This window comes from Physcomitrium patens, chromosome 25, assembly GCF_059467195.1.
Source record: "Physcomitrium patens ecotype Gransden chromosome 25, ASM5946719v1, whole genome shotgun sequence".
NCBI classification, from domain to species: Eukaryota; Viridiplantae; Streptophyta; class Bryopsida; order Funariales; family Funariaceae; genus Physcomitrium; species Physcomitrium patens.
Genome location: NC_143434.1, coordinates 6372320 through 6442308, shown reverse-complemented (window position 1 = coordinate 6442308; position 69989 = coordinate 6372320). Strand labels below are relative to the sequence as shown.

Below are 69989 nucleotides of genomic sequence, written 5' to 3'. Positions count from 1 at the left end.
TTAGAAGATAAAAGATATTATCTTAGATAAGTTGTTAATGGTCAAAGGGTAACAGAAGGACGAAGAAAAGTTATTAAGGTGGCAGCTAGGATTTAAAGTCGCGGCTAAGTTAAGAAGAATCTAGGGTTTACTTGGATGAAAGTAAAAAGAATGCTAGCCAAAATGGATGTAACCTCTAACTATAAGTAAAGGATGTTGGAAGTGAGAGGCATTTCATTCCACACTTCTCTTATGTCTAACCTTGCTATCTTCTACTTACTTGTGTCTTCTTTATTGTGTTTCTTTAATAGATTGAAGTAGTCCATAAGGTCTATGGCAAGGAGTTTTAGATCTTAAACAAGTATTTAATGATTGTACAAAGTCTTTTATCGCCTTCCTCATTTGCAACCACCAAAAATCTTTAGATATATGCTTAAAAGTCTTATTGTATCCAAAATATTCTACTACTTGAAAGTCATGACATGCTTGAAGAATACTTAGATGTACTTTTCTTTCTAGAACATATAGGTGTCTTTTGAAATAGAAAAGATTATTCTTGAATTTGAACTTGGAAATATCATGAGACTTAAAAAAAAGATTCTTGATATCATGAAAAAGAAGATGAGAAGACATACTTAATTAGATTTTCTTAATAAAAGTTAAATCAATAGTCAATATTGACTTTATTACTCGAAGATGAAAATGCTTGAGCTTCAAGAGAATCATTCTTTGTTGTTCAAAAGATGCATCTTCTTCTTTTCATGCAAGATAAGAATATCTAGAAAGGGCATTTAATAGACTTTATTATTTTTTGAATCAATAAGTGATCTTGAAATTGAATCTGAATAAAGACATGCTCCAACAAGATTGACGACGATTCAAAATATGTGCTAATATGAAGTACACTAGGTTCTTATGATCCGTATATACAATAACTAGACTTGAAGCGCCTTCTAGATAATGATCCCATTCTTAAAATGAATCTATAGTTGCAAGGTACTCTTTGTCATGGATCTCATAATTAATTTTGGTTGCTAAAAATTTCCAGGAATGAAAAACTACTGGATGGAGTTTATCATCTGTTCCCATTTGTGACATCACCTATATCAAAGTTTGATGTGTCTTTTTCTATAAAAAAATACCTTGAAAAAGTCAACACAATACAAGATTGGTATAGAAGTAAATTTCTTCTTTAAAACATCAAATGATGCTTCAACTTCTTTATTCTACTCAAAATTGTCTTTACAAGTTAAACATGTAGGTAGAGTTGCAACTTGAGAAAAAATCTTCATAAAGATTTGATAGTAATTAGTAAAGCCTAAAAAGCATTGCAAATCCCATATTATTCTTAAAATCTTTCAATCTATGATAGTTTGGACCTTCTTGGGATCCATCTTAAGACCTTCTTTGGAAATAATGTACCTTAAAAAGATAACTTGAGTAATATAGAATATACACTTTTTCAACTTAGCGTATAATCCTATATCTCTAAGTTTCTATAACACGCAATAAATATGAAATTCATATTCCTTTGTGTTCTTAGAATAGATTAGAATATCATCTAAATAACAAACTATAAAATCATCTAAAAATTCAAAAAAAACATCATTCATAAGATGTTGAAAAGTAGCGAATGTATTCTTGAGTCTAAAAGGCATGACATTATATTCAAAATGTCTATACCTAGTTCAAAAAGTAATCTTCCATTCATTTCCTTTTTTGATACAAACTAAGTTGTATGCTTTTCATAAATGTATTTTGGTATAGATCTTTGCTTGATTGAATTGGTCAAAAAGTCTTGAAATCAAAGGCAAAGGATACCTATTCTTGATGGTGATCTTATTGAGTCCTCAATAATTTATACACATCCACAAAGATCCGTCTTTTTTCTTCACAAATAAGATAGGAGCTCTGATTAGGGATTTACAATGGCATATGAAGTTCTTTGCCAAATTCTCATCAATGTACTCTTTTAATATAACCAACTCATTCTACGATAAGCTATAGATTGGTCCAAATGGTGGTTGAGCTAGTTCTTACAAATTAATTGAACAATCATAAGGTCGATGCTCTGGAAGAATATTTGTATTTTTTTTTTCAAAAACGTCTTAAAATTCTTCATATTGGCTAGGAATATCACTTGATATTTTTTCACCATTAGAAATAGGCATAGTATATATAGCAAAAGATGATCCTTCTTTTGCAACATGCATGAAAGATTTCACACTTACTAGTAAAGGTTTGGAAGTACTAGACTTTTGTACTTTTACTTTGTTAACTCAATCTTGTATTATATGATCAAAAAAGTTAAGATTATAAAAAAATTAATCTATTTGAAGATTATATTTTTCTAGCCATGATAATCTTAAAATAATCAGATTGGAAGAAGATTTTATTATATTAAATACTATTATAATTTTATGACCTTTAATTATTACATCTAAAAGAAAAAATTTATGGATAATATTTCCAAAAAACAACAAATGACCATCTATGACTTCTACATGTACACATTTACTTTTCTTGATTAAAGGTATTTTTTTATTTTTGACAAATCTTTGTCTACAAAGTAGTTTGAGGCTCTTTAATCTAATAAGACAAAGACTTTGTGATATTTAGGTCCTAAACATACATCTATTGTAAAATAAGGTGAAGGGTCTAAAGAGAGAATAGGACCTTTATTAAATATTGCACATGATTCCAGTTGCATGGTCCCTATTGTAGCTAGAAAAACTTATTTTTTGACACATTATCTTCTTTGGTAATTGTGCTCCTCATTTTGTAATTGCCTTGCTTCTTTGGACAATGTTGAGGAGTGTGCTTAGCTTCTCCATAATATAAATACAAACCCTCTAGGCGATGTCAAGTCTTTTTCTGCTTTGTGAGAGTTATAAAATGTATCATATCAATTTACATTGATTTCAGCTTTGATGAATATGTCTCAAAAAATTGGGAAGCTACTGCTATTACTGACTTGTTTCTCTTTAGCCAAGTCTTTGTTCTTGATGCCTTTCAAATAATCAATTGTTGCATGCAATGGCTTGAGCAATAAATTATTCTAAAGATTTTATTTTTGACATTGTTAATAACAAATCTTTGATACTATCCTTTAATCCATATTGAAATTGATTAATGAATGCTTTGTCATTCTAATCCATGTTGCAAGCAAGGTTTTGGAATTCAACAGCATATATGGTGGTTGATCGTGATCTTTATCGTAAAGATAAGAGTTTGGTCTTAGCTACTTGTTTTCAATTACTTTTTCTGAATGTTGCAGTAAAGACTACTAGGAATGAATTCAAATCATAAACGAGTCACAAATCTTTTTTTTATTAAAAGTGCAAACCAAGAAACAGCACTAATTGATAGAAATGCACCTATGAATCTAACTTGAGTAAAACCATTAGGATATTAAAAAAAGTACAACCTTAGATAGAGCTTGACTTGTTGGAAAAATCCTCAAAATTTTGATCTTATTCTATCAAACTTTTTAGGCATACTAATCCTTGACCCTGTCATACTTATAAAAGCAAAACTCCCTTGATTTGGTTGTGAAGTCAATCTACTTACTTCCATCAATTGTACAATTTCTTCTTGTAGACTGTGAACTTCTTCTATAGGTGTAGGCATAGTACTTCTTTAATTCACATTAAAAATACATGAGATTTCCACTCTGAGAGTGTTGACAAGCTCATGAAGATCTGCAATACTTGCAAATCTATTTTCACTTCCACTAGGAGTACCATCCATAATCTTTCTTTCCATTGACAACTCAAATAAATCCAAAAAGTTAAATTAGAAGAAAGTAATCTATAACCGCTAATAAAAATTTCCACAAAGATGGATTATCCACTCTCTTTAAGGAAAGATCAATTTTAAAAAATAAGATTTTTTTGTTTGAAAGGTAGATAGTCTCCAACCTTCAAACATAAGAATAGAAGTGGAGTAATCCACTCACTCTTAAAATAAGACAAAAATAGTATGTTTGTACTCTTGTCAAATTATCAGTTACATAAATCTCAAAGAAAGAGAATCCTTGATACACTCTTGTGTTAGTGAAGAGAACTAGAAAGTCACTCAAAACATAATATGATAGTAACTAGAATGGCTATTACTAAAAATAAGAAAAATAAAATGTCTTGAAACAAGACTAAGGATTAAAACGACATTGATAAGAAAAAAGAAGGCTTCACTCTTGCCTCCATACATACTTATAATTAAGAGCTATGTGGCAATGTCCTATAAGACCTCCAAAACATGTTGATTTTGCTAACCACATGTCTTGACTTACAAGATAAGTTATCTAAGTATTTGCCGCATAATTAACTTGTTCCATAAGCTACTAACACGTGGTTAACGTATTGACCAAGTTTCCAACATACAAACACATCTAAAGTCAAAACCACATCTATAAAGCATCTAAGAAGCTTCTTTAGAAGACTTTATGAAATTAATCTATATTTACCTATTTCTACCTAATTATATAAGTAACTATTGAAGTAAATATATATATGTCCATGATAATTCTACACGAACTACCACTTTAACCTCAATTCTAGAATTTTTTAAAAAATGACTCCACTTACATATTTCTATGTACAAATAATAAAAATATCCTATCCATGCCTTATTACATCTTATCTATGCTATCCTACATTGTAAAAAGATTTATATTACTACGAATTGGAAGGATCTTAGAACTTAGAGATAATCTAGTCACATTTAACTACTTATTCTATAACAAAAATCAACTCTTCATAAGTTATCTATCATTTGGCACATAAGTAAGAAGGTTATTTTTTTCTATAGAAGCTAAATTTTATACTTCTTAAGTCTTATTCTATGCCATAACTTAATACAAATATAAAAAACCATAATCTTATATAAAAAAAGATCAGCAATCTTTTATGTGCTCAACTACTATATAAGATTTCAACAATTTTACATGTAGGATAATGATATGGATATGATTCCTAGTACAAGTGATCCACTCTTTTCTTTGTCTTAAGATATTTGATACATAGACAAATCCATCCTTAGCATATACATCATACTACTTTGCTTCTATTACAAATTACAAGATCTTCATATTATGACATAGCAATATGTACAAAATAAGTTCATACAACGAAATAGTAATTTTTTACAAAAACTTGTATATAATAGGATATTGATACACCACCATCTACATAAAGTAACTACTCCATTTATGGAAAATATATTTTTTTATGGAAATAAATACTCTAGTCATATCAACCTGACTTGATAAGCTATTTATTTCTTGAATCTTGAATGAAGAATCAATAATGTTGGAGTTTTCTACTATTGAAGGATTTTCCACCATTATAAAAGCATCAACATTAAACTTTCTTAGTGAAACAATAGAAGAAGAAGAAATTATAAGATTCAAAGATAAATCACCCTCTTATCTGTACTATCATCAGTGATTTCTTAAAAAGGACATTATTCACCATTATTCTTAAAGAATTTATCCAATTTACTATACTAATATGATCTATCTTCAAAAGTATAACATCAATATTTATTGCAGCTTTCTGCATCACCTCAAAGATGATCCTTGCTATGACCACTATTTCAAAAAGACTTGTAAATTATCATTCTTGCATTAAATCTATAAGAAGCAATAACTACCTCATTGTGGACTTATTACAAATAAGTAATAGTATGGATTGTTTACCAGCAATATCTTTCAACATATATATATATATATATATATATATATTTAATCAAGATTTTTTCTTTTTTTAAGTCTATCAAAAATAAAGAAATATCTAAGTATTTTTTTGACAATACCTATTGCTATTTTGGATTATCCAAAGATATTATATTGGATAAAGGGATTCAATTTGTATCAAAATTTAAAAGAAACCTTTTCAAGATTTTAAAAGTAGATATGAAGCTCTTTTTGGCTTTTCATCATTAAATTAATGGACAAACAAAATAAATGAATCAAGTTTTGGAATAATATTTGAAGTATACCATCAATTATCATCAAGATGATAATGTAATTCTTTTATCATTGACAAAGTTTGCATATAATAATTTAATGTATTTTTCTATCAATAAACACATTTCTTTATCAATTATGGTTATCATCCACAACTTGATACTTTTGACTTTTCAAAAGTTTATAATCCTACAGTAGAAGATTTAGTAAATCATTTATCAAAGCTATATACAACAATGAAGGTGTAGTTAAAAGAAGCTCAAAAATAACAAAAGATCAATATTGATGCCTATTATAAAGAATAACCACAATTTAGTGTACGTGATAAGATATGGATACTTCATCATATTATCAAAACTACTTGTCTTTATAACAAGTTGAACTATTATAGATTTGATCTTTTTCCTATTCGTGAACAAGTCAATCGTGTTGGTTTTCGATCACATCTACCAGAGTCTATAAAGATCTATCTTATATATATATATATATATATATATATTCAAATATTTATATATATGATTAAGTAGAAATAGATAAAAATAGCTTTATTTTATAATATTTTTTAAATAAAATTTATAGAAGCTTCATAGATGTTATTTTGACTTTACATGTATTTATAATTGATTAATAGGTTAGAAACTTTGTCAACAAGTTAGTCACATGTTGATAGCTTGCAAAATAAGCTAATTATGTAAAGTTTATATTAAAACTTATCTTGTACATTAAGATATGTGTCTTATAAAATCAACATGTTTTGGAGGTCTTCTAGAATATTGTTATGTAGCTCTTAGTTAAGAATATATATAGAAATAAGAATGAAGCCTTTTTCATGCTATTTAATGACTTTTTAGTCTTTAGTCTTCTTTCAAGACTTTTTAATCTTCTTGTCTTTGGCAATACTCATTCTAATTTAATATTATATCATCTTTGAGTGATTTACTAGTCTTTTGTAGTAATACAAGAGTGTATTGATATTTTAGTTGTTTGAAGTTCATGTCTTTGACACTTACTCAATGTTCAACAACCTACTATACAATGAACATACAAATGATGGTTCATTTGTACTTACATAGTCTATTATATTGAATAAACAATAATCATAAGTCAAATCTATTCCATGCATTTGGGATCATTTATATAGAACTTTCATAAGTTTAATAACAGATAGTGTTCTAATATAGCTATGCAAATAAGATTTAGTCGCTTTCAAAATGAACACCTCCTCTCTATAAAAAATTCAATATACATATAGAATTTAATTCAATAATAGGTTTTTTTTACAATAAATAATATTCCAAATTAACTCTAGTTTTTTACAAATAATAATTAATTCAATGAAAAATATCTCTTAGTATATCCTAACACAGATGCATAATTCAATCTCAATATTAACATAGATCTTTTTTTTCCAACACTTCAGCATAAGCAAATATTTTAAGCATAGTTTGTACACACTCTAGAATTAATTTCTTCCTTCTACTTATTAAGACTATAGCTCAAAAATCTAGTATGATGCAACTCTATGATTCATAACTTCTTTCTTGCTTTTGATTTAATTCTCTCAATTACCTTCTCATCTTGATTATAGCTCATAATTTGACTTCTTCTATAAAAACAATCAATATAGATTCCAACCATATTCTGTAATATAAACAAAACAACCACCACATGAGTTGATAAGATAATGTATAGTAGCCTTCTATCAATACGACCACCTATTGACTTTCACAACTAAATCCATATAAACTTCTTATTTTTACAGTTAGTAAAGGCATTAAAGAAGGAGTTTTTTAAGAGCAGTCACTCTTTATCCTGTACTTGAATAAATATATGCTCTATCTATAGCTTGTAATATGTCATAAAAATTGAGATGTACGATATTCTCTTAATAACTTATTTGACTGGCTCAATAAAAGTCAATATGAATGTTAATATAAAGAAATGGATTAAATATCATCTTTTTCATTATCTTATTTGGAATGATATCTTTTTTTATTTAAAAAATACTCAAGAAAGTAAATGCAACCTTTAAGTATCAAGACAATCAAAATTAAATACTATATTAGATCTATTTCATAAATCCTAATTTGGAGGTCACATCAAAGCCAAACTAATCTTATCTAGATCCTAAGAAGTGTATCACTAGATGAGAATAGTTACAGATGTCTCTACAAATATAAATAGTTGTAAGATATGTAAAATCAAGCAAATTTATCTCAAGATTATTAACATATGATTTTTGACTCTCATTCTAATTTCAAAACTATTTACTTTAGTAGATATGAATCTAATAGGCCTCTTAATTTCTACCACAAAAAATCATTAGTATGTAATTATGGCCATTGGCTATTTTACAAAGTAGATAGAGATTGCACTCCTATGCTCCAAAGCTTGTGATCTAGTCACTCAATTCTTCTATGATAGAATCATAATGGTGCATAATAGTTTTATCAAGTTTCTTATTAATAATAAAGTAAATTTTTATAATGTGCTCATGGACATCCTTGCCATATACATAGAAATAAAGTATACAACAACTACCATGTACCATCTCCAATGGAATGGACTCACAAAGTAATTCAATAGTATTTTATATCTATGCATTGAGAAAATTAGCAACTACAATACATCTTGGTACACATTACTTCTAACCATTATCTTTATATATAGAACTAGTGAACATTTCAACATAAGATTTTTATTGTTTAAACTACTATACGGCAAAAAACCATGACTTGACAAGCCTTTTATGAAAAAAACAATTAGCGTGGTTAAACCAACAAACTTACTAGGCTATGTAGATATGTTAATCAATTAATATCAACTATACAATCAAATAGTCCATTGCAACATTGTCAAAACTTAATTATAACAAAAGAACATGCATGACAAAAAGATAGACTATATTAGATCATTTTACATTGGCAACCAAGTAGTTCTACAATTAGAAAAGTATTGTGAATATAAAGACATGTTTTGAGCTTCTTAAGTTGGTCCCTACATTGTCACAAGGCTTGATTAATATCAATACAAATTTTATTTAATACTTATTCAAGAGAAGGTGCAAAAAATAATATATCCAATACCAAGATTTAATCTAGTTTATTACAAGTTGGATGGAGATTTAATCTAAATTAATCTTTTTAAGTACATAATATCATAAAAACCTAAAGTTGCAACAAAATTTTGTACCTAAGTAGCTCTATACATTGTCTCTTACATTAAATCAACCTCGATTCAAATAAAGGTAAAATAAGCAATTTCAATCCTATAGAAGAAGTAATCCTATACATATATGAATAAGATTTGATACGGTGCTAATCTTGTCTACACCAATCAGCTCTCAAGTTGCTCCATGTTTAAATAGATGGAGCATCTAAGCTTATTGTAATACATTGATAGAAATTAACATACAAAAACCTGAAAAGCACATATTTAAAGAATTAATTTGTGTTTCTTAGGTAGCTAAGATTTTTTGTTGTCCTATTCCATTGTATCTTATGAGCATCTTTCATAATTTATTCAAATAGTCTTTGACTTAGCTTCATGTTTGCTTCTACCAAGTTTATTATCACTAAGCATATTACACATAAAACACGTTAGCAGTTTTGTGATGCTTAGATAGGATTAGCACTTGTCTAAGACTTAGCCCTATATGTGTGATTCTTGATTTTCAAAAAAGAATTAATAGGTATGACTTTGGAAACAAATTTTATTTTTTATTATTGAAAAAAATAGAATTTTTTATTTTAATTTCAATAATATCAAATTAAAATACTATATTAGTCATCACATTTATTTTTATTTTTTAATTATTTAAAAAATATATGCACTTATGTGTACATCTAATACATGTATTAAGATATAATTTTTATATTTAGAACTTTTTTCATGACTAAAAAATATTACTAATAAATTTAAAAGAATGTTAAATAGATCCAAATTTTTATAAAATTGACTCAATTATCTTTATCCAAATTATTTATTTATTTATTTATTTATTTATTTATTTATTTATTTATTTATTTATTTATTTATCCATTATTAGATCCAAAATTAATAAAAATCAATTACATTCATCATGATTACCATATTATTCATTATAAGTAAGTCAATTTAATAAAAAACTTAAGTTAATTTAATATTCTTCATATATAAATATACATATGAGAATATTAAAGTAGCTTATTTTTTTTATTAAATCAACATATCAACCGTATTATAATCTTCATTGAAAAAATAAATCATTTCCAAAAATCATCATTACAATCATAGCCTTTATCTCAACCTCTTTTGTTCTTAGCCCTAACTATCTTTGTTCTCAACTCTTATTCCAACCTCCTTTATTCCTAGCTCTTTCTCCTTCGATCTATCTCTTTCAATCCTTCTCCTTCTCTTTCGATCTAGATTCTTTCTCCTTCTCTTATTCCTTCTCCTTCATTTCTTCTCCTTCTCCTTCATTCTTTATCCTTCTCCTTCTCCTTCGATGTCTAACTCTCATTTCGATCCCTTTATTCTTAGCCTCCACTCTCTCTATTCTTAGCTCTCATCCAAACTTCTCTAATCTTGACTTCTTTTGTTTCTTGCTTTTATTTCAACTTCCTTCTATTCTTATCTCTTATTCAAAGTAAGGATTGATCAAATAAATTCCTCTCATTGTCTTTATATCAGTTGCACTAGTCTTCAATGGATTTTGTAATTGTATTCTTCTATGGTTGAATTTCTATGTATAATTCTTGTGAATTATTGAATTGATGTAATAACATGTATTTCTATGGCTTTAATTAATTTAAGAATAGCATTGTCTATATTTTATTGTTCAAAAGTTATTTTGATATGAAACAAGTTGAATTAGATGTGAAATAAGAATATATTTGAATCATATTATAAGTTATATTATGTATTCAAAAGAAGGCAAGCATGAAGCTAGCCTTTGAAATGTTGACACTAGCATAAATGCCAACATGTCAGAAAGAGCATGGAAATATTGTTGCATTTATTTATCCCTCCAAGTGCATTACTCTCAAAGCTCCTTCTTTTTATTGGAGGTTTGAATATGAGTATTATTGATATTATCAACATAAAACAAGGCACATTCATCTGCTTTCATTTATATATACTTTTTTTTTACTTTGATTTAGGCTCAAAAATGTTACTTTTGCTTCTTGTTTCCATTGAAGTTTGTCTTTGCAAGTCAAACGTGTAAGTGGAGCTTCAACTTGAGAGAAGTCTTTGATGAAGATCCGATAGTAATTGGCGAATTCCAAAAAGCATTGGACATCTCTTACCGTTTTTGGAATCTTCCAATCGATATTATTTTGAACTTTCTTAGGATCCACTATAAGTCCATCATTTGAAATGATGTATCCTAAGAAGTCAACTTGAGTAGTGTGAAATACACACTTTTCTATCTTGGCATAGAGTCTTGCATCTCTTAGTTTTTGTAATACTTGGCGAACATGAAGTTCATGTTCTTCTGGGTTCTTAGAATAGATTAAGATGTCGTCTAGATAACAGATAACAAAATCATCTAAAAATTCTTGAGAGACATCATTCATTACATGTTGAAATGCTGCTAGTGCATTTGTAAGTCCAAAAGGCATGATATTATATTCGAAATGTCCATACCTTGTTCGAAACGCAGTCATCCATTCATCTCCTTCTTTGATGCATACCAAATTGTATGCTCCCCGTAGATCTATTTTTGTATAGATCTTAGCTTGATTCAACTGATCAAGAAGTCCAGATATCAAAGGTAGTGGGTACCTATTTTTGATAGTGATTTTATTGAGTCCTCAATAATCAACACACATCCGCAATCATCCATCTTTTTTCTTCACAAATAAAATTGAAGCTCGTACTGGAGATTTGGAATGGAATATGAAGTTCTTGGCCAAATTCTCTTCAATATACTCCTTGAATTCAGCCAATTCATTTTGAGATAAATTATAGATTGGTCCAAATGGCGGTTGTGCTCCTTCTTGAAGGTCAATTGAGTACTCATAGGAACGATGTTCTGGAAGAGTATCCGCATTCTTTTACTCAAATATATCTTGAAAATCTTGATATTGGCTTGGATTACTACTTGAAGTCTTTCTTCCAATAGAAACAGGTGTGGCATAAATGTCACAAGGTGATCCTTCTTTTGTAGCATGCAAGAAAGCACTTATACCTACAAATATAGGTTTAATTATACTAGACTTATGACTTTCTACTTGATTAATTATACTCTTAGTTACACTTTTAGAAAAGTCAAGACTACAAGAAGTCCAATCTATTTAGGGTTATATTTCTTTAGCCATGATAAACCTAAAATAATTGAATTAGAAAGAGATCTAATGATATTAAATATTATAAAACTATTATGACAATTAGTTGCTATTTCTATAGGAAGGGTTTTATGAGTAACATCTCCTGAAGACAACGGACAACCATCTATGACTTCTACATGAACAAGTTTAATTTTCTTTACTAAAGATATGCTATGTCTTTTAGCAAATTTTTCATCTAAGAAACATATTGAGGCTCCTGAATCTAGCAAGGCAGAGGCTTTGAGATATTTAGGTCTTAGAGTAATATTTATCATAAAACATGGAGAGGATTTTGAGGGGAGGATAGGACCTTCACTAGGCGTTGTACAGGGTTCCAATCGCACGGTCCCAATTATAGCTGGACAAATTTGTTTTCCGACATGCTATCTCCTTTGATTGCCATACTCCTCATTTTATGGTTGCGTCATTTCTTTGGGCAATGTTGAGCAATGTGCTTAGGTTCTCCACAATATAAGTACAAACCTTCTTGATGACGATGAGTCTTTTCTTGCTCAGTAAGAGGTTTGAAACGTACTGCATCAACTTGCATATCCTCTACTTCCAAATATATGTGTTGAAGAGGTGTTGGTGTTGCCATTGAATTATAGTAACGTTGAGGTCCACTTATATGGTTCTCAGATCGAAATTCTAAAAGGCAATTGTCACACTTCATAGTAAAATCAATTGCTTGACTCAATGTTTGAGGATTAGGTAAGTTGAGCATTAATTTTTTTATCTCATATTGTAATCCGTAGAAAAATTGGCTAATAAGTGCAACATCATCCCACTTGATATCAATTGCAAGTTGTCAAAATTGTGAAGCATACAACATTACTAATCGATTGCCTTATCGTAAAATATGGATCTTATTGATTGCAACACGAATTGCATCATGTTCTCCATACATGGATCGAAACTCCGCCAAAAAAGCCTCTAAATTATCCAATATTGGATCTCTTCGTTCAAGAAAAGATGAAAACCATGATAATGCTGAACCTGAAAGAAGCGTATCAATGAATCTAACTTGCAATCTTGGAGTTAGATAGCTTTGGAGTTGAAGTTCAATCACAAGTTGTACTTGATTGATAAATCCTCGAAACTTTAATCTGGTGCCATCAAACTTCTCGGATAGGATAATTCTTGGTTCTCTAACACTGGGGGGGGCGTTCCACCATAGGAGAAAGCACATGATTTGGTGCAAATATTGAAGCAGCTCCAATCATTTCTATATCTTCACTTCCTGCCAATCTTGTTGCTCCTTGTGGTGGTAAATTGAGTTGATGCATCACAAGCATTAACTCCCTCAATTGCTCTTGTATTTGTGCCATTGCACTCTTCATTTCAACAAGTTCTGCTATGATAACACTTAAAAAAGAGAAGATGTCTAATATTGCTCAAGATAAATAAAAGAGAGGACTTGAGAACAAAAAAAATACTAAGGACAATATCAGTTTAGAAGAGGGTAATCCTCATCTACTAATATGCTTATGTCATATCAAAAAAAGGGGGTAATCCACTCTTAATTAAGATTAGACAAAGCTATGATATTGTAAGTATACTCTTGTCAATCTGTCAAGGACAAGAACATGATAAAGACAAATAAACGAGTGAGATTTCTCTCAAAGAAAGATGACAAAATAGAAATAACTTGATATATATATTAAGAAAGAAACTGGAATAGTTATTGCCAAAAAATCAAGAAAATTAGAGACCCTTGAAATTAGACTGGAAGCAAGAAAGGAGTTGACAAGAGTGAAGAAGGCTTCACTCTTGTCTCTATATATACTATCTAACTAGGGGCTATGTGGCGATGTTCTATAGGACCTCCAATATGTATTGACTTTGTAGGATACATGCCTTGACTTACAAGGCAAGTTTTTCTATGTGTGAGCCACATAGTTAGCTTGGTCTTCAGGCTAACAACATGTGTGGCACATGGCCAACTCGTTGACCACGTTTTTAATCCAAAAAGTCAATTAAAGACACCTATAAAGTCAAAGCAGCGTCTATAAAGCTTCTATGAAGCTTTCATAGCAAATACTATAGAATTATCTTACTTTTACCTACTTTTACTTACTTCTATCTATTTATACATGTAATTATTGGCTTACATGTGTATGTCCGTGACATCCATTATTGCAATGAAATGACAAAAGTATCATTGTCTTTTCTTTTCAAAAATAAACTTAAGTTATTCACTCTAAAAAAGCCACATCAAAACAAATGAAAAACATTAAGCTATTGGCCAAAATTATGCTTATTACTTAATTAATTGATAAGTTCTATTATACACACAAATAGAGTAGTAGAAACAAAATTATTTTGCATTGCAATGTTGAATAGAATACAACATGCAGGTGAGATGATCATCTAGATGATATATATATATATATATATATATATATATATATAAAATAAAATAATCCAAATTTTTACTAAAGCAAACCACTCTAATCTAATCATCATTGCACTCTTGCAGCCCCCATTCTTGTTACCAGCCATTTGCCATTTCTAACCATTATTAAAAATGGACGTGGTGAATAAAGAACATTGGAAATGGAGGTGATGGTTGGAAATATGGGAATGGCTAAAAATGGACACAAGATTAAAAAGATACAATGATGGTTTAATCATTTCTATATATAAATATATATATATATATAATTATTTTATAAATATATTATAAATATAAAATATTAAAATATATTTTTAAAACTTAAAAATGATATTCACAAATACTTTAGTATTTTCAAAGATTGAATTAAGAAAATGCTCGAACCTTTACACATACAACAATCAAATAAATGTTTAACATAAAGTAATTCTTAACATTTTGGTTATGATTTTATATTTTTGTTCAAATATATATTTTTTAAAAAATGGTTCATATATTTTTTTGGTTTTGTCAATTATGTCTATTTTATAATCAAACTGAGTCATGTCTATGACACATTGTGAAATTTAAAAGTGAAAAATGTAAGAATCAAATTAAAATTAACAAGGTAAATGATGGATGAGTTGGAATTCACTAACCATGGCCATGCTCCACTTGAGGGCAGCAACTCCCTTTAAACCAAAAATTGCCAAAATCTTAAATCAGCTCCAAATCCAAAGATTTTTATATTTTAGGAATCCAAAGTTTAGAATCCTTTACTTGCAAAATGATTTTCATGCAAGCTGCAAAAAAAATTCCTTCAAAGTGTGACTCTAACTGCCACAGTAGCCTATCCCCTTGCAACAAAAATTTCACTTAAAATTAATGCTAATTTCAAATTGAACAAGCCTTACTTTAAATCCAATATCCAATATTGCAAAAATATTGCAATATTAGACTTGCAATTCAATTGGAACGATGTTGCCAGCTGGACATGACATGGACTTGAGCTTATCCACGCTGGACAACTCACAGAGTGGAATGGTTCGTTGTTAACGTGGAGATGACGTGTTGTGCGGTGCTGGCGGTGATCTAAGGTAACGCCAAGTGCGGCTCAGGAAGAAGGCTGGAAAAAGCGAGGCAGGGCCTGCAATCCGTTGCTGTCGTTGCAGGTTTTGATCTGGACAGGGACTACAAGCAGATGCTTCGAATCTACAATTTTGCATCTTTTTACTTCGTTAGATCTGGGACTAGTAATGGAAAAGACCCATACACAATATTGGAGACAATTCTGATTGTCTTGCATCTTATCGGCGTCAGATTCATAGGAAAAACAAACTAAGGTTCAGCTCTGAAAATCGACAAACTTGTCTTTGCGAAGCCAGTGTGTCCTCAATGAGCAACATAGCATGGTTGATTTCCATGCAACTCGGTAACAGGTCCTGAAAGTTGTAGCCAATGTCAAATTTGAAAAACGGTTGTGTCACGGTTTCAGAACTTGTGAGGGATGATAAGATTTTGTTACACCGGGATTTGAGGTGAAATTACTGGGGAAAAAGGGACTGTGAGTTGCTACAGTGAGGATTGTTGAAGTTGGTAACTTTCAAAAAACTGAAGAGATGTCGTTCAATGAAGCCGTGGTGAGATACGGCGAGCTAAAACATAATTCCAGAATCATCACAGTTACGCAATTTACGAAAGCTTAGGCTATCTCATTAAACTGCGACCTTGCCATGTTCAGGATGTAGAAAGAATCAAGCACAGGATCCTTGGAACACTTTCTGCTTGGACTTGCAGAAAGCTGCAATAAAATCAAACAGGGAGTTAGGGTCAATTCGCAGACGTGTGTGCTGACAAGTCTCAAGCAAGGTAAGTACAAACTCCAACGTAAAGCAACAGTAACTGGTGACTCCAACCAGACAAAGGCGAAACGGAGAGCATTTCGTATCATCCTTGAAGAATATAACGTCTCTTCGAAGAGAGAAATGAATCGTTAGAATTGGAGAGAAAACTGTGGCAAAGTACGAGACCACATCCTCCACGACCACATTCTCCATCCCATGTGTTTGGTAAGCAATCACCCAATTCATCACCAGACTAATCAGACGCGCAGCCCTGCAGTGACGCGCATGCGTAACTAGAGCAGATGTCCCCTTCACTTGCAAATGATGCAAGGGCTAAAGACATAAAACATCAAGGCCAGGAGCATATCATCTGCACACTCCATAACAGCATTTGTGACGAAACCCACATCACGATTCGAAAAAACCCAGAAGCGAAAAAACAGACAGTACCTCTAAAATTGAAGCTATATAGAAATCCTAATTTTACGGCATACCACCCCACAAGTGTGTAACCCTAAATTCTGCTGTCTGTTTGAGCAGCAATGCAAATCACTGCACACACAAAAACACATGAATAGCATGTTTTGTGTGGACAGAGCTGGCTTTTCAGTAATTCTGCAACACTCATCCTCTTTTAGTGACAAGTACAAAAGTGAACATGTACTCTCATTGACCATTTTTTTCTATTAGTACTTTTTATAAAGAGCGTAATTCTGGGATATTGGACAGGAGAATTGCATTACACTTACTGATTATGCACAGATAAATTGTAGTTAATTTGGACTATCTTAGCTATTTACATGGTCAAAATTACAGGAGAATCAATTAATTATTTAAAAGTTATTTGATAGATGGTTGTTGGATATTTATATTTTTACATGTTTGATATAATCATTTGATTGTTCAATATTGAAGCAATCAATATTCACTCAAATAACCAAATCTGTATTGCAATATGAAGTTTGCTAAGTTTTTTTGCACTTCAACATGTCTTTATGAAAAAATTATGAAAGTGTAGAAAAAATAACTAAAATCAAATATACAAAAATCATATTACTGAGACTTCAAAATAAAACTCATGATTTTATTGGTTAGTAAGAAAAAAAAGAAAAAAGAAAAAAACAAGTATTACTTACTTCTTTATTAAACTGGTTTTCTTTTGTAAGCACACCAGATTTATTATTTTCAGACAACTTGGGAAAATTATCTTTTAGCACCTTTAACCATGATGTATATTAATTTTTGCAACTGAACAAAAATCATGTTAGTTGTTATTTTGAATTAAAGGTGAAGTCAACAATTGCAATTAAATTTTAAATAAATATGAACACAAAATGCTCAAAAGATGCAACACAAACTCAAAACATTTATTATGCTTCCATCAAACTCAATATAAAGAAGATAAATTCTACTTCACAATCATAATTAAAGTCACATTATTAGTTTCTCAAACAATCAAATTGAAGCTCAAATAGTAATTCACACCGACTTACACCAAATTTTTGCACATTACATCGACTACAAATAAATTCCAGAAAACCCAATGTATGTCAAAATAACACAAAGTTTAAAAAGATGGTCTTAATCCATAATTGAGTCTCAACATCCAAGACCCAAATCCACGTCCCGAAAGCCACATCCCCGTGCGAGGTGCGAGATCCGGTTGGGAAATTTGGGGACGAACATGTTCCGTCTCCAATTGGGATTGTGTGTGGCGACTCGTCGCCGTTCTCTTGAATCGGATATTGTTCCACTGCCTTGTAGGGATGACTAGATCCTCTGCCCCCTGATGCGGTGTGAAAAGGGTCAAATGAACGGGAACCCTAGTAGATTTAGGGCATGGATTCGAAGGGTCCTTATTTGTCGTTGGGGCTGTGTTTTTTTTGTCCTATTGTTAGGGCCAACATATGCTTCAAAGGTCCATTCCCGAGGATCAAAAGATGCTTGCACTCAGGTTCACTTGCTCAATATGCACAGAATTTTGGGTCATTTAGTATTATTCATCTGTGCTTCTTTTCTTCTTTTAAGAATGAGAAAAAAGATGGATGTGAACTTAGGGGAATTGTGTTTTACAATGTTTAGTGTGTCATCTTGGATGGGCAATGACACATATTCGGAGGCAAAGACATGGATATGAAAGAGGTGAAAGAAGAGATTTAGGGGAGTTTTCATTAGAAAATTGCATGCTTTTGTAATGATATAATATGAACCATGTTAAATTCTCATCTAATAGATGGGCTTCCAAATACCTCACCCTCAGTTGCAATTATTTAAACTCTAAAAACAGTTTTAAAATGGTCAGCCCACTTCTTCACCCCAAAATAATAACAATAATAATGGTAATTAACCAGTACATTCTCTTCCATTCCATCAGAGCAGGAATTGATTTAGCAGTCTATTATACAATGCATGTCATGAGCAAACAATCAAGCCACAACTGGACTTGATGGCTCAAGTTTACTCTTCATGGTTGACAAATGGATAAAGTCAGGAAATAAGTATGATTAGGGTTTTTCATAGAGCCTTGATTAGGAAGAAGTTGCCCTGTGCCAATGCAAATGCTCTGGCACAATTGTACTAAAACCATGTCAGGATAAGCCTAGCCAATGTTTAATGCATCATGATCTACACAATTGACATGACTTATTGCACTCAGGTTTTTCTACTACATAATACACTCTATTTTCAGCCACCATCAATCATGGGCAAAAAATTTTCTCTCACCAAAGACCACGAAAAGAACAACTGACATGACATGGGAGTGCTTGTCTGCTCCAGAAGCAATCCTAACTTCATTTACGTGTACTTTGATGAGAGGTATTGGAGAAGCCACTTGACAACATATATAATAACAATATAAAAATATGAGAAAAAAAGCATTGGGCTCCCCATGTCACTGTCTGCTAGGACATTCCACCATGTGTTCCGTTAATGGCATCAACTTTGTGGACTTGGGTCATTGCATTGAATACTGTTATGTGGGGGGAGTGTGCACAGGTCATACTCCTGGGTTAGGATATGTTTTGATGTGGCATACCAATGTGTCCAATTGGGCATGTGAGGTGGTCCCAGGTGGACAATTGTGAAAGCTACCAATCAACGTCTAAAGCAAAGAGAGCATGGATTCTCTCAATGCACCAACCAAAGCCAATCCTACATGCCTCTCCCACCCCTTATTCCCTAGTACCTCAACCAAGTCATCCTTTTTGTTTCCCTTGAGCAAAAGTCAAATGAGACATTCTATGTGTACAATGCCAACACTAAACTAAAATAATTAAATTGGAATTGTTTTGGAAACATGAACATTGTATGTCTTTAGGGTAGTTTTGTTGCTATTAGCATATATGGGGGTGTGTGTGTGTGTGTGTATGTATATGTAAGTGCACACATGCAAGGGTTTTTTTGTTAAAAAAAACTTAGAAAATTAAAAGATAAAATAAGAGATGAATGAAATATTAAAGTTATATGTTATATGGATGCCATAAATGTGTTTTTGAATGGGTTGAAAATGCCCTTGGAATGACCTCCCTCTAATAGTTGTTTTGTTTAAAGTGTATTTGAAGATAATTGTTACTGTATTCTTTGAAATTGGAAAGATGAGGAACATTGTTCATCCATAACATTAAATATCATGGGTTTTCAACCATGAAACAATATATAAATATAAATATATATATAAAAGCCTGTTAACACAATACAAAAAGCAAGCGTGGGTAAACGCTCCGAAGGCCACTTCACAACCATTCCAAACTCCTCCACACAATTCAATCAGAAAAAAACAACAAAAGCAAAGAAAAAGAAAAAAAACGTAGAAAGAGAAAGAATCAATACGAGAAAGAAAAAGTGGGGAAAAGTAAAAGAATGAAAAGGAAAGGCCCCAATGCTATGTATGTAACGAAGGCATAGATAGGAGGTTTGAAAGGGACGTCCGTAGATGCGCGGGGGCGCCCGAACCGGGGGGGGGGGGGGGGATGCCTCGGAGGCAGCTCACCGTCGGGCACAACGGGAAACGGAACCGGATGCAGACTGAGAGGCGAAGACAATTCTTCTTCCGTCTCGTGTAGTTGTTGTGGTGGTTGCAGCAGCATCAGCAGTAGCAGTTGCAGCACAAGTACAACTGTATTCTGGCGCTGGTGTGACGAGCTTCCATGAAGCGCCACTTCGTCTTCTTCTTCTTCCCTCGAATGGCCGTTGCGCACTCAGTCAACCTTTTTCCCTTCTGCATTCCAATCCATTTCCTGTGTTAGGTCCTCGTGTGCTTCCATCGTCTTCCATTACCCAGCCTTGTCCATTCCATTTCTGATTTCGTTTCTCCGTTTCGTTCCGTTTCGTACTGTTTCTGCTTGGGCGCTTGCCCTGGTCGATCTCGACGTGTAGTACTATCCACGCCTCGCTTGTCAACTCTTTGAGAAAAAAGCCCCTCTCTCGCTCCGTCCCCTCTCTATCGTTTCCGGTCTATTTTATTCCGCTCCAGTCGTCTCCCGGAACTGCTTTTTCGTCGATCGTCGTCTCAGGTGGGACGCCAGACCCGACCGTGTGCTTGGTTGCCGGCTTGTCGTTGCTGACACGCATATTTAGTTTCCCTCCTCTTCTTCCTCCTATTCCTCCTCTCGGACTGCGCAGTCGCTTTCGTGGGCATTCTAGATATACATCATAATTTTTGGAAGCTCATCGTTGGTTTTCGCATCTTTCCCTGTCCTTTGCGCTTGTGTCGCCTGCTTCGTGGCGCGTGGCCGTTCTGGGTCATAGTGTGGATTCTCTCTGCGCATATCGTGCAGTGTTGGGTTTCTTGACGTGCTTTTAGATAAGCGAACAAATAGTCAGCGTGTGCTAGGGGATGCTACTCGTGCAAAGGGTTTTTTATTTTTATTTTTATTGTATCGGCTTTAAAAAAATTGTTACGTTTTCCGAATCACCGTCCAATTTGCGGAGCTGAGCGTCCTTCACGAGCCGTCTTTCCTTTCGTATCGTCAATCTCATCTGAAGTTATTTCGGAGGAGCGGGATTTATGTGTGCGCACCCGTCTTGGCAAGAGTAGATGATGGATGTCAGTGGAAAGCAGAGAATGGCAGTTTGAAAAGCTGAGCGGCAGATTTTGATGTTTCACAGGTGAATGAAACTCTCGTGTAGAGTAGCACGCGACAGTTCGCAGGAAAGACAGGGAATCCTTTGAGTTGGCAAAGTATGTTGTTCTTGTGAACTCGGAACCTTCGATTTGCACCTGGGTTTACCAAAATCCCTAGAGGAGATTACCTCCTTAGAATCTGGCATCGATTCGAAGGATCCGATTTTGTATTCCGTTGAATCATTTTAATTTAGGGTGTATTCTCAAGGTCACGGTTTCGAACTGAAAGGCGATCTCTACAGTTATTTCAGCGGTTGCTTCTGCATCCTGAAGATACAGGATGATTCTTTGCATACGGTAGTGAATGGCAAGTGGAGGGGCCATGGATTTAAGAGAGTGGAAGCTTGCGAGGCAAGAAGCGGCGCTGAAGGAGAAGGAGACGGAGGCAAAGAAAGTGGCATGGACCAACTTCCCCAAGGACCTGATGCTGGGAGCGTTAATGGGTGGGGTGGCGCATACTATTGTGGCGCCGGTGGAGAGGGCCAAACTGCTCCTGCAAACCCAGGACAGCAATATGGTTGTCATCGATGGCAAGCACACGCGCTACAAAGGACTATTAGATTGTATCATGAGGATCGCTAAAAATGAGGGCGTCCTCTCTTTGTGGCGCGGCAACGTCAGCAGCGTTCTTCGTTACTATCCTTCTCTTGCCATCAATTTTGCCTTCAAGGTTTAATGTCCTCACCTTTTCGTTATTGTTTCCCTTCTGGAACCGTGATGTTTCATGCAAGTTTTACGACACCTTTTCTTGGGTCTAAATCCATGAACGTGTGTGCGTGCAGGATTTTTATCGAGTGCTATTGACTTCTGGTCGAACTGAAGGGAAGGGCACTTTGAGCAATGCCCCGGCCAATTTCCTCGCAGGTGCGCTGGCTGGTTGCACTAGCTTGGTCTTCGTCTACCCACTCGACATTGCTCACACACGTATTGCAGCCGACATCGGCCGTGGAAGTAACCGGCAATTCCAAGGCCTTGGTGATTTTTTGCGAACCATTTACAGCAAAGACGGCATTCGCGGCGTCTACCGTGGATTCCCCGCATCTGTTCATGGTATGGTAGTACACCGGAGTGTTTACTTCGGTGGGTTTGATACCATGAAAGAGTATCTGTCTCAGGACACATATTTATCCTTCTGGAAGCGGTGGTTGATAGCTCAGGGAGTTACTACATCTGCTGGTCTCATCTCCTACCCTCTTGATACCGTGAGACGGCGAATGATGATGCAGGCGGGTCTCGAGAAGAACATGTATAATAACACGTTAGATTGTTGGAAGAAAGTCTACCGTCATGAGGGAGTTATGGCCTTTTACAAGGGTGCGGTGACAAATTTGGTTCGTGGAACGGGGGCAGCTCTCATCCTCGTTCTCTACGACGAGATCCGAAACTACATGCATTGGACTGGCCCTGCTACTTTAGAACATCGCCGTGAATAGTCAGCTGTGTGCGTTTTTGAATGTCGTTGAGGAGCTTTTCTGATAATCTCAATTGCCAAGATATAGAGCACTTCAACATCAGTGATGTGTGGTTTGAGCCAAAACATATCACAGTATTTTTCGGGAAGGCGACGAAGCGTTGCATCGAGACATGCCAGGTAAATCTTTGGTGTTTGTGTATGATGCTGTTCAAAATTCTGGAATGGAACTCGGTCATCGGAAACTTTCTCTTGCCATTCTAATAGGGGTTGAAGGTATATTGGCTTCATGGGCGGAGAGCTAACTCTGGATTAGAGTAATTAGGTCCAATTCTTTTTAAGCGTAGTGGTATGTAGCTTTTTATGTTGTGACAAATCATTTTGTTCAAGGTATACCTTCTGGGTTATATACTAAAGGCTTGTACCCTAATCTCCAATCATCAAGATGATTTCACTTTTAGAATATAAAAGCTGTCAGAAAGGGTCTATTACCTACTGGCATTGTATACTGCGTTTGCAGCATGTGAGTTGGATTCATAGGTTATTCAGTTTGTTGAAGTCGATATTCTTTTCCTTTTGAATGCAGACCATTGTGCATAATTGTTGATCGTTGGTACATACATACATTCCTTTTCGCATAATGTCCCTCCTTTCAAAACAGTCTAAAACCTAGACATGTCCTTTATTTTATTCAATTGCCGCCCTTTTTCCCTTTGAGAGAGAGAGAGAGAGAGAGAGAGAGTGTGTGGGTATTGTGGCGTGGCAAGACTGATCGTCTTATTAATACTTCAAAGTTCTGGTAACAGGGTCACTAGCAATTGGATTCTTGACGTGTTGGGACATAGAGTTATCATCTTCTGTGGAAGATATTTCACCAAGTTTCATCACTGTGTTGCTCAGCTCACCAATCTGTCTTTGGTGTTATCAAATTGTTAGGATAGTGTACGGTGCTTGAATCTGATACAGACGTTAATTGAATGTTGTGGAGGTTTTGACATTTGGCATTTGCTGTCTTTGGTCAGTAGTTTATACTTCTGATACACTGATCTCAATAACACACTTTTCACAATTTGGGTGCAGAAGAATGCGTCTTGAGTTCCTAAACAGAATCATTCGAGTGTTATTGATGGTGGACCTGTATTAACTTGCCTGAGGTATACTCTAATGGACAAGATCGGTGAATTGTTTGAATTACCTCATGAAACTCTGGTTGAGCCTGTCTTGGGCGCTAGTTCCGCAAGTTCAGAGGTCATTGTATTCTCAATTCTTAGCAGTGTAATTCTGGTTAGTCACGTATTACTAATTTTTTGTTCCCAACAACAAATCATTAGGATGGCATGATTCACGGGTTGCACGTCCGTTGAAGATCTCTAAACGTCTATCTTAATTTTCAGGCATTATTTCATCCATCACTTGTATGTGGTGTTTTGGCTGAAGATAGTTTAGATAACTTCCTGCATGTTTTTGTTTTAAGCTTCAGATTCAACATGACTATATAATGCTCCACATAGAGCAGTGTTCACTGGTGTCTGGCACTGTAGTTCTAAGCGTTTTTGAGCAATGAATCCAATGTCCGGGCTTTGCAGATATTGAAGTTGTTTTAACGTCTTGTTGAATCCAGTCAATGTAGGTGTCCAGGGAAGCTTTGCGAATACCCCTTGATGAGGAGAGCATGTGAATACGAACGAAATTGCTATGTTTCTAAAGCTCTTGAGGCGCTATTTGCCTTTTATGTTTTCTGCCAAAGGGACATGATTGGCTGGGACGATTATAGTAGGCTGGATTTGGTTTGAAAGCATCCTCAATGTTTGAACATTCCTAGTTTCAAGTTGGGGAGGAAAATTTCTAAGGACACCTCATGAGGAAGGGCACGTTAATTGGAACTTGGAAGCAGAGTATCTTTGAAGACGATCGGAGGGTGAAATGTAACATAACTTTCAGAACACTCTTTGTGGGTGACTGAAATGTACCCTTACTTGAGTTCTTCACCAAGTTGCGGAGGACTCTTTTGAAATATCCGGAGGCATTGTGAACTGATTTAACAGGCAGGTTTACCTATTACAACTTTTTACTGCAAAACATGAAGATATGAAGGCTTGATAACGAAATTATCCAGGTAGCCCTCAGCCTTCGTTGGGCAGGTTGAATGTGAATTAAAAAAACTGGTTGTCAGTAGTTAGTACTTATTATGAGGCATTTTGATTAACATCACCATACCCAGCACATCGAGAGTACATCGCGCACTTGTAAATCTTCTCATTATTTAATAAACTGATGATTTCTTTTCCCAATTCTCCTTCCTATGCATGGTTTCGTGGTATTATTTCATTGTGTAGTAGGTCTCACTGAACAATTTGTTGTGGCATTACTGTGTTCAAGGTTTCCGGATTTATGTAATGAATGCATCCAAAGATGGATCTCTCTGCGCATATCGTGCAGTGTTGGGTTTCTTGATGTGCTTTTAGATAAGCGAACAAATAGTCAGCGTGTGCTAGGGGATGCTACTCGTGCAAAGGGTTTTTTATTTTTATTTTTATTGTATCGGCTTTAAAAAAATTGTTACGTTTTCCGAATCACCGTCCAATTTGCGGAGCTGAGCGTCCTTCACGAGCCGTCTTTCCTTTCGTATCGTCAATCTCATCTGAAGTTATTTCGGAGGAGCGGGATTTATGTGTGCGCACCCGTCTTGGCAAGAGTAGATGATGGATGTCAGTGGAAAGCAGAGAATGGCAGTTTGAAAAGCTGAGCGGCAGATTTTGATGTTTCACAGGTGAATGAAACTCTCGTGTAGAGTAGCACGCGACAGTTCGCAGGAAAGACAGGGAATCCTTTGAGTTGGCAAAGTATGTTGTTCTTGTGAACTCGGAACCTTCGATTTGCACCTGGGTTTACCAAAATCCCTAGAGGAGATTACCTCCTTAGAATCTGGCATCGATTCGAAGGATCCGATTTTGTATTCCGTTGAATCATTTTAATTTAGGGTGTATTCTCAAGGTCACGGTTTCGAACTGAAAGGCGATCTCTACAGTTATTTCAGCGGTTGCTTCTGCATCCTGAAGATACAGGATGATTCTTTGCATACGGTAGTGAATGGCAAGTGGAGGGGCCGTGGATTTAAGAGAGTGGAAGCTTGCGAGGCAAGAAGCGGCGCTGAAGGAGAAGGAGACGGAGGCAAAGAAAGTGGCATGGACCAACTTCCCCAAGGACCTGATGATTTAAGGATTTGTGGAACCAAAACCCGCTACATGTGTTCTGAACAGAGTGCTCATTGACCTCTGGATTGCAACAATGCAATAACCATTGTGGATCCACCTCTCCCAAGAAAATACAGTTGCTCATAAATCCGATTGCAGCCAACTGGGTAAGGATGGGTGGAGCGGTGCAGCTTCAAACGAGGTAGCACAGAATTTCACTCACAACATCACTTGGTTAGTGACCAGGGCGTCAAAGTACATCATCGTCCCAGGAAAGATGTGACCAAGAGTTAAGACAACATCAGAGTTAATTCATCCTTTCATCAATTCAATCCTAGCAGGGGCTCTACTAACTTCGAAGCAGAGGGGGCTTGAACGTTTCCAGTAACTCCACCTCCCATTTCCTCCCTGAAACCAGCAGAACTCAACCTCCCTACAAAACCATCTCCCTGTCTTTCACAATGACCAATCCGATGCCCTAAGGTCTTAAAGTAAGACACAGTACTTCCCTTCCGCCCATCATGGACTACGACTGACCGCCAATCCGCACTATCGATTTTCAACGCCTCGCAAGCTAATCCACAATACCTGAAAAACGTGGTCGATATCAGGCAGAAGGTGTAATGATCCAGAATTACTGACGCAGACCCAAAAATTCAACATCCTTACTTCAATTCCCTTCACAAGCTAAAGGACTGAGAACTAAGACGACGAGCTGATCGTCTCACAAACCGAAAACTCGTTCTATTTGCCTACTCTCACAAATTAACAACGTCAGCATGTAGAATCACCATACAAGTGCGTCGGCGGGGAGAAATCGGCCGCGGCAGTCGCAAACAAATCAATCCGAGAAATGCTTGAGAGATTGCAGAGAATGCGAAGAAAAGGAACTGCGGAAAGTTCCCGCCACGTTGTGGCGCCAATTTTCGAATACTCATTACTCCCGCCACCACAGGCCTCCCAACCAACGGTCGGATCCTGATGCTTTCTGCCGACCTCCGGTAGCCCACCCGCCTTATCTGCGACTCTCCATTCTTAAACCCTTTCTCGGCCCTCTCCGATGTTGTAACGGCTGCTTGGTATACACTCCCTCGTGCGCTGCTAATCTCGAGTTCGTTCAGTCCAGGGAGCTGCGGTTGAGAGCTGCGATTGCCATTGTAGTTTTGGGTTCATCGAGCTTAATTGCACTGCCTGAAGAGCGACGTCTAACATAGGGGCTGAGTGAGTCCTCCAGGTTTGAAAGGTTCAAACTCTGTGACCCGCATGTGTATCTTCTGAGAAGTCGGCGGCAGGGTGTTTCGCCGTCATCAGGTATGGAGCATTGCGTTAAGCGCTGGATTAGTCGGTGTCCTTGTTAAGTATGTTAATGGGTGGGATGAAGTGTGTGGCGCTTCTCGTAATTAGGGTTTATCTGTCGGCTGATAATTGGAATGTGACCACCTGACATGAAAGATATCTTTGGACTGAGCCCCTGCCTCTTCCTGGACGGCGTGACGTCCCGTCCTGATTTGGCCGCCGTGTTTTTACCTTCAATGATTGCTCTGGTGAATCAGGGGCTGCGCACTTCTTTATGTGATTCGTTCTAGATTTGTGTGCGAACGATCTCCTGCCTTAAATTAAGTTTGTACTGTCCTTGGTTTCGTACATCTTGCCGCAGGTGGGCGAGAGTTTGGCGAAGTCGCGATTGAAATAGTTTGGTCTCCCGCTCTTTTGTTCGCTGGAAAAGAAGTTTCTGGTAGCGTGACATTCCTTTGCTCCTTGACGTAACTGCAATTCAAATATGCCTTGCTCGGATTGTAGATAATGGATCCTACGTTTCTTATGAACGAATGCATTGTCGGCAGGCTTTAGTGTGTTCTCGAAACCTTACTGTGTGGTTGCTGTGGCATGCTCGTTAGACTCATATTGCCCTCTGTTCACTTTTCAGGTATTTTGTCATGGCTCCATGCATTCCTGGTTCTGCCACAAGCGAGTTATCCGAGCAGCTTCAAGGCACTAGGTGCCGCCAATCCCTGATTTCTTAAGATCGGTCTTTCTTGATATTGTGCTGTAATCGACAGTGTTTTTCCTGCATAGTTCGATTACAAGCATCAGCTCTACGTTAATTGAGATCTTAAATCTAAGTATCCCACGATGGGTTACATGACATGTTGGCATTGGTTGATTCCAGCTTGAGATTTAGTTCCGTCCATTATGGTGGCCGTCTAGAGTTCAAGATTGTATCTTGTGCGCCTGCTTGGAGGGACCTGTAGTGCAGTTTGCCTGGCTTTGATGTGACTGAGGCTTTTGTCAAACAATGAATGTGAATTTGATCATCATTTCCTTCACTGCGCAGAGAGAAAATGCCTTCTGTGTATATGGAGCAGGAGCCAATCTTGGCTGAAAATCCGGGTCGATTCTGCATGTTTCCCATTAAATACCCACAAGTATGGGAGATGTATAAAAAGGCTGAAGCTTCATTTTGGACAGGTCTCTTTACATTTTTTTTAAATTTCAGGTTCTGTGGTCCAAGATACCAATTCGACTGAAAGTTATATTTCGAATAATTCATGTATTATGTTTCGTAGTAAATGTCATGCATTGGGGTCTATTACATAAGGATTTCTTTTTAATGAGGCCTACATTTGACGAGATTGTTGAAACTGATTCGTAGCTTGAATGCAGCTGAGGAGGTTGATCTATCAGCAGACTTGAAGCACTGGGAAGCTTTGACCGACAACGAACGTCACTTCATCAGTCACGTGTTGGCTTTCTTCGCAGCGTCTGATGGTATCGTGCTTGAGAACCTGGCCGTGCGCTTCATGAAAGAGATTCAAATACCCGAGGTTAGGACCACAACCCACTCTGCTTTCACTCTCTTGAATGCCTGATTTGATTCCGAACTTGAAATCATATTATATGCTGTTGCTGAAACTAGATTTTAATCCATTTTTCGAGTGCAGGCCAGAGCATTCTATGGGTTTCAGATTGCGATTGAAAATATCCACTCAGAAATGTACAGCTTGCTGTTGGAGGCGTACATAAAGGATCAGTCTGAGAAGCATAGACTTTTCAATGCGATTGAGACTATCCCGTGCGTCACTAGGAAAGCCGAATGGGCTCTCAAATGGATTGACAGGTAAGAACTTGCGGTTCGGCACCTTCTTCTTGGATGGATTTTAGATTGTGTTTTTGAAGGCGCCCATCAAGTACAAGAACTATAGAAAATTGCAATTGCATCTCTTTCAGCGTTTGACTCAGTTCTTCTTCTTGACCTGATGGCGATTGCCGTGCAGCTCTGGGAGCTTCGCAGAGAGAATTCTAGCCTTCGCTTGCGTGGAAGGAATTTTCTTCTCCGGAAGGTTAGAATGCACATCCATCACTCATTGTGTTTGACATGTATTTCCTACTGTGATTGCGGTGTGGATGAGCTGCGAGCTTAAGTATTTCTCATTTAGTGTTCTGGATTGCAGTTTCTGTTCCATATTCTGGCTGAAAAAGAGGGGCCTCATGCCAGGGCTTACTTTCTCCAACGAGCTTATTTCACGAGATGAGGGTCTACACTGCGATTTCGCATGTCTCCTATACACGTATGTTCTAAGGCGTTACAATCACTGAACTTGTAGCTACTGTGTTTCTGAAGTTTTGGCTTGTCTATAGAGCAATGACCATGGCAAGGTGTTGTTAAAACCTCGGTGTTTGTTTAATGTGTCAGCTTGCTCAATAACAAGCTGTCCGAGGATAGAGTCCATGAGATAGTTTGCGAAGCTGTGGACATTGAACGGGAATTCGTCTGTGAAGCCCTTTCCTGTGACCTTGTGGGCATGAACAAGATCATGATGAGTGAGTACATTGATTTCGTGGCGGATCGGTTACTGGTACGTACATCCATTCCACTCTTATTTGTTGTCTTTCGTGACCAAGCTAACTTTCCATCCACTTGTTATTATGTAACCTCTCCACATGGTAAATTGACCTCGTCTGTCGTGCAGGTATCACTTGGTTACAACAAAAGATACAATGCCCGCAATCCTTTCGATTGGATGGAACTCATCTCCTTACAGTAAGTTTGTCACGAAACCATTTCTACTTGCGCTAGCTTTCAACATGTTTCTTCATTCTGCATATCTTGAGCACGTATTACAAGACATTTCTAACACGATACTTGTGCTTTATATGCAGAGGTAAAACCAACTTTTTTGAGAAACGGGTGGGAGAGTACCAGAAGGCCTCAGTGATGTCCCACTTAAACGGCGGTGACAACCACGTGTTCAGATTAGATGAAGACTTTTAGATTACCACGGACATTTTGACCTTGCACAGAGCTAGCCTCGTGCTGATCATCTCGTTGGAATGATCCACCGTTTTGTACAATATGAACATTCTTTGACCATTACATACCAGTCTTTAGCGTAAAATCTCTAAGACCAATGCCGCTCGTGTAACGTCCGTGAATTTCGTACATGAGGAATTGAGGGATCCCATCATCTAAAGTATGCTCTAACCTTGTTAGAGATATAATTAACATCATCTGGATTACAAATTTTCCTCTCTCCTCTTGTCCCTCTCTCACTCCCTTTACTCGTATCTAATACATTATTTTGAATCTGATTGTAAAACCTGAAATTTTGGGTACTCTGGGCACGAAAACTGGTTTGGTTCATATAGTTTTAACTAAAACTAGATCTATTAAAAACGAAATGATTGAAATTCATAGCAACGATCTGCTACGTCTTCTAAAGTAGAGAATGACTCAGATTTCAATGTGCAAATTCTCTACACCGTTCACAAGCCCAGCGATGTATTCAGCAACTTTCATAACCCTAAATGCCTAGAGGAAGCGTAGAGAACTGCTTGAGCAGGTGGAAATGTGCCTCTTTTCAGGAATGTTATAATTATCACCATGGAATTCAATGTGATTATGAAATTCATATCGAAATTCCCTTACTGGGTATGCTGCATTTTTCTATCTTTTTATTTTCATCTTCTAATTTATTGAAACATAGCATAAATTTTTTTAGCATAGACAATTTGTGGAAAGACAATTGGATATATACACTAAATGTATGTATATATATATATATATATATAATTTTTATTACATGATGATGATGGTCTGTTTTCCAGGAATTTCTAATTTCAACTAAGTCGTTACACTGAAGCTGCTCATAATTTAAACCATTTCTGAATGCTTTTAAACATATTATTATTAATTAAAACCTTCGAGAAAGATGATATTTGAAAATTTAGAGCATGAATTGTTACGGTTGTATCTTCGGATGTATTCATTACTTAGTTTTTTTAATATTGTGGGTGCTTATTTGTAATAACATACATATATACATGCCAACATACACACCTCTACATAGATTTTATTCACGATAAAATGCAACGCAACAAATCTTAGGTGTCATTTTATGGCCCCCATTTGTACATGAGGTTTTCATATTTTACTTTAAATTATATACTTTTGAAATTGGACATTGACGAATAATAATAGTAATAAAGTGCAATCTTTTCTGTTTTTATTATTCAAAAAAATAATTTTACCAAGGTTAATAAAGACAACAAAAATTGAAGGTTGATAAATATGGACCCATAAAATACAAATAGATAAAGGTTCATCAAAATTTGGTATCAAAGTAATAAAATTTTAAATCATTATTATTTAAAATAAAAAAACTAGTTGATTTTTTTCGTGGGGGTGTAAATAACGGGATGTGTGACATAGGACATGTCTATGCAACAAAAGGAGGTGTCCACCTAACACTTCTCCACATAAAACATTTTTTTAAAATTAATTATCAATAACAATGATAATTTCAAATATTTTTCTGAAAGTAAGCTAAACAAGCAATAAACATGATTTGGTGAATATACATGTTCTTGTTGTCGCTTGATGAATTATAATCTTGTCAAATTAATACATTTCTAACATGTAAAAATCAATTTTAGTAACAAACTCAAAGGTATCATGATTTGCATGTGTAAGAATAAAAGGTATTATATGTGATGTTGACTGTATTAACACAACAATGTTTTAATTTACATCTTGCATATTATATATTTTTAAATAAAATATAAGATTCTCACTTTAAACTCTGTGAATTTCAATTGAATATTTGTTTCTAGAAGGCTTTAATATGATGTTGTAATGCTATAAAAATATACAAACACAACTTTGTTTGCACATAATGTTTGTTTTTATAATTCACCATGCATTACTCATAAACATTACGCACTTACATAAATTAGTATGAAAATAATTAGTTTCGATATGAATTATTTTACTTACTTTATTTAGTTTTTAAAAAACTAATGAATTTTAAGCCAGAAAATTTTGCAAGGATACTAGAGACATACATCATAAAAAATGCATAGATTTTCTTGCATCCGAGAGAATACATGTTGATAAAAAAAAACAAAAAAAAAAAAAAAAACAAAACAAAACAAATAAATAAATAAATCTAAATAATACTTTGAATCATATTAACATACTCCACCTTCACTTTCTAAATACCATGATAAAAACAACTTTTGATTTGTTTTCTGCATTCAAAAAATAACTATTATGGTCTGCAGCATGTGTTTTGTCACACAATTAAAAAGTAATTAAGATATTACCACTTCAAGGTTTTATTTCTTTTGAGAAGTGTTGTAATTTTCCACATCCATAAGTATTTATAAATGTTAATAAGCAACCCAATTCGCCTTAAAGTTTATATATTTGTACTGATTCTATTCCAAGGCTCACAATGTGCACCTCTATCCTGAAGATCTAAAACCCAATTCGACACCTTAAAAAACAAAAGAATAGAAGGAAAAAAAAAAAAAAAAAAACAATTGGCAACAGGTAGCAACCGCTCGGCATTGAACAAACTCCTTTAAAGTTAAAGTAGAAGAGCAACATGTGCGGTTTTCTGTATTAGGGTTTAGGGTTTAGGGCTTCGCGCTGTAGTTTGAGCGGGATGGAGTGAACGCATTACCGTAGCACGATTGTAGTTATAGTTTTTTTTTTTTTAAAATGTTTTATCGTTTATTCGATGTTTTGCAAGGAACTTTGAGTTTAGTGCAGGTGGGTTTTGCAAATTTCTCTAAGCTAGCTGCGGTGTACAATGCGGAATGTGAAGAAGGCCAAGCATGGGCCTACTGGTCCTCTGTCTGCAGAAACTCCACCAAACGATGTGGAGTCCGAGGGAGAGAGTGAAGAGGAGGAGGAGGAGGTAGAGGAGGGCATGGAGGGGGAAATGGAAGGGGACAACGAAGAGGACGATGGATCGATGAGCATAGAAGAAGAGTGTGATCCGGAGGCTTTGAAGTACATCAAGCTGTTTAAGATGGAAGTTGTCGAAGATCCGAGAGAAGCTTGTGAAGCCAAGGGACTGGATATGGCGAAGGATTTAAGTGCGGGAGCACCGCAAAGGTTCTTAGAATGGGCCATCAGTCCCATAAAACTGGACAGGTTCCAGGGTGAGTTTTGGGAGAAGAAGCCGTTTCTCGTTCGACGGCCGAAAAATAGGAATTATTATGCGGGGATTTTCGACAAAGCCACAATTGAGAAGCTTCTGGAAGAACACGAATTGAAGTATGTGCTGCCTCTAAAAGCTTGATAATGTTTGTCTACCCTTTGAGTTCTTTTTTATTTGAAGTGTTGTGTTGTTGTTGTTGTTGTTGTTTTATTTTATTTTATATCTGCTGGAACAAGTAGGAAGTAGGTTTTCGTTAAGATTGTTTGAAGTGGGATCCGAGGTCATTGTCTTTACGAGCCTGTTGGATGTCGATGTGATTTTGTTGCACATGAATCTGCAACCTATGGTTATGTTTTTTCACGTAATGAATAGCCCTGTTTGTTTTTGTTTTTGATCTTTTTTGTTCAGATATGGTCTCAATATAGACGTGACAAAGTATGATATAGACGGTGGCCGATCGACTTTCTCCTCTGAAGGAAGTGCCACGCCATCCAAAGTATGGTCCAAATATGCTGATGGATGGTCAGTACGAATCCTCCATCCACAGAGATGGTGTGACCCTGTCTTCTTGATCCTTTCTGCATTTGAGAGGTTCTGGGGTTCCGTGGCTGGCTGCAATGCATACCTGACTCCTGCTGGGTCGCAAGGATTTAGTCCACACTACGATGATATTGAGGCTTTTGTGATACAGACCGAAGGTAGGAAACGGTGGAAAGTGTACAAGCCCCGAACACCGGGTGAAGCACTTCCCAGATTCTCTAGCCCTAATTTTGAACAGGGTGAAATCGGGGAGCCTATCCTGGACGTGGACCTGGAACCTGGAGATATCTTGTAAGTTGCTTCTTCATCTGGACTAGCTACCTTCTTATCCCTGCAAGCTTACGAACTGTCCTCTATGTAGACTTTGTCCAATGGTGACTTGGAATGCGTTCTTATCAAGCCTTGGACATTGTTGTAGGTACATGCCCAGGGGCACTATTCATCAAGCTAAGGCTTCAGAAGATGCACACTCCCTCCACATCACTGTCTCAGTGGGGCAGCGCAACTGCTGGGGGGATTTTCTAGAGTTCGCCATGCCTAGAGCTCTGGAGCTTGCAAGCGAGGACCACATTCTACTTCGAGAAAGTCTCCCTCGCGGGTACGCTGATTACATGGGCGTTGCACATTCCGATGATCACGATAATCCTCAAAGAGCAGCATTTATAGATAAGATTATGGAGTGCATGGCAATTGTGTCGCAAAGCATACCATGGGACTCTGCAGCAGACCAACTTGCGGTCAAATTCCTGCAGTCCAGGCTACCGTTGCCTGCACCGGCAAACGCAGTCCACGGGAAAGGCCAGAAGATCACCGGAAAGTCAAGGGTGAGGCTCGTGGCTCCTGACGTTGCAAGGTTGGTGTTAGAAGGTGACTCGGTTGTTGTGTACCACATGTTGAAGAATTCCAGAGATTTGCACAACGAGGGTGACACTGAAGAAAATGAGGACTCTGATGCTGATAAGAGGTTGGTGTTCACCTGGGAGGTGGCTCCTGTTCTTGAAGAACTTCTGTCGGCATTCCCAGACCCTGTTGATGTGTCCTCTCTCTCGGTTCCGGAGGATGAGAGTATCCCTCTTATCTCAGAGTTGTGTGACATTGGTATCCTCTTAAGAGTTTGACAATCTGGCAATTGAAGGAAACACTGATATGAAGTTAATCAAAGCTTAGTCTAAGGGCATCGTTGATCGATTGTTAGTGGCATCAACCACGTTCCTTTCCCTGAGTAGCAGTGTAGAGATTGTACTCGTATTGTATTTATTTGCTTGGAGTAGTTTCAAAAGGTTACTGGGTAGCTGAAAGTGAGAGCTGGTTTACAGTTGAGTTGTCATGTGAATTTTATTACAGAATTAAATGAAATCTCCTCGGATTCTGGTCAATGTACTTAGACATTATATTGTATGAACCCAACTTGTATCAGGTGCATGGTGAATTGTGGTCTCAACGCAGCACCTCTCAACCCAACGGAGGATCTCAGTGTACTAAAACTCAAGATTTTATTAAACCATACCTTCAAATCACTTGTAAGGGTTTTCAAGTTCTAAAATAACGCATACATCTTGTGTGAGAGCTGGCCCTAGGAATATAGGCGAACTTAAAAAGTAGTACAAAAACTTGTATTTTGACAAGATATCTCAATAGATATTAAGCATCAAAAGATGTTCTCAGATGTCTCTTTTCTTAAGTTACATAGTTCGTAACTTCAATTTCAACAAAAATGATTAAATTTTAATTCGAATTAGTATTTTTATGTACATTATTTAATAAAAAACTTATTTTTATTTTAAAATTATATATATATATATATATATATATATATATATATGCATATACAAACACATACATATTATTGAAAGAAATTGTACTTTGTAATTTAGAATTAACAAACTGTGTGGGTGCCATGTGGTGGCAGTAGAAAAATTGTGGTGTCTTTAACAATACCCTAAACAAAATGATAGTAATTTTTAACAGCTAATTTTTTCTTATTATTTCATAAGAAGAGTTTTAAAAAGGTACAATGAAAAAAGAAAGTAAAGATAAAAACCATAAAATAAGAATGCCAACTGCAAATGTTTTTATTCCTTAGATGAACTAGTTACTATTCAATAGTTTGAATGACAAAATATTATTAGTTTTGAGCGACATTATACATGTCTACTTGTATGTATGTGTAACTCAGATTTGTTAGAAAAGATAGCAATTAAACTTGGACTATTTACCATGTATAAAATATTTAATTACTTACAATTTATTGGAGTTTTTCTTACATGTTGTATGCATTCTAAAATAAAGTAATAATTGACCTAGTTACAACATCACTAATTAACATATATATATATATATATATATATATATATAAGAATGTAAAATAAACCCAAGTTTTTATCAAATTGATCTACCCATAATGAAGAATATGGTAATCATAATGGATATGGTTGGTTTTTATTAGTTTTGGATGTAGCAGTGGAGAAATGTTTTGTTTTTATTAGTTTTAATAGAAATGATGTAGTGATTATGTTTAAACCCAACCAACATGTGTTTAACTTCAAGTCATTCTAATACTACAACCCTGGTCGTATACGTCGGCTCTTATTAAACGTACAAATACATACAAATACGACCCAAATACACAATAGAAATCACGAGAATACGGTATGACATGTGGACTAATTGAGATAGTCCACATGTCGACAATGCGCGGAGAAGGGATAAGCGAGGAGGTTGCGGAGAGCACCCGCGAGGGCCCCATTCCATGTTCCCAAGCAAGGTCCGCTTCCCAGCCGAAGAGCTTCGCCATCGCTTCTCGTAATCGGCTTCCGAAGTCATGTCAAGAGTGGTCGCCTCTCCCAATCGCGCTGAGCGGCCCTGATCTCCAGCCCTTCCCACACCTCGCCTCGTGCTTGATCTTTGCCGTTACGATAGCTGCAGTTTGCGACATTTCTCGCCCGTTTTGGTGGAGAATTGCGAATGTAAGAGGCGGGGAATTGTCCGGTATCGTCGTCTTCGAGAACAGTCGTCATTGTTTTTTCTTCGGGGTGAGTGCTTCTCGAATTGCCCTATCTCGGGACGTTCTCTTGTCGTTTGGTTGAGCAATTGGAGGCGATTTTTTCGTTTGCATTCTCTTCCTATTGCGTAGTTGCATGGTTATTGTTCGAGGAGTCCTCACGAGCTGTTTGCAGAATTCTAATATTCTCCGTGTCCTTATTTTTCATGGTGTGTTGAGGACGAAATTTTAGTCTACGTGCATTTATTCCATGGTTTTATATCACCTTGCGCGGAGGAGTTGAATGTTTGGAATATTTGTTACGGCACAGCAATCGCACTGGCATAATTGGAGTGATTTGTGAGATTGTAGTTGGTCTCAAAATTAAGTCAGATGTCTAGTGATTAGTTTTTAGAAGATTTGAGGACCTTAACTCTTGAACTTTGAACGTTGCACTTTTTAAAGTCCTTTCATGATCAAAAGTTTGCTGGTGGATTAATAGAGAGTACATCAATCAGAAATGAATTAATCATCCACGTTGTACGTTGCTTCTTCTCGGTAAAACTTATTTCCGCGAGGTGTTTTAAGTGCAGATTGGTTGTTTGTGCAGTCAGAGCAACCAAAATCTTCGCTTGGAGGTTCTCGTGTCTAATCCAAGAAATCTTTAGGATGGATTAATTCTTGGTTGGTCAGGGGAAGAGGCAGCTTTTGTGAAGTTTGAACTGTTGCAACCGCACAAATTCGACGTAATTGAGACAGTTGGCTATAATATGGAGATGACGTATGGATAGCTAAAAGGGTCTAATCAACGTAGGGTGAAGATTCAAGATGGGAAATTCTCGTTCATTTGGCGCCAGTGCAAATGTGCCCGAACACAATGGAGGGCAGCTTTTCGTGTCCCTTAAATTACACAAAACTGATGGCCAACCCATGCCACTTAATGCTGTTCCTCACGTCACAGGTTCAATGCCCATTGTGGGTTTATGGGATCCTGTCAAGGCTGTAAGTGTCTTCCTAACCTTTTTCCTGGTTGTTGTTATGCATGTTTGGTATATATTATAGAGTTCGTGAACAATGCTGCTGTGAACGGGGATGTAAACGCGTTGGCGCATTAAGAAAATTCGAGGTCTTTCTGTGTCAAAATTTCTTGCTGTTCTATGCGTTGCTTCAGTTATTGAGTTGCAAACCTGAAATCTGTTTCTCGGGAGTTTTCGTTCTCAATAGCGAGGGTCTCTCTCACCTGAGAGCTTCTAAAGATGTTAAGTTTGATTATCATAGCCTTCCTTATTTCGTTTTGAAGTTCTTTGCCTCAGGTTGGTATATTAAACATCCTTTGAGTAAGCAGTACAAATTGTTTCGTATGCGGGGCTCGATACTCTGATTAAAATGGCTTTTTTGATTTTTATTCCAACAGACGGCTATGGAGGGAGAATCGTCAACAGTTTGGGAATTAAGTTTTGTAGTGCCCTCTGATCATGGTATGTTGCATACTCATTTGCAAGCTTGTTCAGTGATATCCTTGGTCAGTGAGTGAACTGCCAGAGATTTTCACATGTTAACTCTATCCACAACACCTTTCTATTGGTTTAGTATAGTGGTGTTATGTATGTATACAGTGTCAGCTGACAGGTGAGTAAACACTGGTTTGGTGATGCTCTGAGCAGATACCCTGGAGTTTAAATTTGTTCTAAAGCCAGTGGACAATGAACGTGAGGGTGTCTTTGAAGAGGGTCCAAACCGGATTCTGAAAGCAGGTGTTATGTCTGGAGGCCCAGGGCCAATGGCTAAATTCCTCCTTCCAAGGGAATATGGTGTGGGCACACTTGAATTACCCGTCAGCGTCGCCACAGATTCTGTTTCCCCGTTTGCGCTTGCAGCCAGCTGGCGAGCACTAAAAAAGAACATTAAGCCATATGGAACCCGCGTTCTAGGCATTCCTGATGTATCACTTGATCAGGTTAGATTTCTACAATTTCATGTATACGAGTACCAAGAGATAGCTGGATTTGTTATTCATGATGAGTTCTGATGTTATTCGACTTTTGTAGGCTCCATATATACCAGTAATCTCGCATAGACTTACCCAAGATGTTGTAAAGTTGCAAGATTTCGGAGAGCAGGCAATACGGCTTAAATGCGTGGATTAAGAAGTCGGATGTACAGAAGTTTTCTTCGGTAGTTTTACTAATTTTCTTTGGTTTTAGAAATTGTGAATACCATGACTGTACTACATTAATTCTATTCGATCCTTTCAAGCTTTTACTTGGAGAGTAAGGGAACAGTTTAATTCCCGACTTTGAAATGGTAGGAAGCACTTATTCACAAGGAACTTGTTTATGGGAAGTCTGTTATTTCGAATAAAAAAGTTGCTCACGTTTGTCTACTTTTCTTCGCATGAATTCGTTCAAAGTTTGTCAGTTTTTTTCTTCAGGGTAACCCTTCACCGATTCCGCCTGATCACAGTGCGCAGCATGCGCTGGAGCTAGATATAGAGCATTATGAGGTACCTCCTCCAGGCAGTGTTTTCAAGCACAGTGTATATGCTGCTGATGCAACTGAGTTTCCTCGAGGAAACTTAGAACGTTCTGCTGCTGTGCCTGTGCCGTTCTATGGGGAGAGTCTCAAGTACAAGCGTCGGCAGGGTAACCCAACCCCGCTGTCCAAGAAAGAAAATAACACAGACCGAAGTGTCTCGGTGAAGGTACTGTTACTGTTGTTCTTATCTGACGGACGTACATTCTTTGATTACAGGTAGCGTAGAAGGATCTTGCCTTCGACAGTAGCCTTTGTGAACCTTGCTATGGTTAAATGTGTAGATTTTGCCAATTAGCAGGATGGATACAGTTTGATTACTTGCAGTTGTAATTTTCATGGAATTACCTCTCAAGAGTTTAGAATCTCAAGTGGTCTTGAGATTTGTTCTAGTTACTGAAATTACTATGTGTTCGCAGGACCTTGTGGCACTGGGAGATTCTGACGCTGTACCTGTGCAAGCAGCAGTTTCAGAGGGTGAATCAGCTTCTCGCGATCTGAAGACATCTTCAAAAGCTGTTGGAGGTCACTCGCCAAGGTTAATTGAGATCGGTAGCGACATGAGTCAGATTGAATCACAACTTAATGATTACGCTGAAACAGAAGAATCAGGAGGATCCAAAGTAAGAATCTTTAGGGGATCGTATTTAAAGTAAATCACAGAATCACCAACTACTCATATGTTGTCTTAGCAAGACTTGTTATGGTGTCATGGACTTGTTTTTCCTCCTGAGTATTCTATTTATCGTTCCGATAAACAATTTCACAAATTGCAACCTCTCAACTCATAAATTCTTTCAATTATTATTTGATCCGGATCTAGTTCTAGCGTACTGGAGGTAAATGGACAAAGTATGGTGGTTTTTGTCAGAGTATGCCAGAAGCGGCGGGGGCTGTTGCGGCGGCTGCTGTGGCAGATCGACTTTTGGGAGCAAAGGAGCGGCGCCAGCTTGCAATCGTCCTGGTGAGGTTGAATGAAGGGTACAGAACGTAGTTTTTTTTTGTTGCGGCCATGCTTGCAAATCAAATGGCAACTTTGTCTAATTCATCATATGGACATCGTTCACATTACGCTTGAATAGGGGCTTTATCAGCTAAGGAACTGTTAAATAGTGCTTTCCTAGTAGTGTATTGTTGAGCGTATAATGTGATTGTGGCCAAATTCACGCTGTTAAGCTACGCTGGGAGTTGAATGAGTCTCTGATGGTTTCAGGTTGGGTTACCGGCTCGTGGAAAGACATTCACTGCAGCTAAACTGACCAGATATTTGCGGTGGTTAGGTCATGACACCAAGCACTTCAATGTTGGCAAGGTATGTTTTTAGAAAACTTTGTACGCAGCTGGTGTCAATCTTCTCAACTTATTTCTTGTTTTGGTTGCATGATTTTGGGATGATTATATTTTGTGTACCCAATATCTAAGGTGCTCTTTCAGGTTTTAGCCTTAGAGTGCACACTTTTTGCAGTGGAGTATTTTGATGCGATTGTGCTTTTGATGTTTCACAGTATCGGCGGCTGCAGCTTGGTTGTAATCAGGTACAGATCTACTTTATAAACATCATTTTAGTGTTTGAATTTTTTCTGGGATGTTGCGTAGGTATCGAATTAAGCTCGTTCAGTGATTGACTAAACCTTGATTACCTGCATATCAGAGTGCAGATTTCTTCCGAGGTGATAATCAAGAGGGCATTGATGCTCGAAATGAGGTACGGAAAACTTCTTGATAGTCACTAAGCTACATACCGGTTATTGCTGTTTTTTCAAATTATTTGTATGCTTATTTTTGGTCGGAATCAGTTCAATAACAATCGAGTCTATAAGTATACCGCAGGTAATATCCTTAGGAAATAGCATTATTTCTTTTCATCTTTTACGATGTCGCGATATTTATTTAGATGGAGTTAATGTTTAGCTATCGATGAATTCGCTACGCAATAGCATCTAACTTTTTCTGGTGGGTTGGGGTGCAGGTGGCTGCTCTAGCAATGGAAGACATGCTTGCTTGGATGGAAGAAGGTGGTCAGGTATAATTCTCTACAATTTGACGAAGTCCTACAATCTCCAAGGAGTCAATATAAGTTTATTTAAATACAGCGGTGGGTCGAGTCCTTTTTAGTGATTATTAAGATACTGGGATGCTTTTTGCAGCAATCGATATGTACTGGCCTTTTAACGAGGTTCTTGAGAGCATAATCAGATTGTTGTGATGATTTGTGTTGTATAAGCAGGTGGGGGTGTTCGACGCTACCAACAGCACAAATGCACGTCGAAAAATGCTCATGAAATTGGCAGAAGGGAAATGCAAGGTAAGTTTATGGATTGTAAGTTATTTGATGCAGACTAACTAGCAGAAGTGTCCCAACCGCAAATAGGGTTGCGGAGGATGTTTTCCAGTACACATTTAGAATGCTTTATTTTCAAAGCTGGGACCTAAGAAACTTTTGAAAAGTATTAAAGCTAAAAAAGACTCTTATGTTTTTGACCTGTGTGAAGATCTTGTTATAAATGGCCTTTTTCATGGTATGTTCAGATAATTCAAAGTGTGAACAATGTGAAGATATCTGAACCATGTTCTCATTTCTACGGTTTGGTTGATGCTACGTTCAGATAATTTTCTTAGAGACGATATGCAACGATCGGGCTATGATTAATACTAACATTGAGCTGAAGATTCAACAGAGTCCTGATTATGCAGATGCGTAAGTTCAAAGGACCATTTGTGTCCATGGGCCTAAATTTCTGAACCTACAGACCTTACTAGTGAGGCGTATTTATGCCGTTGGGATGGCATAAAAGAATAAAGTATTTTTGTTTGAAGAGACCTTATTATTTTGCAGGGGTATTTGCGTTTCATTACTAAAATCCTTTTATCTTGATTAAGCCTCTACATCGACCTCCTCGTACTTAGACCTTCACTCTTAACATTTGCGTGTTATCATCAGCTCAGCAACTTGGTGTTCTGTTTTTTTATCAGGACTGATCATGAAGCTGCTCTTCAAGATTTCAAGGCTCGTCTCAGCAACTATGAAAAGGTGAGCTTGGTAGCCACCTTCTAAATTTTAAGATCGGGGATATTAAGCTGGGCTTTGAAGTTGGGCGTTGAGAATTGACCTATCACATCATTAATAATCGGGTACATGGTAACCTTTGGAAATATTTTCATCTAAGATGGTATCCAATACGAAATATTATCCAGGCATTTTTCGTGTACTTTTCTTCGGTATTCCTAAACGATTCAAGATGGTTACAGTTTTTAGTTCTGTTTTCAATATTTACGGTGTTTGTACAAAGTTATGGGTTGCGTTTCCATCTTTGTTTTGTCACTTGGGTCGTAATTTTCTAAAATTTAGACTTGGGTAAGATTGTAATAATATTACTCGAGTTTGGGTCCTATAGTCTTTAAATAATGCGTTTTGAACTTGGGCTTTCCCATATTTTCATTCCTGCATGAGTGCAAATTGTTTCATTTCCTTGTTCTGTTTACAGAGTTCTCCTAATGTAATGCAGATGTACGAGCCAGTAACTGAGGGTTCCTATATAAAGATGATCGACATGGTCAGTGGGAGAGGGAAAATGGAGGTGAGTAAATTCAGTTTGCCAAGCAAGTAATTCAAGTATTTAGAGGTACCAATAGCAATCGATACTACTTCTCATTTGAGGTGAAGAAAGTATAGGAGGTGATGAGAAAATGAGTTTTTGACTTAATTGTTGGCTGCGCTTGTAGGTGAACAGCATTAGTGGTTACCTTCCTGGTCGAATTGTGTTTTTTCTGGTAAGTTCAGCGTGGCGAACTTTTGCTGATTTTTTTGTACAACTAATCAAGCTGCTGTTAGCTTCCAGCTAGCTTTACAGTGTTTCTGGAGGTATTGGCTTCTTCACTTCATCATATTGAAGTTTAACATATTCTGCAGTTAAACACTCACATCACGCCCAGGCCAATTTTATTAACTCGACACGGTGAGAGCCAAGACAATGTTAGAGGTCGTCTTGGTGGTGATCCTCCTCTTAGGTATACTTTGGATTTCTTAACTTACCATTTGATTGAAGATACTCTGTTATTCACTCAATTTGACTGATGTAAGCGGTTCGGAACATTTGGGGTTTGTTGATGCAATCGTGTACTGACATCAAAACTTGGATATATCAGCTGTTTATGTTCAATCTTTTACACTTTATTTCAATAGCTTATTAATTTGTACATCTGATTTGCCCAGTGAGGCGGGAGAGAAATATGCTCTTAAGCTAGCAGATTTTGTTCACAAACGCCTGAAAAACGAGCGCACGGCATCTGTGAGTTTGACACACGTTTCGCTATCATCGTTTGATATGCGCATAAGCCGCTTGATACTTGTACAGAGTCAACTCTTCTGACACTGTTGTGTGCCTACTTGTATCCAACGCTGGTTGACTCTGGAAGTTGTCAATGTTGGAATTGACAGCTTTTCCATGCCTGTAGAACTGTCAAAGTTGGTCCATATTATGACATAATGCGTCCTACGTGTAGATTTGGACGAGCACTTTGCAGAGGACTTTGCTTACAGCACGTCACATCTCTGGTTTTCCAAAGGTAAGTTTTCGAGTACTATGTCCTGGAGAATAATTTCCTTGTATGGCATGCGGGTATTGATCTGTTCTGAAGTTCGAGTATCCGGATTTTATCTAATTCACCTGAAAACACAGCTAGAATACCTCTAACTATTGGTGTATTGAGGTGATTCAATATGGTATTGACTACTGACGGTTGTTCATGAACAGGTTCAATGGCGGGCACTGGATGAAATCAATTCTGGTGTTTGTGATGGTATGTCGTATCTGGAAGTCAAAGAAACCATGCCAGAAGAGTATTTGTAAGTATCACTTACCTATGTGTTTACTATTAAAGAGTCAACAGCCATCTCTTTAAAGCTTCGATTCAGATTGTATAATTCATGCCCGAAATGTATCAAATATAGCTTATGCAGGAATGAGGTGTTGGTGCCATGATTAGCCGCAATAAATGCACCATTGCTCTAATGTGTCGACTGCTTAAGGTTTTGCCTGGCTGAATGAAACTTCAGTTCTCAAAATATCTATATATATATATATATATATATATATGTATATACGTATGTTTTCCAGGGGCCATTGTGTTAGAGTATTTCATAAACATGCATTGAATGTTTGATATGATTTATAACTGTTAAGTTAATACTATAGGTGGAAGAAACGCTATCCACCATCTTGCTGTGATTCTATGTTACAAGTACTTCTGCTCTTGATCTTTGTGAATAAGTTTTTAGTAAAACGTAGAAATGTCTTTACCTGAGCTACCACAGGGCTCGGGAGCAAGACAAATTACGATATAGATATCCGCGAGGGGAATCCTATTTGGATGTCATACAAAGGTACATAAGCTATATAAGTTTTTATTTATTTTTACTGTCTCTCCTAGACAGGACTAACATCGTATTTCATTTTGTAGCAGTGAAATCTTGTAGGTTATGCAATTTCATGAATGCTTTCTCTTATCGGAAGCAACTTATTGTTAACAACTACGTGTTTGTCTCACAAAGGTTGGAGCCAGTGATTATTGAACTAGAGAGACAGCGTTCGCCTGTGGTTGTCATTGCGCATCAAGTAAGTTTCCCCTTTACTGCCCATCCAACAAATCATCGTGGTTTATGTCGATTATCGTTATATTCTAGTCAGCGTCTCTGTACTAATTTAAATTACCTATGGTACCAACTGTGATAGGTTTTTAGACGGAAATGATAAATGTGTTAAAAGGTTCTGGATTTTGCTCACTGTGTGCTTTGTCCCTTGGCACAGGCAGTTCTGCGCTCTCTGTATGCGTATTTTTCGGACAAACCTCTGAAAGAAGTGCCTCACATCGAGGTACTATTCACTTCCTAGTTTCACCTTGTTTTTGCAGTTGCAATGGGCAAAACCGATTTCGTATGTGCAACTTCGTCTCATCCAGCTGCTGGGGGTTCTTTATTCGAAGAGTTGTGCTAAGCGATGAAATAAATTTCTTAGTTGTATCCAGCTATTAGCAGCTATCTGGTTTGCACTGATTGCACTTCTATTGCCAACTTCTCTGGAACATGAACATATAGCTCATTCAAGATTTGGAGTGTTCAGATGCCACTTCACACCATTATTGAGATTCAAATGGGAGTAACCGGTATTCAGGAGAAACGATATAAGCTCATGGAGACCCAAAGTATGTCCTTTGAGCCAGATTTACAAATGAATGGTTCCTTGTGTAGGTTTTTATGCTTTCAGTTCCGTTTGGTCTCCTCCTTCTTTTCTTTCTTTACGTTTTTTTTCGTTGATGTTTTCTTCTTCTTCTTCTTCTTCTTCCCAGACGTATTCACTTTAAGTCAACCGTTGAGGATATGAGATTTGATTAGTTACTGACGCATCGACCTCGATACCTGGAACGTAGGGTCTATCCGGGATTCCCTTCGTCTTATCTTGAAAAGCAACCGTGGTGTGAGATGCACGAAATTGGACAATGTTAAATGTAATACTGGATTTTAAGTGCACATATTGACTGAATTTGTTGCATGCAATGGCAGGCACCAAGTATGCCGAGTTTCCATGAGCATTCACATTACAAAGCAGATTTCCTTGGCTCAAGAGGACTCTATTGGCTAGGTTTCAAACAGGCCATCCCGTTCCTGTGACTATTGAAAATCCAGGTTAAGTTAAATGAATCTAGTGTTGTTCCTGTGAAATATCCAAGATCGCATAAACGTGCCTTCTTTAATTGCAGTTATGCAGGAATTGCAGCGAACCATTTCATTCTTGAACTCAATGTTCGTTCATGACTTTGGTGTTCAATTATGGCTCAGTATATTTTTAAATTTATAATTTTTTTTTTGCGTGCACAATGCACTGTTTTGTAGAAAAGAAGTCGATTTTTCTAGTGAAGGTACTTGAGAAATATAATTATTGAAAAACGTGCTTGGAACTGAAGTTAGGGTAGCTAGAAAACCCGAAAAATATGTATTTAAAAAAATGATGGGATTGTCATATTTATTTACATTCAGAATCAGGTTGTCTTTGGAACGGAATGGAATAATCCAGTTGATGTAATTTTTGTGTGTATGTAAAATGTTTTAGTATTCAAAAGTTGGATTTGAAATTGTTAAGGTGTACAATTTTAATCAACACATAATTGTAACTAACTTTGGCAAATTTTACATCTAACATGAGCAAAATATATTTAATTTGGATAGATTCATTGATCTTTTAAAATATCAACATTTTTATATTGTAGATAGTCGTAAATTACAATTTATTATTCATCATCACCTTTAATCTTAAATTATAAATGTGTTTTATAATCTTTACACCACAATCCAAAATTAAAACAAAGTTTGAAAGACATTATGTTTTTCAATACTTATAAGAAAAAAATTATTGACTAAAATAAAAATAGTAACAAAATCTATAGACTATAAGATGATGTATTATATTAAATTGGCTTGTGTTAAGTAAGGTTTGAATGTAAGAAAAAATTGATTAATAAATATATTTTAATAAAAACTTTTTAGATTAAAGAATTTTATTAAATATTGGGTATATTTATGATTTTTAAAAAACTAAGAAAAAATAAATTTAAGATATTCACTTATTGATATTTAAGATATTTAAGATATTTATTTATTGATATAAAATTTATATCAAATATATTATTTTATTAAAAATAATACTGACAATTTTTGTTTCTAATGTAATAAATTGAAGCATAAAACAAGGGTATTGCTAATGCTACTACAGTTTTTGCTAAGCTTAGGCTATAAGCATGTCCCAAATTGTTATAGGCACACCTAAGGCCTTTAAATCCTAAACTTCCTCTTTTTTATCCCAATGTGGATTCCAAACCTCCTCCCTCTCTTCCTTGTCTCCCTCTCTTCCTTTCTCTCATCATAGGTCTTAGTCATTTTTTCCTCCTCTTCTTTATCCAAAACCCGTGCCAAGACAAGAAAATGGGGTATAGAGCAACTAATTAGATACCTTGGGTATATATGTAGACATAATGGATGTATGTATAGCAATTTGGGGTGTGGTTATAGCTTGAGCCTTTTTGCTATTGCTACCACAATGTACTATCCACGACATGCCATCATAGTTTTTGCTAATGCCATCACAACTCAACATATTTCTTTTGTTTTTATTTATTCTAATTAAAAATTTATCAATAGTTTTAAAAAATAAAATTATATAAAAATTTAAAAATAATTTATACACTAAAACTCAAATTGAAAATTCTTAGTAATATATATATATATATATATGTATATAATTTAGGAATTTTAATAAAATATACTTCTATAACATATTAAGACAACACAAATTTATCTATTCTGATTTATATATTAATATAAAGATATATATATTTTTTATTTTTTTTATTTTTTAAAAAAAAACGATGCAAAAGTTCGATCAATGAACAACGCAATGGCTAGTTGCCACAAACGAGAATTTCAAGCACGGTCACAGATGCACAACAGGCACGGTCTTACAGCGAATCCCACGGTATCCTCATGGGAGGTGAGGATACGAGCTGTTGGAACGGAAGACCTGAGTTAGGGACCTGAGTTAGGGATGTGAGAAAACGGGAACCTGCTTCATTTCGACCCGCACCTTCCAGTAGTCTCTCATTCACCATCACGCGATTTTCTTCACTGCGCCTCACCCTCTTTCGTGTGATCCGCCTCTTCTCGCCGTCGCTATGGCCGCTGCCAAGCAGGCCTTGCAGAAGGCCCTCGAGCCCATGTGGAATTGGGCGTCTCGCCGCTATCAGGCTGCCGTCGCCAAGGAGCTCAAAAAATACGGTACACTCCCTGCTTCTCTGCTCGTCTGTGTCCCTCAGCCCTAATTTCCTCCTTCGTTGCAATTTAGTTCAGTTTGCATCTGTGGCGTCTCGATCATTTTTTTGATGTTTTCCCGGTTCTGGTGTTCTGTGTTTCAGGTTTGCGGTACGATGACCTTTATGATGACATGTATGACTTGGACATCAAGGAGGCTCTGAGCCGGTTGCCACAGCAAGAGGTGGACTTGCGCAATCAACGCCTGAAGCGGGCGATGGACTACTCCATGAAGCATCAGTACTTGCCCAAGGACTTGCAGGTTCTTTTCCCTTCCACCTCCGCCTTGCTTTTTCGGGGTTTTCTGGGTTTTCTGGGTTTTCTGGGTTTTCTGGGTTTTTTTTTTTTTTTTTTTTTTGTTATCGGCTCGATTTCTTGAAGGAACAGAAGAATGAGGTTAGGGTTTTTAGCGATTGGAATGTTTGCATGGATCTGTTTGAGCTGAGGGAAGCTCTTTCTCAAGTGAAATGTGTAGTTTTTGTGTGCGCGAATATTTTGCGAGCGTTAGGTTTAGATACCGAAACAAATGTTCTTGAGCAAAGAAAGAGGTTTAGAGATCTTGCCGTTACTGGGTTTGTTGTATCTGTAACTCTTAGAGTAGTAGAGGTGCTCCTCCTAAACTACCTCGTTACGCACATAATGTGTTTAGTGGGGTACATTCTCAAGATCCATTTACCAATATTTGTAAGAGTGATATTAGCAGGGTTTCAGTTGAGGAATCTTGCCTAGATGTGAATGCTGCTCCGAACGCTGGATATATCGCTGGGCTGTGACGTGGCGGTGGGTAAACGTATGCTACTGTTTTGCAGTGCAAATTGGTGGCAGGAGGATACGTTTTTGCTATCGATCAGCAGTTATAGTGGTGGCTCTAGTTTCTGTTCGAGCCAGCGGTCAAGTTGTTCGTCGGAACTATTTTCGTAGTATATGTCCATATCTGCATTGGTATTGATGATGGAAAAGGATTTTTGAATTGAAGGACCCGTTGCAACCTGGCTCATATTATTCTCGTGCATTTTGCAGGCTAAGCAAACTCCGTATGAGCCCTACTTGCAAGACGCTTTGCAGTTGGTGAGTCACCAACTGATTTTTTATCAGAGAGTTCGATTGGCATCCCTATAGCTGAAAGTGTGTTACATTTTTATTGCCGCATGATTTCGTGATTAGCTGCGTTTTATATGAAGAATAGTTCCTTAGCTTCCCGTCTTTTTATTTGCAGGTAAAGGAAGAACGCAAAGAACACGCAGAATTGGGTTCGGATCTGCCTTACACTCGTTCTTTGCCGTGAGACACGAAGATAGATTTTCATGATGTCCAACCAGTTTCTTTACAGAGACTGCACAGCTGTAGGGTTTTCTTTCACAAACAAAATTTGTAGTAAAGAATGCTATTGAAGGCTGACCGTAACTAGGAGTCTGTGAATTGGACTCCGAGTTTGAGGCGCTGGTCGTGGTTGTCCTTTATAGGTCCTTATTTCATGACCTTTAGGCGTGTTCTATCTAATAAAACTAGACTACAATTCTGAATCGAACTACTTCTCTTGTGTTGAAGTCTTTTACTTGCTTATGTCACTTTTGGGCTTCTTGAACTAAAACTCTTAACCAACAAATCACTCTTCCCCCAGTCCAAAAAATCTTTGAAGTATTAGAAAGTGGCTCTCTCAAATTACGTTGATTAGTATTATACTTGTAACTAATTACCAACATCCAAACCACTAATAGGTGAAATCTACAATTTCATTTTTCAGGTTACTCTGTCTGTAGCATATGACGTGTTCTCAATCAGAGAACAGGGCTTCTTTTCATGGATGCTTTCTATTGAAAAGTTGACGTTGGATGTCCGCCTACAGTTACATTGTTTAATTCTATGTTACACTTAAATTTATAGTTATATGTTTGTGTATGTACATACATATGTATGTTTGTGTGCATATATGAACATATGTGTGTATATGATATTGATTTTTTAAATTTAGTGGGAGTATTTTTAACCTCTTATGTTTTTGATTCTCGGTTTTAGATGATATATTTTTGTCATTGATATTCTTTACTTATTTATGTACGTGTTTATTTATTTACTTTATATTAATGTTATGAGAATCAAAAACATAGAAGCAGTAGAATGATATGATAAAAAACAATAAAGTAGTATCAGAGTAGTAGGTTTGCAAGCTATAACATAAATAAATTTGAATAAAAAGAATAAAGAAATTGAGGATGGTATCAATCTAGGATTAATCAGTTTTGTTTGTAAGATGTGAAATTTTTCACAGCTTACAAAATCACAAGTCACAAAGTTTGCACAAGTCACAAATAGATTTGTGCAGCAATTTGATAGAGAAATTTTCTAATAAGATGTGCTGCATGAGCTTGACATACATACTGGTCCAATTTATGTTAGATACTTGTAAAACAATTTTTTGGGAACTTATAGGAGATTGTAGAAAAGTGAGAGATTTTAAATGCCACACATCTCTCTTTAAAGAAATTCTTAATAATAAAAGAATATGAAAGACTCTAACGTGATATTCAACGTTTGTGGTGCCTTAGTAAAGTGAAGAACAACAAAAAACACTTGCACTCCATTGACCTAGAAAGTTAAAGATAGCTTCTATTTTAAAAATAATAAACAAGTAAAAGTTAACAAAAAATGCTAATTTTAAATAATAAGAATGTTGATTTTTTTATTAATCATTCAATTTTTAGATAAACATGACTTAATGTGAGCTTATTAGAATAAAACAAGCATAAATTTCATTGCATTTATTTCCTGATTTATCAAATAAGGTTTAATTAATGTTCAGTTGCATCAATTGTGAAGTAAATTTAATCTTATAAATATTTATACAATAAAACCTCATAATTAGGGATTCAAGGTGGAAGCATTGTGTTTTTATTTTTAAAAAAATTATTATTATTATTATTATTTAATTATGAGTTTACAAGTCTACTATGGACTTAAATATTCTTCAAGAGCCTAGTATGTGCGTTTAGATAATTATCTTATTTAGCAAGGATTTATCAGATTAAATGTTGATGCAAATATCTACATTAAAAGTTAAAATGATAATAGATTTATTATTTTGACAATCTATATTGATAACTACATACTTGTTAGTAAAAACATCTCATTTATTTACAAAATCAAAGAAATTCTTCACAATGCATTTGACATAATAGACAAAGGCAACATACATAACATACTTAGAAATTCTATTATTATTAATTGGCAAGAAGGCTGGACTATATTTACTTAATAAACATTATCATATTAGGTACCTAGTTGTAGAAGATAAACATTATCATATAATATATTGGGTACCTAGTTGTAGAAGATAAATAGGAAAATGTAACAACAAGATCTTAAGAAGTCTAATAGAATCTTGAATAAACTCTAATTAAACCTTAACAAACATAATCAAACTTTAACCAAATCCAAAAGAAATTTTGAAAGAAATTACTAAAGAAATATAAAGAAATCATAAATTCATCTTAAAAAATATTAAAGAAATTCTTTAAAAATGCTAAAATAAAAAACCTTAAAGAAATAATAAAGAATCTTTAAAAAATTGAAAATTAAAATATAAAATAAATTCTATGTAAATGCTAAGTAAATCCTAATCAAATTCTAATATAGCTCCAAATAAATTCTAATGAAATCCTAATAATTCTAAACAAATCTTAATAAAACACTAACCAACTCTCATCAAATTCTATTAAATTCTAAGTAAATCCTAATAAAATCCTAAAGAAATCTTAAACAAACTCTAAACAAATCCAAAAAAATCCTAAATAAATCATAACCAATTCTTATAGCTATTTTAAAATCTCAATAATAATTATTTAAATTATTGATGTCTACTAAACTTTCACCAATATTTCAATCCACAAGAAAATAATAAGCACAAAATTTTTGAGAAAAATCAAATTTACCAATTGAAAAAAAAAAAAAAAAAAAAAAAAAAAAACCCTAAAACTCTCAAATGTAAGTTTCCTTCCTAATTCAACTTAAATGTTTATCTTTTAGTAGCAATTTATCCTTATTGAACTATTAAATTGCTTTTCAAATTAATAGACATATAGATACTTAAGTCAAAAATATTATTACCAAATTTTTCTTCAATTGAATTGGGAGATGTTTTAGGATCATAGAAACCCTCACTAACTCTAAATTTCAAATATCTGAGATCCTAATCCAATAAAACTCTTATATCCTTCAATTAAACTATTTGATTGATCACAAATTTGTTAAACATATTTAAGACAAACACAATAACAAATGTACAAAATTTTACCTATAATTTGCCACAATATTCATACAATCTTCAAATATGTAAACCTCTTTTTATTTTTTAAAATCCAAAACCACCAAATTCATCTCTTTCTTTAAAAAGCCCTCAAAAACTCAATATGCTATCAGATTTGTTGAATTCAATTTCCAAACAATCCTTCTAAAGTTTTTTCTCTAATTGCATTTTTTAATTAGAATAAAAAACCTTGGAATCACCATAGGTTTGCACTTTTGTGCCTTGCGATTTGATTTCAACCCTAGTTCACAACCAATCCTCTTTGGATATCAAATCTTGATATTTTGAGGTAATTTTTGCTAAAATCTATTTTTAATTCTTTAAATTTTTATTTATATGATTTATTTTCTAAGTCTACTTTTTTTTGTCTTATTTATGGACTTAAAAAGTAAATAGAAGTTTATTTTATTATTATTATTATTTTTTTTTAAAAGATAATATTAATACTAATTTTTTTATTATTTTTTTATTATTTATCCATATTTTGCTACTACATCTTTTTACTAGGTTTTTTTTTTTTTTTTTTTTTTATAATTAATCCTATATTTTTATCTTTCACCATATAATTGTGTTATTACATGATAATGTATAGAATATAATGTGTTAAATTGTAATTCTTTAAGTACACCTATGCAATGTAAAATATAATTAAATAAAGATGATTCTTCTTCTATTCAAGAAGAATAGATTCTTATCAATTCATATCTTTATTCTCAGTTGTTTGTCAAGTTAATGCATACTTAAGTTAACTCTAAAGCAGATTGTGCTTACACTATTAATAATTTAGTGCAATATCTATTCAATTTTGGTCTACTCCATATTCTAACTTTGAAAAGAATTATATAGTATATTACAGATACATTAAACCTTAGTATTAAATATCAAAAATTACTTTTTGGACATTTTTTTTTATGGTTTTCTAGATGTTGATTGGATCAATAATAAAAATATTCAACACTCAATATAAGAGTATTTTTTTCATTTGGATTGTGGAATTATTTCTTGAGGCAGTAAAAGTAACAAATTGTTGCTATTTTATCTACAAAATTATAATACATGGTTCTAGCTAAAACCATTGCTGAAGTTATATAGTAATGAATATTATTAAACAAATTAGGATTTTCACAATTTGATTCTACTATTCTGTACTGCAAAAGTTAAAGTACAATTGCCTTAAGAGCAAATCCCAAGTATCATTCTCACTGCAAGCATGTGGATACATAATATTATTTCACCAAAGTTAAAGTTTTTGCTCATGAGATTCTATTAAATTATGTTTCTACATTTGATGTGATTATTAATATTTTCATTAAGTCTTTATCTCAAGACAAATATAAGCATTGTTTAATCAACTTGAAAATATATGTTTGATTATAACTAAGCTAATTCAACAATTAAAGCCTTGGCCACTTCTATAAAATTCTTTGATTCTCTTCTACATTCTTCTCACTTATGTAAGAATTATTATGTAATGTGTACCTATAGTTGTTGCCTTAAGCATTCACTTCATTACTTATATATGCATATTCATGTATTCTTTCAATTTATGAACCTATTATTTATTTTTCTTATACCAATAATGCATAAGTTTGGATATTTTGATCAATCTTGGAGTGGAAGATTGTGAGTCATTAAAATAGCTTACCTTTAGTTTTAGCACAAAAAATATACTTAGAATGTCAAAAACCACAATTGTTAAGTAAAGTAGGTGTAGAAAACTTTAGATGAGTGAACAAGTAGTATTAATTGTAGAAATGTGACTTCTTTTCAAAATTCTCAATATCACCAAATAAATACTAAGTTGGATGAAGCTAGATGTGGATGAAAATTAATTTCATAAATAAGAATTTGATAATAGATGTACACTATATTGAATGAATAATTAAATTTGGATGAAGTTAGATTAAGATTTGGATGAATTTATGATAAATAAATAAAATTGGATGAATATTTATTTGGAGATAAATTCTCATTTATATACAAATTCTTAATTGTGGATGAATTTTTATTTGTGAACAAAGTTTTGCTAAGAAATGAATTTTTTTCCATGGATAAAAACTTCTACGAATTAAATGATGTTGGATAAATTATTTTTTTCTTTATAATAATTAGATGAAATGAAAAAAATTAGTAGACCTTTACAAGACCTTAAGTTATAATTGTAATTAATTAGAATACTTATAGTAAAATAATTCCTTATGAAGACTAATAAGCTATTATTAAGGTGGTTTTATTTAGGTTACAAAGATATCTATGATAATTCAATTGTCCATTATCCAAGAACAATCAAAGTATATAATTTTTAAAGATTAATAAATAATTTATATATATATATAGACATTGTCTAATAGATAAACGTTACTAGTAAAGAAGAAAAATTTGAAGGTGAATAATATTATAAACAACATACAAACTTACATCCATCAAGCATAGAATTCTTTAAGTTAAGAAAGTAAAGTAGATTTTGTACAAATTACACTTTATAAAATCACAGAAAATCAAAAGCAACACAGATAAAAGATGCAAAGAAATTGGAAGCAACACAAATCGAAGATTCAAGGTAATTAAAAACAATACAAATTTGAGATCCAAGAAAATTGGAAGAAACTTAGATTTAAAAATTGGTACAAATCTCAAATGTAATACAATTATTACTACTCCAATATAGCCCCTACTACAAACATCTAAAGAAAATCAAAGGGTCTTTAAATAATTTAAAGTATTAATCAAGTCTTTAGTGAAGTTACTTACAAAATACATGCATTAACTATACACTTCAATTTCAAAAAGTATTAGAAGAGAGTTCTAGAGTAGGGAGACTTTGCACAAAGAAGAAAGTCCTTTAAATTCCAATCCTTAAAAATATAATTAGAAAAATAATTGACAAAACAACAATTGGATGAAAAAACATTGGTTGGATGAATATACAACAAGACTAATGTTATAGTGAGAGTGTTAAACACATATAAAGTATATAGTATATTAGTTGAACAATTATAATACAAAAAATTGTAACTTTAGATTCTTAGATAGTTGAATAATATATATATATATATATATATATATATATATTTATAGTTATAAAAATTATTACTAATATAATAAAAGTTTAATTGCATATTTTTGATTCTTATATAATTTCTTTAATTATGAACTACTTAGCAACATATGCTAAAGTTCTTAGTCTTAATTGCAAGCTACACATGAACATTGATCTCTTAGAATTCATATAGAAAGGACTCCTAAAACTTGAAGATGGCGAGGTTAAGGAATCATACTATTTTTTCCACCACATAATTCTTTTATTTCTTGAATTATGTTAATTAATGCAAATTCAATATTTTCTTGAGCTTATAGATCATTATTTCTATAATCTTACAAAGGATGTCCTGAAGCCATTTAAAGAACTTGTGAGCTTGTGGTAGATGCTCTTTGGATCAATACATAATGATTTCAGAAAATAAAAATTAGAAGTTTAGCGTATAGTAGAATACAAAGAATCTATGATTATTGCAAAAGATCTAAACAGGTAGAGTACAATAATTGCTAGTGCTATTGGCTTCGTCTAATATGTTGTACAAGCTTTTTGTATAAGTGCATAAGGATAGAACCTAAGAAGGCAATAGAAGAGTTGCTATAATACACCACCTTAATGCAATGGAGGATTACTTATAACCAAGACAAATATTGTGTGAATATATTGTGTAAAGATTAGCTAATGAATTTTACTTCTCTTTTTAGACATCTAATTTCTCTCAAAGGTTTTCTTAAAACCATAAAGAGTGAATCTCTACTTTGGACTTCAAACTACCTTAACCTCATCTCAAACAGTTCTAATGATGCTAGAAATTCTTGTCAATAATACTCAATATGGCAAAATAGGATCCATTGTACAATGTCATGTTTTTAATATATTGTTATCATTTCAATATGATATTAGAGCAATACATAGTATAATTTCAAAATTATTTACAACAATTGTATCAAATAAAATTTAGTACGAACACTAGTTATAGTGTTTGTCAAATAAATACATCAATGATTCTTACAAAGTTGTGGTGGTTATTGAAATTGTGAGTATATTTATATATCAAAGAATAAAAAAATTAATTAGGATTACACATGTTTAATGACTATCCTCTAAGATGCTCTACACTTTCTTACAAAAATGATTGTGGTCACAATTTTCCTTCAAACATTCACAATATTTCAATAGATGATGACCATCAAATAAACTATACAATATGAAGATATTGTTGATTTATCACTGTGAAGATTACTTTTAATAGGTGCATGAACATAAAAACTGATTGGCACATGATTAATTTCAGATTATTTTTGAACTTAACATGATAATATTTTTGAAGTTAAAGTTCAACATTACATGTTTAGAAATTCAATCTATCTACGCCATTTAAAAATAAAATAAAATAAAATAATCTTAATCTTAATCTTTCTCCAATTTTTTTATAAATACTTACAAAAAAAAATTAATTACACATAAAAAATGTTATATATCTATATTATAATAGAATTGTGCTTTTCCAATAAAATAACTACAAATTATGTTAAAACCACTCAGAACATAGGCTTTTTCACAAGGTAAAGAACTGCGTTGCCATTTCACATATAATTGTACTATTGTGATTGAAAAATTAGAAGAAATGTAACAAAACAAAATACACAACAAAATCCACTCTCCTGTTGGTTTGATGAGTTTCTACTAGTATGTGTGTATAAACACAAATATAAATATATATAGTAAACAAGAAAAGAAATCATGTGGCAAGTTTATTAATTGTCAAGTTTTTATTTATTTATTTATTAATGTATTTATAATTACTCAAATTTGGCTAATATATAATATTATTGAACAAGTTTGGCATTCTATATGGGCAATCGGAATATGAATGTATTCCATTTTATATTAAAATTTTGATAATATTACGATATAATATCAATATACTGCATATTAGTAAAAAATGTAAATTTTTTTACAAAGTAAGTAATTTAATTTTTTTTTCACTAATTAAGATTTTTGATTTGCAATCTATGGCAAATTAGAATTCAGAATAAATTTTGTGAAATTGCAGACCAGTAATACATTTTTTAGAATGCTTTAATTTGAATCAAATCAAGAATTTATCTTTTTTTTTTTTTCTTTTTTTTAATTAAAAAACCATCCAATCAACAAACTTCATGGACAAACTGAAAAATTAAGTTAATCAGCAAATTTCAAGGACAGACACCAATTTTTTATAATAAAGTAGACTTATGAAGTAAAAAAGAAAAAAGAAATCATGAATCCAAAAAAACTTATAATAATTATGATTTTTTTGTAATTTTTTTGTCTTCCATTTATATTTCAAGTTGTGCACATATTATAAAAAAAGTTTAAAAAGTATAAGATATAATAAATGCAAATCGCCATGACTTGTATTGCTGTCTCTGTAAATTCTTTTCTATGTATATTTGATTTGATTTGTTTTTGTTTCTTTGTTTTTTTTGTAAGTTGAAAAGTTATTACAAAAATTCACCAAAGGCAATGTTTTGATTAGAATGAAATATAAAAGGTTTGTCTTAAAACCAGTTGGTCTCACAGAATTTTTAATTTTAAATTTTTTTATTAATATAAAAAGTACAAAAATAAAAAACCCATTATATATTTTGATGCATTGATCAAATAAATTATTTATAATTTTTTGAAAGGCCTAAATCACATAGTGAAAGAAAAAAAAGTGAAAAAATTATAAAAATCCAAAATTACACACACACACTCACTCGTATGATTTATTTTATTTTATTTTAAATTCCATCAAATAAAATTTAAATTAATAGGGTATATAGCATGTAAACTTAAAAAGAGTAAAACCTCTCTACAGTGAGATGAAGAACTGGCCCAATGTACGAAGGATACCGTCGCTCGCTTCCCGAGACCGTGGAGACCCATGGTAATAGGGGTAACCAAGGCCCCAAGGATACCGGTACCCACTTTACGAGACCATTGAGACCCACGGGAATGGGGCATCAAAAGTCAAACATCCTCTCGTGCCCCGAGACAATACCGGAGCTTAAATAGAAGAGCCCGTCGCCGCCCCCGCCCCTGACGTCGCAGTTGTGTGTGTTTGGTATGGGATCTTGCATGTTCCTGTTCCTGTTCCTCTCGTCATGTTGTTGTTGTTGTTGTTGTGATTGTTGTTGTGATTGTTGTTGTGGTTGTTGCTTCCTCTTCATATTCCCTGCGCCATGCCGCTTCTCTTCATTCTTCTCGCCGTGTGCTGACGAGCCAGAATTCCGTTTCGTTGCCAATTGTGGAGCCTGTTTCCGGGAAAGGGATATGCACCATAGGTATCACGGTTCGGGGTTCATTGCGGTGGCGGTTCTGCGGCTAGTGGAGAAACAGTGGAGAGCTGCGGACAATGAAGGGTCGTTACGAGGTGACACTGTTCGAATTATGGTGTTAACGCGAAGATATGTCGTGGTGAGTGAGAGGGAGGAAGTCAAGTGAGAGGTTTCAACTTCCTGGATGTCCTGGAAAATAATATCTAGTGACTGTGACGTGGGAGTCTTGCAGGCCGGGATCAGTTGTGAAGTTTTGTGAGTTTTTGTTGTTAATTTGGTGTGGCGAGGTTTAAGGTTCGTGCAGCAGCGGCGTTCGTTGTATTGTTATTGTGCCGGGAATTTTTTTGTAGCAGATGTTTTTGGTGCGTATGCATGTAAGTTATGACTTGACAATGTGTAGGTGTAAATGCATTGGTATGGACAAGTGAACTAGGCACAGAGGGTTTGGGATGGTACGTTTTGTATTTATATGTTGCTTTCTTTGAGAACTTGGGGTAGAACATGTTATATTGGAACTATAATTCGCCCTCGACGTATATTGTAGTAGTGATGGCGGTCAGTCATGATCGTCTCGGGGCGGGATTTCCTTGTCGCTCGAATTTAGGGTTTAGGACATGTGCTCGCTTAGGGACGTTGTAGCGAATGATCAGCCGCTAACCTTCAATATTCTTGTTCGATGTGACATCACTGTTTTGTGAGAATATTGTTTTAGATACCCAATCTTAGGCAGACGTGCGCTCTCATCTTCGTAGGTACAGTATTAGCATTATTTCAACAAACGTTGAAATGTCAACATTTACAGCCCATCGAAGTCTTCAAATTATTGTCGAGTTGTCACTTTTGGAGTGAGAAGTTCATCCTAATTGGATTCCTCGTAGTGATTTTTGCTGCTCAGTGTATTTAATTGCTAGTTGGTGGTGAGAGTTTAACCACGTTTTTGGTCTCTATGGGTTATCTTGATTCAGGGATCGTTCAGGTGGCGTAGAATTTGAGTGACTGTCGTAGAAAACATGGTTTTTGAAAGTTTTGATACGCTTTCTGGGTTCCAGAGTTTGGTTTAACGAACTATGACTTAATAGTTACCAGAGCATTTTGCGGGTATGACTCTTGATTCAGCAGATTATCTTGCTAGCAAGTATACCCCTCGGCTGCTTTTCTGTTTTCTCTGTTGTTCTCCAGCGCACATTGATCTTGGTTGGTTTCATGTCGTAGGGTCTACAGTTCGCTTTTGAAGCGTTGATTGTTGCTGTGAGTGAAAAAAAAAAAAATCCCTCGGAACGAAAGGTTCATTCATTTTTTTACGAGTTGACTGAGGCTCTAAGAACTCCTTTAGAGGTATATTTCGTGCTCGAAGCTGACCATTGCCTTAAAGACGCGGACAGATGCTTGTCTTAAATTCATCTTTGCACCCGTAGCTCTGTTTTAGAAAAATTGGGTGTTGAGGTCATATTCATTCGAAACTTGAAGTGGTGGTGCCGTAGTACTTTACTTTTTGTTACTTGATTTCGGTATCCTCAATCAAACCCCGTCCAAGTTTGCTTTCTATTTATTCCTTTCAGGGAACTATTGCCTGACTGGATATAGAATATGAATTTTGGTCGAAAGCTCAGACAGGTCTATATATTGGCTATTGTAGCGCTGTAGACCGCGAAAGATTGATCGATAAGGACAACTCCTGATCATGCACGTCCAAGCAAAAGTTCAGGCATCATGGGAAGTACAGAAGATTCTGACCGCAAACGCCGCAACTTTAATCATTCTGTATCCCCTGTAGTCATGAAACAATCTCTTACACCTTCATCTGAAAAGAAGAAGGTACTCTCTACCTTTATCTTTCTTTCTTTCTATGTTATGTTTTACAATTCTCAAATACTACGTCCTTGTTTATTCAAGAGCATGGGAGGTTATGCTCTTATACTTGTTCCTGTCTGAAATTTATTTTTATTTTCAGTCTGGAGGATGTGGTGAATTTTTTATTTTTTTATTTTTGAGGTATTATTATGGGTGAAAACGCAGGTGGATGCTCAGATGTTGCATTACCAAAATTCTAAGCTTTCTCAGCTGCTCGAGGTCCAGCGCAACGAAATAAATGTTCTGGAGGGAAAATTGAATCAACTTCATAACAAGCAGGTCTCATTCGATGAGAATCTCTCAATCGTCAGCCGCGTATGGGATCAGGTTCGAACTTAATATTATTGTTTGCTGATATTTATCGAACCGCCTATGGGATCAGGTTCGATAAATATCAGCTCTCTCTTTTTTTTTTCTTTAAATTTTTCCTAGTTTACGTTCAAAGACTTCGGATTCTTCTTGTATTGGTGTTCTCATTTATCGCCTTATTATAAGTATATGTGTGTACGTGTTTTTTTGAGGAATAGGATGACATTCATGTGAAGCCACTGTATTGATCAAGAGTGCTTTGATGAACTCACATGTCTGCCGTAACTAATGGGAGTAAATCGCTTATTCTAGGTTGTGGATGACTTAGAGCTGCTGACAGTACGAGTCGGTCCTACATCCAACGGAACTCATGCTTTGGGGTCTCCCCATGGTGCGTTTTGAATCATCAATTATCCTATCAAACTAAGATCATTTTAGCTTCCATTTCTTGCACATACGAGGACTTTATGACATGGTTATAATTTTTTTGAGTGTGTTAGTTGCCAAATCTTTGGCCAAGGCATAGTAATTCGTAGAAGATTGTATTTTGAGAAGGCAACATTATATCGTTGCTGTTTGCCAACAGATCGGGATAATGCCTCATTTCGTCCAGAGCAAACTTTTCTGCAGCGGCTGCTTGATAGAGGAGCCACCGACAACTCCACAATTAATAGAAGTAATGGCTCAGTTGAGTCTGGACTCTTCAGCCGAAAGGCAGACATTGCTATGACTGTGACGTATCTGGTGCAAAGTATTGATTATGAGCGAGCTCGAAACGATGAGCTTGTGAGTAGTTTACGAAATGATATTGCTTCTATTGGTAAGGAGTCTTACATTACGGGAAGACTGTTGACATTTGCATGTAAAGTTGTGAAAGCTGGTCATTTTAGACGGGCTACCATTGCGACTGAAATTAACAACAAATATTCATAGAGTAGTAGTTTTTTAGATGCTTATCTTCCGTGCAGATCAGTTTCTTGTTTTAAAGGTTGTGCTTTGCATACTTGCATATCTTTTGAGTATAAAATCCAGCAAGGGAAGGTTTTAGGAAATTGTGGCTATCATGATGAACTCAATAGATGTGGCAGGTGTCAATGGGTCGCTCGCAAAGGCAGATGAAGAGCTTTATGCAGAAGCGAAAAAGGTGCGAGGTTTTGTGGAGGATCTTCACTTAAAACACCGGCAGCTCTCTGCTGAACTGGGGACTTGTGGTGATTTTCAAGCGAAGGACCAAGCTGAGGTGAAGAGATTAAAAGGTGTGTATATATCAATTTGTTTAAGTTGTTTCTACCGCTGCCAACCACAATTGTCTTCTACGTGCTTGTAATTATGCTTGAATTGATAGTGGTCGCTTGAAGATTTCCACTACATTCTGACGATATTTTTGACGCTGCAGGCGAGCTGGAGGAAGTTTGTGCTGATCTAGAAGCTAACAGGCGCCAGTTGACTGCTTTCCGCTCTCAGGATGCGACGCTCTCCGGTTCAGCCACACCCAGTGCTACGCCAACTCGGAAAATGTTTGAAGTAAGGGAGGGAGATGCAGAGCAAGGGAAATTTCCTGAAGAGAATTGTGAACTGGAAACTGGTTTGGAAGAGGCTAAGGTATTGAATCCCTCCCATTAACACCATTTTTTGAGTTGGACGAAACAGTGCAACAGCGAAACAATTGTTTCAAACTTGTTGAAGTAGTACTAATTTTTGCATCATTCTTGTCGGCAGCAACTTGCATGGACAGTGCCGCTGCTTAGGTTAGAAATTAGCAAATACAGTACTGTATGATTTGGAGATTTGTAAATTATTTCAACTGGAATGCGACTTCTGCAGGCATTTGCCGCTTCCAATCGAGCTGATTAGTGCTTGACAAAGAAGCGGTTTATTGCATGCGGATTTCTACCTCTTACGTTGCAAGTATTCGAAGTAATTTGCATGTCACAATCATGTAAACCATAATGCTTATAATCAGTAAAATCACGCTATCATTGTATTAAACTGATGTAGGATTTTTCAGTCATTGGCAGCCCGAAGCCTTACAGAGCTTCAAGAAGCTATGCATAATCACTTGGATGATATTCGGAAGATCCAGCAAATGCAGGTTAGATTTGCTAGTATTTTGTTCATAATAAAATTGAGTAGAGGTGTATTAAAAATTACTTATATTTAGTGATTACTAGCCATGCATGCGGTTCACTGTTTAGGTCGATTGATTTTGACTCTTGATAACCAGGATGAACTGGATGACCAAGAAAGCATCATATCTTTTCGGCAATATCAGTCACTGGATGAACAAGTCCAGTATTTGAGGACTGAAGTTGAGAAGTATCGGGCCGTGGTAGACGAGTTACAGGTGTGGTTGTCATTTGACCATCATGTTTCCTTACGCATATCAGTTTCGGAGAATCGAACCCGTAAGACTTCAGATGTGCAAGTAAATGCTGGTGGCTCAGTCATGCTGTGTTGTCTGTGTCAGCCGTTTTGGTGACAATGAATGTAGTTTACCATATTGTTTTATTAGATAGACTATTATCTTGGCATATACCAGTAAGCAGGTAGATGATTGCTTAGTTTTTAGTACGCTTTTATGCACTCTGATGTTTTCCTAAGGGTTTATGAGAGCCCTCAGGCTGTCAAGTTAAGTGACTGTAAACCAGTAAAAACTCATGCAGATAAAACATGAGTATAGTATTTTTGGATACATTATGGTCATATATTAAGATGAACTGATCTATGTTTTAACCTCTGTATGTGCAGGTAGAGCGTGTGTCTCTTGTGCGCCAAGAGAAAGAAGTTATATTGAAAGCTGAGGCTGGTGATGCAGCTCGTAGGGCAGGCGCCATTTCTGATGCTCGGGCAGCAGATTTGGAGTTAAAGTTGCAGCAGTGCATGTCTGATTGCGACACTATGCGATTAAGAATTGAAGACGCAACCCGGGCTTCAGGTGTGTGTTTTTGTGACTTTTAATATGAGTAGGAGGATGTGCTTTCTATTTTAGTACCCGAAAATATTGAATTTCTGTTTTTGAGCTGACATTGGTGTTTTCTGTTGGGATTGCCATATGTTGTTATTGCTTGTTTAGTTACGAAAATGAATTGGTGACCAATATATGGCTTGTTTTAGTATTTTTTTTCTTCCCTTGATGTCTTATGTGACTTTTGCAGGAAGAAAAGAGTCGGTAGCTGATCTCAAGAAGGAGAGCACTAATCTTCATGAAGATATGAATATGATTCAAACTCAGTTAGACGATTTCAAGGAAACCGGCTCAGCTGTCCATTCACTGCGAGCAAAGCTTCACTCCTTGCATTTGATTCTGGAAAGAAAAGTAAGCAATGAAGCACTTGTATATCTCACATCTGCTAAGAGAACACATAATAATTTTAAGAATTTTTCTTTTCGTTGACATTAACTTTTCAGACGTTAGAAGAAATGATCTGATACATTTGTTTTACATGCAAAAGTACAACTCGCAAACCTACAGAGGCTTCAGATTAAAGACCAATATGTTTAACTTGATGTTTCAAATGGAGCCTGCCTGTTATGGAAGTGCTTGTGGTCTGATGTTTAAACTGTCTATTTGCAGACATTAGAAAGTCGGCTTCTCAGTGACCAGTATGCTGGCCAAGTTCGAGAACTGAACTTTATTCAGGATGAGGTATGTTTGTCATTTTGAAGCTAGTAACAGGAAGGTTAGTGGAACAGTTGGTTATGTTTTCTTTTGCTCTCTAATCGCCAGTGCGTGTTCTGAGGGTAATGCGTTTTGCAAGACAATGTCAAGTTTTTTCAGTATCTGTGGTCAATGATGTGGAGTCATGTTTACCGAGGTACATTTTGTGATCAACCTGCAGGTCAGGGGTTTGCGAGATAGCGAGAAAGAACTAAAGCTTATTTTGGATATGTACGACAGGGAGTTGAGTGATCCGAGGTAAACTTGTTAAGCACTTGTGGCATTTTGGTGTCACATTTTAGCCTGTGTGAATGAGTGAATGAGTTGCTGCGTGGCATTATATCCAGGTCATTGAATTACTTGAAGTAAATGTTTGTTAAGTGGGCATGCTTGAACTACGGCTCTTGTTTTGGGGACTTAGGGGTAATGGTATTCCCTTAGTCTGAAAGTCTTATTATTATGTTGTGATGTGGTGCAAACATTTTTTAACTCAGTATCTAATTCAGCGGTTGTCACAAGACCTCACAATCAGTTAAATCGATTTGTCTGTTTTGACAGGGAAGTTAGAGAATTGCAACAAGCGGATTGCAGGGCTCTAGCGGAAGTAAAACGACTGCAGTTGGCTCTAGACGAGCACAATCTAGAGCGTCGTGTTAAAGATGCAAATGAAGCAGAGGCTGCGTGTCAGCAGAAACTTACTGCGGTGGACGCTGAGATTGCTGAGCTGCGACAAAATCTAGATGTTTCTTACAAGTAAATATTATGAACCCGTAGTCTTACCACCACGAATGGCGTATCTGTGTCATACTCATAAGAATGATGCAATTAGTATGTTCCATCTTGATAATGTTTTTGAACTGGACCTTCGAACTTGGATTCTCGGAGTTCTTTTTTCTTGCGCAAAAAACCAATTCTGAGCATCACGACCGCGTTATTTCGTTGCAGGGCTAAAAACTCCAATTAAAATGTCGTGCACTTCCTATGTTATCTTTTTCCTCTGAAGATTCGTTGGGCTACTTTTAGATTTGGAATTAAAAAACATTTTATTCTTTTTCTTGTAGTCTTCCTTTACGGAATCGTGCAACCTTCCGGAGGCTGCTCATTTTCAGTTTCTTAAACGTTAAATTTTAAGTGCTATTTTCCTTGACTGCAGGGTTGCTCAAGATTTAAGGGAGAGTCTGCAGACCAAGAAAGAGGAAGAGGATACGTATATAAGTGAAATAGACGTGTGTTCTAAGCTCTTTCTTTATTGCATGCCAATTCTGTCAAACAACGCTTATTTGACTATCCATGTCGTGATTTTGGTGCCTATTTTATTTCTCATCGAGAATGTGAGCGGTTCTTTGACTTGCTGCAAACCTTAAGATCTCTTGGTTCATAGCGTAGTCTCTTCTTTTTACGATTTTCTCGCCTTGTGCAGGATATTACACAAGCTTACATTGATATGCAAATCCAGAATCGGAAGTTACTTCAAGAAATCATAGAACGTGATGAATACAATGCTCAGGTGAGATTACATGCTTTACTGTAGAACATGTAACTATCATTTTGCACATACTTTCCAGGCCGAAACATAATCTGGATGTGGAGATATCTTGCTGCTGACGACAATGAATTTTTGGGCTCTTGCGAGTCGGTTCATTGGGTCTTATTACAGCATCATCGTAAGCTCCTCTTAATATTCACGTCATCAAGTCACTTATATTTTAACTCGTTTTTCTATGGAATTTGGACAAGCAAGAAGAATAGCGCTCTAATAGTGGAACATTTCCTTGAACTCACATGGATGCTGCTGTGTTTGGAATTAGTTGATGTCAGACAGCCTCAAAGCCAAACAGCTGCAGACTTCATTACAAGCTGAGAAACAAGTGTTGAATGCCCGGATGCAACATGTAATTGCTCGCGCCGACCTCCACAAACAGCACGTTGCTCGTATAGAAGATCAAGTATGGACTTTTTAAATTGCTTATTGTCTGACTTATCTTAGACCCTGTCAAGGAATGTGATAAAATTCCTAATGGGTTTGGTATGATGTCAGCTATTGTTTTCAACATTAGTGAAGACCCTCCGATCTGTAATTGTGTTTTGCATTATTGCTCTGAAATGTTGAATTTGATTGAATTTTTGTTGTTGCAGGCCAGAGCATTTATTCATGAACATGGGAAAGCTATAGACGAAAGTCGACATCAATCATCAGCAATGGAAAGTGCTAAGCGGAAAGCTGTTGAGATGGAGAAAGAGTTGGCTTCTGCTAAATCTGCACTAGCCGCTGCAGACAAATTGTTAGAGGAGCGTGGTCAGAGATTGCTGAATGTGAATCTGCAATTAGGAAAAGAGAGGTTGGTATTGGTTTCCGTGTTAAGACTACGGAAATGGCACGAAATGGCGACACCCGTGGAGAGGATCCTATTGTAGTAGTGTTATATTATATATCATGCACTTTTTTTCTTTTTCCAATTTTGCGTTGTCATTTTGTTCTGACATCAAGCCAAACCTGTTCGCACCTGTTTGGGTTGGCTGTAATGATTGTTGTGGGTAAGCTTTAGGTTCGAGAAGCGAAGGGCTCAAGAGGATTTGAAAATTGTAAACATGAAGACTGCACGCCTTCATTCTCTTCACGATGTCGGTTCCACTGCAGAACGGTTACAAGAACAAGTTAATGATTACAGAGCTATTTTGCAATGCAATGTCTGCCACGATCGAAATTTTCAGGTGCTCCTCTTTCCATTGGATTGCGTAAATTGAACCTTGGATTGTGTCTTGTGATATTTTTCATTATTACATGTTATGTTATGAATACAGCCAGTAAGGTCTTAACAGTCCATTGCTAGGAAACATAAGCTGGTAAATATCTAATGGTCAACAGGTACTCTTATGCATAGCAGAGGGTATATGTGAAGGATCAAGCTAATCCAACAATTCTATCAAATTCAATTTGAAGAAAATACCTGGTCATACAGAATTATTGGTGTTTAGAGGTTATGTATTTAACAATCGGGTTGATATATGTTGATTTTGGTGACTAAATGTTGATCAATCAACACAAGGTTGTACTGAGCTTGAGCTTTGTGTGGTGACAGGCTATTATCACTAAATGCTACCATCTATTTTGCATGCCTTGTATTCAACGGAATCTGGAATCCAAGCATCGGAAATGTCCTGGTTGCGGGATTCCGTTCGGGCAGAATGATGTCCGATCCGTGTACATATAAGACAGTTTATTTTTTAAGGAAAGCCCTGGCCAGCGAAAATTCATCCAACAGTGTACCCCTGATCATAGTTGGAGAATGCCCTGGGTTCCTGCTCCATACATCGCACTGTAGTCAACGCATCTTTCAGATGTTCAACATTACTCGTAGTTTAGGTTTCTTTGTAATTGTGAAATCTTTTCTTGCTTTCGAAATATGCCCTTCCACGTCTCACTCGTACAGTGATCTACAGAAGCCCGTCAGATCAAACTGCGCACGCCACGTCTATAGTCGGGATAAAACAAGATCACAGAACTTTGGTAGGTGATCAACATGTGAGGTCCTCTGTGAAACAAGGCAGTTGAAGTGGCTCTTTAGGCTGTCTGTGTCTCAGAAGGTACTAATTCTATGCTTGAATCCCACCGCATTTCATGATGTGAACTGGAAACCAACGTGAAGTATCGTTTGGAACGGTAAATTGGCATCTCGGAGGGGGGTTTCAGTTTAATGTACTGTTAAGTGTTCTCACAGGTCACAGATAGGAAACATAACCGTTGATCGGAATCTGTGTTTTCTGGTTTTGCTGGTCAAAATAGTACATCATTTAACGTATAATTTCTGTCGTACGGAAGTTCAAACTGCCAAAGGTGAAAAATTAAGAGGATTATCGGGTGACGGAAGCTTCTCTCTTCTCAATGCCACAACTGAATTAATCCTTGAACTAATCAAGTTTTCGACACTTTGTTCATTTCATCAGCCACAAGTCAATTTGGTTGAAAAACATGAAACGAATTTAATTAGAAGACGGCTCTCAGATAAACTGTTATGGAATGGAGTTACTGATTGTAACACCAGGTTTTTTGTTTCTCTTTTCTGTTGCACTGAATGAACGCCACAAGGACAGTGATGTAGATTCTTCTTGAAAGGACAAAATCTTTATAGAATGGAAGCTGTGTTTTCCAACTCAATAAGTGAAGGCGGTAGCGCAGTTCACAACCATTTAGATAGCAGAAACTATATCACTGAGCTCTAATAGCCGACCAGAACGAATACATCTAGCGTACAGTGACTCAGGGAAGAACTAGTTCTAAGCCTTGGAACAATCGTATGAAACAGGAGTGCACTCCCTGAAAGTTTTTTTTTTCGTCTTTTGTAGAATTGTGCCGTAGGAGCATTGATGAGGTCTTCGTTGGAAAAATGCACACGCGTCTAGCCTTTAGAACGGTACCTTCCTGTAACAGGATCCAACGGTGTCACCTGCGAAAATCGAGATGAAACACCAGAAACGTGAAGGCGACTTCACGTGTCCTGTCTACCTCCAAACAGTGACGAGTTTGGGCACGGGCGTGGATAATGATGCAGATCCATTATCATGCTTCATAATTACTCTGGTAGGTAGTCTGAATCCGGAAATTAGATCCGAATAGTAGCGGATTGAGAAGCAACATAACGCAATTCCGCTAATGCAGAACTCATCAGCTGGCAGAAGTCTTCAAAGTTGACTTTCCGCTGATCCGAGCCAGTAGCAGTCTCAACCATGGCCAAAAGATCCTCCAACGACAAGCACTGACCTAACGATCCCATCACGCCGCTCAAATCATCCGAACACAACACATCATCGCCGTTTCGGTCCAACACACGAAATATCTGCCTCAGCGCCTCGTACCCGAGCGACGAGAGACTCTCCGGCGCCTGAGGAACATGAGCACTCACAAGCGACATAAACTCGTCAAAGTCCACCGCACCGTTTCCATCTCTGTCAGCTAGAGAAATCA

At 35.7% G+C, this 69989-nt stretch overlaps 7 protein-coding genes across 29 annotated transcripts in view; 6 read left to right on the top strand and 1 right to left on the bottom strand.

Annotated features, from left to right (window-relative positions):
- The first annotated feature begins 20516 nt into the window (after positions 1 to 20516).
- On the top strand, positions 20517 to 25303 carry LOC112278619 (ADP/ATP translocase At5g56450). 7 transcript variants are annotated; one of them, XR_016501087.1, is made up of 5 exons: positions 21434 to 22271; positions 22384 to 23192; positions 24093 to 24166; positions 24344 to 24406; positions 24634 to 25303. XR_016501087.1 is itself a non-coding variant. In XM_024512223.3 (2 exons), exons 1-2 carry the CDS (start codon positions 21906 to 21908, stop codon positions 23032 to 23034), a joined length of 1017 nt encoding a protein of 338 aa, XP_024367991.1. In that variant the 5' UTR covers positions 21517 to 21905; the 3' UTR covers positions 23035 to 23520. The 7 variants fall into 7 exon arrangements, 1 of the variants encoding a protein (XP_024367991.1); XR_016501085.1 differs by lacking the exon at positions 24344 to 24406 and having other exon boundaries at positions 20517 to 22271; XR_016501088.1 differs by lacking the exon at positions 24344 to 24406 and having other exon boundaries at positions 21089 to 22271; positions 24096 to 24166.
- Positions 25304 to 27283: 1980 nt separating this feature from the next.
- On the top strand, positions 27284 to 30729 carry LOC112277558 (ribonucleoside-diphosphate reductase small chain). Its single transcript, XM_024510031.3, has 11 exons — positions 27284 to 27517; positions 27864 to 27941; positions 28134 to 28205; positions 28542 to 28675; positions 28871 to 29031; positions 29149 to 29324; positions 29482 to 29547; positions 29659 to 29775; positions 29901 to 30063; positions 30178 to 30248; positions 30368 to 30729. The coding sequence occupies exons 3-11, from the start codon at positions 28144 to 28146 to the stop codon at positions 30477 to 30479; spliced, it is 1062 nt and encodes a 353-aa protein (XP_024365799.1). The 5' UTR covers positions 27284 to 27517; positions 27864 to 27941; positions 28134 to 28143; the 3' UTR covers positions 30480 to 30729.
- Positions 30730 to 33131: 2402 nt separating this feature from the next.
- LOC112277103 (uncharacterized) lies at positions 33132 to 35570 on the top strand. Its single transcript, XM_024509066.3, has 3 exons — positions 33132 to 33770; positions 34063 to 34485; positions 34613 to 35570. Exons 1-3 carry the CDS (start codon positions 33301 to 33303, stop codon positions 35310 to 35312), a joined length of 1593 nt encoding a protein of 530 aa, XP_024364834.1. The 5' UTR covers positions 33132 to 33300; the 3' UTR covers positions 35313 to 35570.
- A 1372-nt stretch (positions 35571 to 36942) lies between these two features.
- Positions 36943 to 46763, top strand: LOC112277485 (6-phosphofructo-2-kinase/fructose-2,6-bisphosphatase). Of its 3 annotated transcripts, none has more exons than XM_024509879.3 (26): positions 36943 to 37226; positions 37785 to 38176; positions 38589 to 38652; positions 38839 to 39131; positions 39281 to 39349; positions 39606 to 39875; positions 40126 to 40329; positions 40578 to 40670; positions 40920 to 41018; positions 41212 to 41241; positions 41358 to 41411; positions 41676 to 41729; positions 41934 to 42011; positions 42313 to 42404; positions 42680 to 42737; positions 43213 to 43284; positions 43430 to 43477; positions 43617 to 43714; positions 43920 to 43995; positions 44210 to 44272; positions 44461 to 44552; positions 45021 to 45089; positions 45258 to 45321; positions 45514 to 45579; positions 45826 to 45907; positions 46266 to 46763. In XM_024509879.3, the coding sequence occupies exons 2-26, from the start codon at positions 38003 to 38005 to the stop codon at positions 46289 to 46291; spliced, it is 2388 nt and encodes a 795-aa protein (XP_024365647.1). In that variant the 5' UTR covers positions 36943 to 37226; positions 37785 to 38002; the 3' UTR covers positions 46292 to 46763. The 3 variants fall into 3 exon arrangements, with proteins under 3 accessions (XP_024365647.1, XP_090103436.1, XP_024365649.1); XM_090247310.1 differs by having other exon boundaries at positions 39274 to 39349; XM_024509881.3 differs by lacking the exon at positions 39281 to 39349.
- A 1609-nt stretch (positions 46764 to 48372) lies between these two features.
- LOC112277179 (cytochrome b-c1 complex subunit 7-2, mitochondrial) lies at positions 48373 to 50091 on the top strand. The gene is made up of 4 exons (XM_024509237.3): positions 48373 to 48530; positions 48668 to 48825; positions 49584 to 49631; positions 49780 to 50091. The coding sequence occupies exons 1-4, from the start codon at positions 48428 to 48430 to the stop codon at positions 49846 to 49848; spliced, it is 378 nt and encodes a 125-aa protein (XP_024365005.1). The 5' UTR covers positions 48373 to 48427; the 3' UTR covers positions 49849 to 50091.
- Positions 50092 to 58979: 8888 nt separating this feature from the next.
- Positions 58980 to 68454, top strand: LOC112277342 (E3 ubiquitin-protein ligase BRE1-like 2). Of its 15 annotated transcripts, none has more exons than XM_090247568.1 (21): positions 58982 to 59347; positions 60421 to 60543; positions 60845 to 61023; positions 61225 to 61386; positions 61681 to 61759; positions 61955 to 62188; positions 62457 to 62624; positions 62765 to 62970; positions 63377 to 63460; positions 63593 to 63712; positions 64117 to 64303; positions 64524 to 64684; positions 64943 to 65014; positions 65208 to 65284; positions 65585 to 65779; positions 66180 to 66252; positions 66447 to 66533; positions 66835 to 66972; positions 67163 to 67365; positions 67573 to 67738; positions 68107 to 68454. In XM_090247568.1, exons 3-21 carry the CDS (start codon positions 60919 to 60921, stop codon positions 68236 to 68238), a joined length of 2649 nt encoding a protein of 882 aa, XP_090103694.1. In that variant the 5' UTR covers positions 58982 to 59347; positions 60421 to 60543; positions 60845 to 60918; the 3' UTR covers positions 68239 to 68454. The 15 variants fall into 15 exon arrangements, 12 of the variants coding, with proteins under 12 accessions (XP_090103693.1, XP_024365296.1, XP_090103694.1 ...); XM_024509527.3 differs by having other exon boundaries at positions 62448 to 62624; positions 63593 to 63793; XM_090247567.1 differs by lacking the exon at positions 60421 to 60543 and having other exon boundaries at positions 58980 to 59347.
- Positions 68455 to 69127: 673 nt separating this feature from the next.
- The window catches only part of LOC112277343 (uncharacterized), a 1368-nt gene continuing 506 nt past the window's right edge, over positions 69128 to 69989 (bottom strand). Inside the window, exon 1 of the mRNA XM_024509533.3 lies at positions 69128 to 69989. This exon is cut by the window's right edge and continues 506 nt beyond it. Coding sequence (XP_024365301.1) covers positions 69628 to 69989 — 362 coding nt within the window. The 3' untranslated portion in view covers positions 69128 to 69627.

Excerpts from the sequence above, each read along its gene's own strand:
- LOC112277179 (XM_024509237.3), top strand. The coding sequence starts at position 48,428 with ATGGCCGCTGCCAAGCAGGCCTTGCAGAAGGCCCTCGAGCCCATGTGG. Across the intron at positions 48,531-48,667 it reads CAAGGAGCTCAAAAAATACG|GTTTGCGGTACGATGACCTT; the intron begins GTACACTCCCTG and ends TCTGTGTTTCAG. Across the intron at positions 48,826-49,583 it reads ACTTGCCCAAGGACTTGCAG|GCTAAGCAAACTCCGTATGA; the intron begins GTTCTTTTCCCT and ends TGCATTTTGCAG.
- LOC112277558 (XM_024510031.3), top strand. The coding sequence starts at position 28,144 with ATGGCTCCATGCATTCCTGGTTCTGCCACAAGCGAGTTATCCGAGCAG. Across the intron at positions 29,325-29,481 it reads GCTCTCAAATGGATTGACAG|CTCTGGGAGCTTCGCAGAGA; the intron begins GTAAGAACTTGC and ends ATTGCCGTGCAG. Across the intron at positions 29,548-29,658 it reads GGAATTTTCTTCTCCGGAAG|TTTCTGTTCCATATTCTGGC; the intron begins GTTAGAATGCAC and ends TCTGGATTGCAG.
- LOC112277342 (XM_024509527.3), top strand. The coding sequence starts at position 60,919 with ATGGGAAGTACAGAAGATTCTGACCGCAAACGCCGCAACTTTAATCAT. Across the intron at positions 62,971-63,376 it reads CTGGTTTGGAAGAGGCTAAG|TCATTGGCAGCCCGAAGCCT; the intron begins GTATTGAATCCC and ends AGGATTTTTCAG. Across the intron at positions 63,794-64,116 it reads GTAAGACTTCAGATGTGCAA|GTAGAGCGTGTGTCTCTTGT; the intron begins GTAAATGCTGGT and ends CTGTATGTGCAG.
- LOC112278619 (XM_024512223.3), top strand. The coding sequence starts at position 21,906 with ATGGCAAGTGGAGGGGCCATGGATTTAAGAGAGTGGAAGCTTGCGAGG. Across the intron at positions 22,272-22,383 it reads CCATCAATTTTGCCTTCAAG|GATTTTTATCGAGTGCTATT; the intron begins GTTTAATGTCCT and ends GTGTGCGTGCAG.
- LOC112277485 (XM_024509879.3), top strand. The coding sequence starts at position 38,003 with ATGGGAAATTCTCGTTCATTTGGCGCCAGTGCAAATGTGCCCGAACAC. Across the intron at positions 42,405-42,679 it reads AGTCCTGATTATGCAGATGC|GACTGATCATGAAGCTGCTC; the intron begins GTAAGTTCAAAG and ends TTTTTTTATCAG. Across the intron at positions 44,273-44,460 it reads ACATCTCTGGTTTTCCAAAG|GTTCAATGGCGGGCACTGGA; the intron begins GTAAGTTTTCGA and ends GTTCATGAACAG.
- LOC112277103 (XM_024509066.3), top strand. The coding sequence starts at position 33,301 with ATGCGGAATGTGAAGAAGGCCAAGCATGGGCCTACTGGTCCTCTGTCT. Across the intron at positions 33,771-34,062 it reads CTGGAAGAACACGAATTGAA|ATATGGTCTCAATATAGACG; the intron begins GTATGTGCTGCC and ends TTTTTTGTTCAG. Across the intron at positions 34,486-34,612 it reads CTGGAACCTGGAGATATCTT|GTACATGCCCAGGGGCACTA; the intron begins GTAAGTTGCTTC and ends ACATTGTTGTAG.